We start from the raw sequence: 72,089 nt of genomic DNA, 5'->3' as shown, positions 1-72,089 counted from the left end.
TTGTTACTGCCATACTGTCCCTGTTCTGTGAGGGAGCGAAGCTTGCTTTGTTACTGCTGTACTGTCCCTGTTCTGTGAGGGAGGGAAGCTTGCTTTGTTACTGCCATACTGTTCCTGTCCTCTGAAGGAGGAAAACTTGTACTGCCCAAGGGGGAGCTGTCCAATAAAGAGGGGTGTTTTTAACTGCTGTCTCCGGTCTTCTAAAAATACAAAGGATATTTTGAATGCATCTGCATAACATGCCCAGGCACATCATAAACTTTAGCTGGACCTAGCAGCGGTTCCTCCTGCTGTGAGTGCATCAGCCATTTGATTTCATAACAGGCACTCACTGTCTTGTTTCAGGGGTGTGGCCATTCCTGATGGCAGCAGGAACGACTTTCCTAAAGTCTAAAGTGTGCATGATAGATTGGCCAACCGTATTGGCGGGCTGACCCGACATGCGCCCTTCAGCCCGCTTATATGTATTAGCTGGGTGAAAGCCAGCTGACTGCAGGCACAGGCTCCTAAACAGAAAAGGAGCACTGTGTGAACCTGCTCCGACCAATCATGGAGCTACTCTCATGCTGAGAGCAGCTCCAGGATTGGTTAGGTTAGTTGGCGCTTCTCTTCAGGCTCCTTGCATTTCTTCTTCTGGGAACAGCGTGGACTGACGATTCCGAAGACATCAACCGGTGAACCAACGTCGTTGGTAAACACCTTTGATTTCCCCGTTCGCAGGGAGGTGTGCACAGCCTCGTGCTGCAGGGGGCCACAGCTCGGTACCTCATGACAAGCTGCAGCAGCTTGTCTGTCATTCCCACGATCGCCCTATTTCTTGATAAGTCAGGAACTGCCCTGTTTCTAACGTCAGAAATTGTTCTTGCTCTGATCTTGGACATTTTTTGCTGGTGGTCCCGCCCCCAACAGGACTGCTGGCTTGAAAAAAAAATTTTGTTTGGTGTGCGGGTACACTGGCACTCTGAGACAGACCTGGGGCCTGAAATTGTGAACTGACACTCTCGCGCAGCGCACCTAATGTTCAGGATCACACCAGTGGCTGGTCATGCACTTACACTACGTGTGATTGGCAGTGCAGGTCTGGGCGAGATGTGAGAGGCAAAAAATCCACCACATTTTTTTGATCGCACGTGTGTGTGCCTACTCATGAGAGGGAGGCCTGGTGCATGCATGTATATGTAAGCGTCACTATCAGTATCTACAATCGTCCCAGCACCAAAGCCGTTTGTTCTACATATAGGGAGCCTCTCGCAACAGAGATGGGGAAATGATACCACTTCCCCTGGGATCACAGCTTATTGGACTTTGGACGCAGCTCTGGCTCGTCTACCGGTTTGTGACCCTGTCACCCTCCCCCTCCTCTTTCCATGATGTGTCTCTCACCCTCCTCTCCTCTTTCTCTCCTTCATTCTCGGTCTAATTACCCTGCTCCTACCGCCCTCCCCTGAATCTCTCCCCTTGCCTGCTTTTTACCTCACGTATATATCCTTTTTGATTGTCTCAACCTTACTTGTCACTATGTTGCCATGCTCTAATACCTGTGTAATCTTTGTAACGATGTAACCTGCAACTATGATCTGATACTCGTGTAAAGAGCTCTGATACCTCTGGGTCTAGCTAGCGCTAAATAAAACCTTTCAATAAAAAAAATATATAAAATAAAAAAAAATTGCAGCATGTTTGGACATCAACGCATGGAAAGGGCTTCTCAGCAGTCTGTGCTTAGCCTGCTTGTACTAGTAGTAAAATACTACTGTAGTCTAATTATGTCTAGTCGCCTCCCTCCCAAGTCCCAGGGTCCGCCCGCTGCTGTCGTGTCATTTCACCCCCGAAGCGGCCTTCCAGATCAAAACAGTGTATGTATAATGTACCTCCCTGGGGAGAGACCAGGCCGACTTGGTGATAGCCTAGAGGTGGGCAGTGGCACGTGAATAACTGTAGCACCCTGGCAGCAGTGCCTGCCTTAAAGTTAGTTAATCCATCCGATCTTATAAATTATTTACATTTCTACTTGATTGATGCATCTGTGATACTGCCTTTTCATTTTTCATTGACGCAAATTCCATCCTTATACTATAGATTAGATTTTCTCATCATTTTTCTGCCAAGTGCATGATGGTTTTGATAGTGATATTACACTTTAGTTCTGGTCAGATACAGAGAGAGACGAGACCGACTGACGTCCTTCCGGAGCCTCAGCGGCTGATGGGAGGCCTCTCCCTGTCACAAAGTCTCAGATTGAATTAGTTCGCATTTGCCCTGCCTACTCTCTCCTCTTGTGGTGTTAATTATGTTCAGCCCCCTTCCTCCCCAGTCCCCAGCCTCCCATGTGTCTTTTTAACCCCCCACCCCACCAGCAGTCTGGCTGATCAAAACAAAACAGTGTGCACGCTTCCTCCAGCAGAGACAACTCTGGGCAAATGCAATAGGTCTCGCATTTCGAGAATTTGAGCTATTGCCATTGTGAATGACAATCTCTTTTATTTATGGGTTTTGAAAACCTGCAAGCGGTGCCTAAACATGCACTTATAGTCCTTGCTTATGAACAACACGGCTGGCAGTAAAAGAGGCGCAGTTACTGCCAGCCTTGCTTCTCATGAGCAACAACTATAATTACAAAGTACAAATACAATTAGTCGCTTTGAAATGTGACAAAATAATTATTATATTAATTCCAGATTAGGGTGTACTCTTTGTGGAGCTGATGAAGAATAATGTATATAAGGTCTAATATAAATGAGATATGGTAGATGCAGTACAGCAAGCTGCTCCTAGAGGTCCCTAGTGAGCAAGGCATCAGCACTGCTTGTCTAGGTGCAGTACAACAATCTGTGCCTAGAGGTCCCTAGGGAGCATCATAAACTTTGAAGATATGGTAAATCCACCCACCCATAAGGCATTGCATGCAAAACAGTACCACGAGTACATTCAAATAGCTATGTCCACATATACAATTAGTAGCTTTGAAATGTGACAAAACAATTATATTAATTTCAGATTAGGTTGTACTCTGTGTGGAGCTGATGAAAGGAAATTTATAGAAGGTCTAATATAAATGTGAGATGTGCTAATGAGTAAAGTAACCACTGTCAATATAGTTTAGGACTAAGTGGGTGTTCTGTCTGAAGGCCTTCAAGAAAGTAGTGGCTTGGGGCTCTAATTAAAACCCAGGGCGTAACAACACATGTAACAGGGGGTGTCCTCCTGGGAGGTTACAAGAAGAGACAAGGCGGTACTAAGGAGGAACTACAAAGCCTAATAACCAATGAAAAGCCACCATTTACAAAGGGCAGGGACAGGAGCCAATTAAAAAGATGAGTAGGAAGTAGATGGAGTTTTATCCACATATCCTGAATACAGCATGTCTCAATGAGACAGCGCAAGCGCAGCCTAGGCGAGACCTAAAAACAAAGATGACTATATCCTTGTGTAACATAACTGGTGCTCATATAAAGTGTTCTGATACCTTCGGGCCCGTGCGATCCATATAAAACTGCAAAGAAAATTGAAAATATTGAAAAAATATGTTTTGCATTAATTAAAATTAATGATTATTTGTTTATGTTAATTTCTCAGTAACAGCTGCCTAAAACCATGTCACAAACTGGTAAACTCAACTGTCTGTGCCACAGTCTAACATCCTTATGTCAGTCTATGCCATGCACAGGTGCCCGGTGCAGTCTTGCCTCGCTTCAGTCATCGCAGGCCACTGAGGCCGGCAAAGTGCTGAGGTGAGATAAACCCCATCTGTACAGGTTTTATGCCACCTCCAAGTACATAAACTCCGAACGGATGCCATTAATGCAATGCTAATGATGTGTGGATTATTCATTAATGCCGGAGGATGAAAACATGCTACTGGTAATGCTATTACTGTATTACACTCTGTAAACGAGCCGCAGCTCCCATGCACGGTAATCCCTTCTGTGGCCGTTCCACTTAAGCTCCTCGAATGTGATGACGACACAGGATACTGTTCCTGGAACTGTAAGATGCATATCTGTTTGCAAAGAGAGCCTGTGACAATGCATAGGATGAGACCACAGGTAGAGCCTATAGCTTGTCATAAAACATGTCCCAAGCCAGCCTAAAGTTTGATGCAGCCTGGTTTCTATTATATTACATACTCAGACTCATACTGGTGCCTCGTGGGGGCGTTTATTCCATTAACCCTCCCTCTCCAGTGCTTCCCGACCTGTGCCGCACCAGTGGCAATACATGCATGCGTGCTGTGTTTGTTTATGGCCTGATGAAAGCAGGTTTGATGAAAGCAGGGGCTTCCAAATGCAAGAAATAAAATGCAAGCCATGTGTCAGGACATAAACAAAAACACTAGGCCTGGTCAGAGACATTTCAAGGCAACAGCAAAGTGGGCACAGCTCTGGCCCAGGGCCCCAGAATTTCATGGGTACCCTCATAGAGCCAGCTCTGCTCTGAAGAGATTCTAGCCCTGATGACATTAAATAATTCTTAAAGAAACCGTTTTAAATACAATTTTCCTTTAATTTGTTTTGAATGTAGGTGGCGTGAGGCTATCATAGACATTGTTCAGAGAAATGCTGTGTTTATGTTTCATGCAACATCCATAAAAAGTTTCTTTTAGATGCAAACAGGACCTTACTTATGAGAAAGGTAAGAGCATCACAGAGATTATTTGTAGTAATATTAGTGAGCATTATTGATGTCAGAACTAGAATGTAACAATTGCTTTATTAACCTTCTTGCTTTCTTAAATATGCTTGAAAATACACAATTTGCTCGCTCTTTTTTCAAAATGGTGTCGGGGGGAGAACCCCCGATGCCCCTATTGGCTTTCAAGCTCACTCGCTGCACTCGCCACTGGCCACTTATCACAAACTTTTACACCTCACCACTTACAAATGTCACCTTCCGCCACTATTTGGATCCAGGGTAAATGCTAGCTGGGAGTCCGGACCCAGAGACTTGGCCAAACTATGTGGCTCTGGGTAATTACTGTTCTTCCCTCTGCCTTCTTTACAGTGATCATCACATTTGAGAGCACATCGAAATAATTCAGTCCAGGAACTGCAATGTAAAACAACCCCTCTCGTATATGGTTTAATAGACCAAAATGTTGCTTCGTCAATAACAGCCATAAAGCCTGGAATTTGTGGCACAAGACGCATGACTTACCTCGTAGGACATCCTATCCTCACTTCCAGAACCAGGACATTGCTTTTGGAAATATTGGTACACCTAGCAAAATTATTTAATAAATTCACTAATGAAATTGTCATTAGGGCATAAGGAGAAAGAATATTTTGCCCATTCAGGATTGCGACTGCACAATGTCTACTCGGGAAACGTGGTTCAATCCTGGCTTCCAAGCTTGACCAAACAGTGTGACACTAGGCAATTACTTTTTTTCCCCTGTGCCTTCTTTTCCGTGATCATCGCATCTGAGAGAACCTTCAAATATTTTACATGTACAACAATATCTCTTGTGTATGGTTTCATAGGCGCTAATGTTTCTCCATAGGGGAAACACAACTGACATCCCTCTTGAGCGGTGGTTAATTTGAGCCAGTGGTTTCCAGTGCTTAGCACCATCCCTTAATCATCACAACTGCGATTTTCATGAGCTCCAGCTAAGGGCACATTCATTTAGGGGGGAGATTAAGTATTTGTCCAGAATCACAGGATGTTGAACCGAAGCCGAGACTCGAACCTGGTTCCCCAGCTCCGAAGTCGGCAGCTCAGGCTGTTAAGCACATCCATTCCCCACTTTCATGTTTAGTACTTCTTTCGTTTTTAGGTGGCGTTAACAGGAGACATGGGCTGGTGCAAGCTGACTCCTGACGAGAGCCCTGGCCTTATTTTGTCACAAATTAACCACTGCTCTTGAGTCATTAATAAAACGTTTGTGGTGGAAATTGTGTGATCCGCTAATTATAATAAAGGTCTCTCAGTGCAGTGAATCAACCTCAGGTGCTAAAGTGAAACGATCCAAAAGACACCTCTTTATGGAAAAGCTCACACCTCAACTATAAATAAGGTGTCAGTCAGTGACACTTGCAGCAAGTTAGGCGGTCCAAGATGAGCTAAGAGCTTCTCTCCTCAGCATCTTTCAACTCTGATTTTCCAGACAGGATGCAACACAGACTGGGCTGCTCTGCATTATGGGACCTGGCCATCACTGCCTCACCACCACTCCCCTAGCGCTACAGGAGGCGAGGCGGAGATGCTGAGGTGTTCGACATGTGGTACACAATCTCAAGGCCTATGCATTCTCACTTCCCACACCCAGTCAGCTGTGAGTGTGACAATGTGTGTGGACATGGTCTGTCTTATAGTGCAGGCTACGATTACAGCGGCTCGCCCTGTGACGTACGCTGCGCGTTCTGACAGCCTCGCCAATAGCACATTGTGTGTCCTCTTCAAAGAGTGAGGCCTAAAGAAACTTGCCCCATTGTCCTCCTCACCCTCTTTTTGAGACTGAGAACCAAGTCACATGAAGAAGGGACTATTTCACAATACTCGATGTTCGATACCTGTATTCCTGGGGAAGACGTCTGAATCCGCAGGGGTCCTATTGAGGAACCAAAGCATGGTGATGGGAAAGAGAGGTGTGCTTTGTTGCTCCGCCCTCCAGTTCCTAATCTGGTGGTAGGAAGGCACTGGTACTAACATTTTATCTCACCCACATACAATTTTAATATAAGTCTAACAGTGCAAAAAAGGGAAAACACAAATGTTGACAGAAGTGATGTAATCACAACAAAACTAGGGAACTCATAGCTAAGTGACCGCTAAGTGACTGTCCAGTTAGTGCCTGATGCAGATCTTGGTGGTTGGGTTACTCCATCATAACAGAGACGGATAACCTGTCTGTCAAAAAATAAATCCCATAGGATATAATGGGATTTATATTTCAGCGGAGGGGAGATCCGTCATCGTTGTTACCAAATAATCCATCCACTAAGACTTAAATCAGCCTCTTCATCATCTGCTGCATAATTTGGAGATTTTCACACACAAAATTGTTTCTAGTTCCAACTGTTGAAAACTTACTGACACGTGTTTCCAAGCAGTGCAAGGCCATTTGCAAAGTTTGGCTGGTCACGTTTCTGTTGCTCATTGCCGTGTTTTAGTCTTAAACTGATACTAATGAGTAAGGGCGGGCAGAGAACTCCGCTCCGCCAGTGGAGTGCGCAGAGTTTTGCGTACTCCGCGCTCTGCTGAGAACGCAAAGTTTAGGCAAACTCTGACTCCGCAGTGCAGCAGAGCGGAGTTAGCCAGCCCCCGCCTAACAAAAAACGGCTCCCCGCCTCCACCCCCCAATAAAAAATATTAAAACACAAATTTAAAAAGAAAAAAGGCACTTACCTGTACTGTGGCGTCTCCGGCTGCCCTCCTCCACGCCGTGGCCTCTCGCCTGCAAACCCCTTTGTTCGACGTACGTCTTGCGAGAACTGCCCATGCGCATGCCTGGAGACGCCACGGTACAGGTAAGTGCCTTTTTCATTTTTAATTTGTGTTTGAGCATCTGTCATAAAAGATATCTACTGGGGGAACAGGACATCACAGGAGAGGGGGGCAGATTTATTTGATGAAGTGGGATCAGAAAGCTGTGTCAGGTGTTGTAAAGATGAAAAGGGGGTACCATCTACTATTTCAAGCAGCAAAGTCACTGCTGATGGTAAATGGAAAATAAATTAGGATTGTTGCATAGCTGAAGGCTTTGAAAAAGTTTGCGGTGCAATGCTGCCCTCCTGAAGCAAGGGAGCTAAAGGGTGCTGGGAACCAACTATGTGCCTTTTGGAGAGATGTTTGTACTGTCGAATGAACTAAAGGATGTGAGTAACTGAGCTGGACCGCAAGGAGCATCGCAGAGAAAATACCATGAACAAACAAGCCTTTGCAAAGCCAGTAAGTCTCGCTTTGTAAACCTACTCACTATGCCAATGCTTTTTGCAGATACTGTGCAGCATCGGCTCAAATAAAAGGTGCGATGATGCGGCCGCTGTGCAGTCACATCATACTGTAGATACGCGCATGCGTCACTGTGCATCAGAGCACCTACAGAATGACGTGGCACTATTTTCCAGCAACAAGGGTGTGTATGGGCACACAACATTGCACCCGACCAGAACACAGCATTCTACAATGTAATGCTGCTCAACTTCACACGCGTCTATAACACGCCACGGTACATCCAGTGGCGGCTCCTCTGCTAAGGTGGAGGAGCGTCGCCTCACTGCTCTACGAGCAATAGAAAAGAAAACGAAAAGGATCATAACCAGCACTATTATCTTTTATGTTGTGTGTTTCCTGGTGTGGCCCGGCGGGGCAGGCGGGGCTGGACTGCGAGAGTGGGGGCCAGGAGGAGGAGTGGGTGATCCACTCTAAAGTGCGCATAACTGTTTGCCCAGTTCCCCATCTGAGCGCCCAACCACGGCACTCAGACCAATTACAACGCTGCACTGCAGGGTTGTGATTGGCTAGGGAACTCAGGAGCCTGGGTGTTTCCTGGTTCCTGCTTCGGAGGCGCCAGCGAGCGGACTGAGAGGCGGCAGCCATCCGGGTGGCCGGCCTGAAGGTAAGTGTTGTTTTAATTTTTTTTATTTTCATTGACCTCCCCCCTCCTCCTACCCCTGTCACCCCCGGTAAATAGCGGCCGCCACGGACTACATCCTCACATCACACTAAAGATCCGGAGGCACATTTACAAGAAACAGACGCATCTGTAGAGATGCGTCAGCTTCCCTGCGCCAGCCTGCAATACCCTTGTGCCACCATGGATGCGCTGTATTTACAATACGGTGCATCATGGCGCAAGGATTAACAGATTCAGCAGAAATTCTGACGCATCTGTTGGCGCAAAAGTCATGCATTGCTGGAGTTGTGGCGCAAGCACGAGGCAACTCCAGAAATGCACGGAGAGGTTTATACTCATTGTGCTGCGTCACTCCTCACCGCGGAGCCACAGGAGGGACCACATTGTGCCTGACTTCACTGCCCTGGGCTCCCTCATAGTGGTCTGGTCTGCACTGTCCCAGATGCTCAGCCTGGCACCCAACACATCTTTTTGCGGTGTTCCTAGTTTTTGCCCTGAGCTGCGCCCTCAGGACGGCACTTTCTACCCTACACAAGGACCGCTCTTCTTTCAATTCCTAAAATACTTGGGGAATCTCTGACTCTCCGCAAAATATTCCACAACTGGAGTTGGAACAGTGAACGCGCCTCCTGGAATATTTGAAGGAAGGTTGCTCTTTCTTGACGGGCCGATGACGTCACGTCCGCTCTCGACTGCCCCTTCTTATTTAGGTTTTAGAAATGAATGCACGGTGCGCTCTCATTGGCTGACAGGCCGTCGGCGTGGGGTCTGCTCAGAGGCGTCCCGTGCTGTAGAGCCGTGCAGGGGCGGCCGAAGCCCACACCGTGACTGCACAACTCACACAAACCCACACAGGGCCTCTCCTGACAGCACGTGCCTCCTCGTCACCCCAAACGTGCACGGCGTGCCAGGGCGCCACCTGTTTCCAAGCAACGGTGGAGGCTTCTGCAAAGACTGAAGTCGTGAGACCGAAGACCCGAGAATAGCGCGGAGAGATCCGGGGGCGCGTTCACCTGGCGCGGCAGCTGAGTGGGTCGAGCGTCTGCTGTCAATGGCGGCCGGGGTGCAACTTGAGCAATTAATACGGTTGTCGTCGCTATCCAGCCCCGTAAATAGCTCAGATGGTTAATGTGTGAGCTGCCAGAGGTGAGGCAGCAACCTGCAGATATCCGGGTCCAGCCCCAGCAGAAGCGGCTCAGCCTTTCATCTTTCTGAGGCTTTTAATGCGTGTACCAGTAACCATACCACCGAGCTGCGCACAAGTAACTTCACTTGTAAAAATGTGAAGAGAAAACTATGCCACGCCCTCTGAATCCTTGCACTGGTTGGAGCTGGACGCCAACTTTGAGGATTTGAAACAGAGACCCTTGAAGCTAAAGGTGGGTGAGCCAATAAATGAACAGGGAGAGTCGAGCCACAGCCGGGCCTGGCTCGGATTTCAAGACTCCTTGCACAAGCCGAGACCTGAAAGTGTTTGCACGTAAATCAAACCAGGGCTGGTTCTAGGTTTGGAGGGACCCTGGGCTAAAAGGGAATGTGCGAGGCCCCTCTAATTTTCTTAAGCGACCCCTTGCAAGGAGACCATTCAGAGACACTGAGAGAGGCCCATTGTCCAGCATTTTAACGCCTCCAGTTTTAACTTTCAGCACACTAGCAATTCTCACAACCCATAGATGTGAGAATTGCTTGTGGGAAAAAAGTTAAACCTGTGGTGGCGCAAAAATGCTGGACAATGGGCCTCCCACAGAGTCTGTGAAGGGGTCTCCTTGCAATTGAGACAAGAGGATACGTCTCCCTCCCCTAGGCCTCCAGACACCCTCCCTGAGAGGCCCGGGGAGGGGCCCTCCTCCTAATGCAAGGAGACACCGTTCTTTCAGTTGCATTGACAGGGAAACAACAGGACACATGATGGGTGCGGGGCCCCATGCTGGTAGGCTGAGTGTGAGGCCCTGGGCAACTGACCATGCCTAGCGCCAGCCCGGAATCAAACAACACGTGAAATATCTTCAAAACTCAAAAAAGTGTATGTGTTAACACTGAACTTAAAAGTGATGGTGTTTAAACATGAACCATCAGTGAGCTAAGACTAAAAGGCAAGACAATTGTCATGGAAACCCTATAAGTGGCCCAGGTTATTATACACAACATTATAGTCTATTAAGCCAAACACATAGGTTTTTGTGTAACTGCTATTCTGAACTCAGAAGTGCTTTCATACTGGATAATGAAAAAAAAAGTGTTGGGGAAATAAATGATTTGCCTAATATCACCCAATTTAAGTGAGGAAGCTGTGATTAATCCAGGTTTTCTAGTTTCACTTTGTACAAATCATGCATTAAATCAGAATCTATTGGTCTTTCTTCATGTGAAGTCATCGTTTAAACCTCTGTGCATTTTTTCCTACAGTTTTTAGATCTCGACTAGACAGCTCATGCGCTGTCTCGAAGGGCCATGCTATGTTCACTCTGTGAGCTTCAGCACACTTTAGGCTACAATGTGCTCACTCCATCATCACCCTCATATCCTTTATCCCCATTTGTACATGGCATGCATGTGTCATGCCTCTTCTTGTGTTTAGGCTTCCCGCAGAGCATGGACCAAGTACTTGTGTCCATCCACTGCTCCCGTTTTAAAAGCTACTTTTTTCTTTGTGTTTGAAAACTCCACATGAGTGCTTGTGTTTTTACCGGCTCCTGGTTCTCCTCCCACACGGGCTTCATTTCAAACTATGTATAGATTAAGTCTGAGTGGTGAACTCCGCTACGCTCGCAGAGTTTGTGGAGTGTTCCGCACTCTGCTTTAAGCGGAGCTTGCAGAGGTATTAAAAACTCTGCGACTCATAGCGGAGCGGAGTTTTTTCCCTCACTCACGTTCGTCAGCATCAAGTTGGCGAGCGCAAGCAAGGAAAATCCACCATCCGGCGAGATTTTTCCTCATTTGTGATCGTCAACATCAAGTTGGTGAGCGCGAGCGTGGAAAATCAGCCTCCCGTCGAGATTTCTCAATGCAGGTTGTCAGATTTCTCATTGCAAGTGGTCGTGTATGCTCGCAACTGCTCGAATTGTGAACCCATCCATTGACGTTGAGAAAGCTGCAGCTCGAGTAAAAATCGACTCGATTGGCAGAAATGAAGCAGCGCCCGCTTGGGCTGTGCATGGGGTTGTTCGCGATGATTGCACAGTGCGGACAAGCACCTGGAACTGAAATTCACCGGGAACGGCATTTATTTAGCACACTCCACCGCTTGCGGAGCTCTGCGAAGCGTGGCAGAGATTTGTATGCACTTCGTGGAGTTCCGTGTAACGGAACTCTACAAACTCTGCCCAGGCTTAGATTGTTAAACTGCACTAACTTGAAAGCAGTGAAATTGCAAGATGGTGTTAGTTTTTTACTTTTTGCAGTTTTATATAGCGCAAACTTGACTCAAAGGTATCGGAAACCTTTACATCGGCACCAGTTGCATTACAGACAAACACATTCATTTTTAGGCACTGAGAGATCAGGGCCAGATGTACAAAGAAGGGGAGATTAGTGTCAAGATTATTAGTTTACAAAGACCATTTTTGGGGTTTGAAAGAGGGACCATAACCTTTCTAGCGCAATGCATGGGAAAAAAACCTTTTAAGTGGAGTGAAGACAGATACAAAAGAAATGCCAGTCTTTTTGTCTCGAAATGAGACAGAGTCTCGAGATATTGTTCTGGTGCCAGTGACACACGCTACACGATTCTTTGCTTTTAGTGACTTGCATAAAGTGTTTGAGTGGGAACCGAGAGCTTTGCCGATGCTCTGACAAGGAGCTGTCAAGAGAATTACACACAGAAGGCAGAGATCAGCTTAGTCCGTGAGATTCAGTGGGTGCGGATCTCAAATTTTCAAACTAAAAAAGCAGTGGGCTGCAGGGTGAGGCGTGAGATGGGGAAGGTTCAGAATGGACTGTTTCCATGAGGAGCAGGGTCAGTACTAATTTACATTAAGTGGACCTTTGTCTGCAGGGACCCACTGGGTCAAAGAACGATGGGTTGGAATGCAATAGGCATTAGCCTATGTGCAAGCATTCCTCCCATCAATGTTTGGGTGTTCGGTTGCAAGTAGTATACCTGGAAACTTGAAACAGCTGCAGCATTCGGAGCCTACTATCGCCAATGTTTGCGAGTTCCAAAAATGAGTACATTTGCATCTGTTCAAGGAGCGCCTCCGTGGGTGCAAATTGACTCCAGTTTTGGTAAAGCGGTCACTGTACATATATTTAAAATCCTGATCCAAAAAATAAATAAGTTAAAACCTCTTATTGAAATGAGAACAACAAGAAAAACACTCTCAGCCATAGCAAACCCAACTCAGGGCTCCTAGAACCCAGTAACACCGGAGGGAGGTCACACCCCAACCGCCCCACGGAAGATGTGCCCCAGCCGGTCCAACCTGGGCCTGAAGTTCTCATTGGGAACTCATGACTACAGTCACGGACAACACAAGGGCCTGGAGTCCCGGCCCTTCGACCACTTCACTGAAATGCATTTTCACTGCAGGGACTTGTCTTGGCCTCTGATTTAAGAAGCTTTGATGGTAGAGTATGACCCTGTCTCCAGGCAGGTCGCTCCCCACGCCGCGCAGCTCCACCTATCTGCACCCGTGCTTTGTGTTCTGCTGCTGCTGACCAGGTTCGAGGCCCACCTCCACCCACAGGGCACCGCCTGCGCCTCATCCCTGTTGGCCAGTGGTAGGTCGTAGGTTTGCTTTTTGGTATTTGTACTGTTTTCTCTTTAAATTGCTTTTCTTTCTTTCACTGTCATTTGTACTGTATTTTGTTTAAATTGTTGTTCTGTGATAATCTCTGTGCCTTTTGCCTTCTGTCTCTCCCCACCGTTCCTCCCTCCCGTTTTTTCCACTGCCGTATCCCCTGGTGCCCCGCCCCCGCTCACCCATTCGTCTGCCCCCCCACTCCCAGCTGCTCCTCCCTCCCACTTCCCATTCTTATGGGGCGCATTTTAAGGCAAGCCTGTCTGCGTCCATCCGCACCTGGACCGCGCTCAGCGCCAGAACCCCTGGCCCCCGAGAAAGGACACAACACCCGACTCCGCTATGATGCCAGCACCCTCCACAAACTCAGCACCGGATGAGCACACACCTGCTTCCAGGCCGCCCGAGGCACATCCAAGGACCCTCTCCTGCCGGAACTGCAGCTTAACCAGCACCTGAGTTGCCAATCCACCCACCAGGACAGGACACAACCACCTCCGATGCATACTCCTGAACACCCGCTCCACACACAAACATGCCGTTTAACTCTGAGACCTGCTCGACACATCCTACCCGGACGTCGCCTTTGTGACAGAGAACTGGTTAAACGACTCCTCGGCACCTGACATCGCCATAGCCATCCCGGATGGCTACAAGATCACCCGCAGAGACCGCACCAATGGAGTTGGAGGAGGAATCGCCATCATCCACAAGTCCACCCTCAATGTCTCGACCAACTCCGACGACACCCTCAACACCTCCGAACACCTGCACTTCCAGATCCACACCGATCCCAACACCACCCTCAGAGGAACTCTGATCCACAGACCCCTGGACCCCGGCCACATTTCAGCGACTCCATCGCCGACTTCGTCAGTACGCACGCCCTCGTCACCATGGACTACATCCTCCTAGGAGATCTGAACTTCCACCTCGAGAACAACAATGACACCAACACAACCACCCTGATCGACAACCTCGCCAACCTCGGACTCAGACAGCTTGTGACACCGCCCACCCAATCCGCCGGCCACACACTTGATCCCAACTTCTCCACAAGCGCCCACATCTCCTTCAACCACACCTCCGAATTCCACTGGACTGACCACCGCCACATTCACTTCACCTTCTGGAAACCCACCACGCACCAACGCACCCAACCGATACCCCACTGCTGCTGGAGCAAAGTCACCGAAGACCAGAAAACCACCTCCCTCGCCCGAACCCCACCCGCCGAGCCCACCAACCCCGACGCCGCCGCCAGCAACCTCAGACACTGGATCGACAACTGCGCCAACACCCTTGCCCCGATCAAGAATCCCTCCAACAGACGCACCAACATGAATGCCAGCTGGTTTACCGCAGACCTTCAGACCTCCAAACAAAACCGCTGAAAAACTGGAGAAGAAATGGCGCCACAAACAGATACCAGAGAACCATGCAGCCCACAAGAACGCATTGCGCCAACATCATCACCTCATCAGATCTGCCAAAAAAAACTCCTTCAAGGACCGCCTTGACAACAACGCACACAACAGCAAAGAGCTCTTCAACATTGTGAAGGAACTCTCCAACCCCAGCTCCAACACCAACGGGATCCCACTTTCGCAAGACCTGTGCACCTCCCTTGCCTCCTTCTTCCATCACAAGATCGCAGACATCCAAGACAGCTTCGACAACCTGACCACCATGGCAGCCAACGACACCTCGGATCCCATGGCCACCACCCACAGCGACCCCCTACTCACCTGGAACAACATCAACAACGATGACACCATCAAAATAATGAGCACCACCCATTCCGGCTCACCGTCAGACGCGTGCCCTCACCACATCTTCAACAAAGCCAGCGCCACCATCGCACCACACCTCCGCAGGGCCATCAACATCTCCTTCGAGGTCGCAACCTCCCCGGAGAACTGGAAGCATGCCAAAATCAATGCCTTGCTCAAAACCCCCAAAGACAGGCCGAGGGACCTCAAAAACTTCTGGCGCATCTTCCTGCTCCCGTTCCCTGCGAAGGTAATCGAGAAAACCGTCAACATACAGCTGACCCACTACCTCTAGGAGAACAACATCCAGGACCCATTCCAGTCCGGGTTCCGCAGCAACTACAGCACTGAAACGGCCCTCATCGCCGCCACCGATGACATCAGGGCCCTGCCAGACAATGGCGAGGCCGCAGCCCTCATACTCTTGGACCTCTGAGCCATTTTCAACACGGTCTGCCACTGCACCCTACGCACTCGCCTCCGCGTCGCAGGAGTCCGAGGCAAAGCACTGGACTGGACCTCCTCCTTCCCATCCTCTTCGACAGAACACAGAGGGTCCGCCTCCCCCCTTCCGATCCGAAGCCTCCAAGATCATCTGTGGCGTACCCCAAGGATCATCCCTCAGCCCGACCCTGTTCAACATCTACATGGCCTGCTCGCCCGCGTCGCCCGACTGCACGACCACAACATCATATCCTATGCCGATGACACACAGCTTATCCTCTCCCTCACCAAAGACCCTCGCACCGCCAAAACCAACCTCCACAAAGGAATGAAAGCCATCGCCAAATGGATGAAGAACAGCCGTCTGAAACTGAACTCGAACAAGATGGAGGTCCTCATCCTTGGCCCCACCCCATCAGCCTGGGATGACTCTTGCTGGCTGACAACCCTGGGAGCAGCACCGACACCCACCGACCACGCACGCAACCTGGGATTTATCCTCGACTCAACACTCTCCATGACCAAGCAAGTCAACGCCATCTCATCCTCCTGTTTCAAAACCCTGCGCATGCTCCGAAAGATCTACAGGTGAATCCCCACAGACACAAGAAAAACAGTCACCCAGGCCCTCGTCAGCAGCAGGCTAGACTACGGAAATGCCCTCTACGCGGGAGCCCCAGCCAAACTACTGAAACAGCTGCAACGCATACAGAATGCCTCTGCACGCCTGATCCTCGACGTCCCTCGTCACAGCCACATCACACCCCACCTGAGAGACCTGCCCTGGCTTCCAGTCAACAAGAGGATCACCTTCACTCTCCTCACCCACACACACAAAGCACTCCACAACACCGGACCAACATACCTCAACAGACGACTCACCTTCTACACCCGAACCGCCAGCTCCACTCCGCCGACCTCGCCCTCGCCACCATCCCCCGCATCTGAAGAGCGACCACCGGTGGCAGATCGTTCTCCTACCTCGCCGCCAAGTCCTGGAACACCCTCCCCATCCTACTACGGCAGACCGAAGACCTACTAACCTTCAGAACACTATTCAAGACCTGGTTCTTTGAGCAGTAGCAGCACCCCCCCCCCCTCCCCCCCCCCCCCAGCGCCTTGAGACCCCTACTGGTGAGTAGTGCGCTCTACAAATGCCTGATTGATTGATTGATAGAGCTGTCAAATCGGTGCATGTGGACAGGGATCCAATTTTTTAGTCCTCACATTTAACAAATCATTTTATCAAGTGACTGATGATCCTATGCGCTAAGGCCAAGTTGCAAATATAAGAGGGTGTGCAGGCAAATTAATACGGCGAGCTGAGCAAAAGCCGAGCCATGGGAGTGGCTCGGCTCTAAGAGAGTGCGTACAAGCAGCGCCACAAACACATTTAGCATGTACATTGTGCAACAAACAATGTAAAAATATGATACAATCTCTTTAAAAAAAAATTAAGTATGTTTCTTTAATATGTGGAAGCATTTCGCCTTTTTTACATCAGATTATATCATTGCATAGAGAGACAGACATTAAAAGGGACAGTTTTTAGAAACATTCATTGTTCGCCCCCAACGACAACCCCATTAGCCCACCACGACTCAAAGTGGTAAAACAGAGCAGAAATCCTCCTAAGAGTGGCCAGTCTATTTGACAATAACGTGATGAAACTCTCTGAATCTCTCCTTTGTAAGGCAAGTCTGGATGGCAATATAATGCCAGCAATACATGTGCCCGTCTGTCCTAACATCTCAGCAGTGAACTCCTTCAAAAGTTCACCCTTACGGTGACAGCAGTACCCTTGTGTACTCTCACTCGAGCGGTGACAGCAGTAACCTTTTTTTTGTTGCAGAATATCGTATAGCGCAAACTTGACCCGAATAGGGTATCAGATCGCTTTACATAGCACCAGTTACGTTACATGAGGACACACAATCATTTTTTTTTGTTAAACACGGGGAGATTAAGTGATTTGCCCAGAATCACAGGATGTTCAGCGTTGTTGCCAAGACTCGAACCCAGTTATCCAGATTCGAGGTCGACCGCCCTAGCCGTTAGGCCAACTCCTCTCCTCTCAACCTTACATACGCGCGGAGATACTCCCTTGGGAGTTTATTCATAGCGCTATATAAGCCCATAAATAAATAAATAAATACTCTCACTGGAGAACCTCAAGTGACTCTGGTTGACAAACTCTAGCAAGAGCAAGACCTCTTGTGTTAACCTGCTGTAGCCCTTTGAGGTCTGAAGCTCACCATGGAAACCCCAGAGTGTTCCAGGCCAGAGAAGAGCTCTGTAGAGGATGTTACCAATGGCTAGCAGAGCAGCCAACCTCTCGGAACCCTGGCCGCGCACGCCGGACACGTACCGGCCTTCCTCTGCTTGACTCTTCCGGAATCAATCTGCGCCACTTTCCAGGCCGCTATTGGAAGAAAGTGAGGGGCCAACGCGTTGTGCACTGCAGCTGCTGCGTTGTGTAGTGTACCGACTGGTACATCCGCGTCACAACGGAAGAGGGTCTTTCCCTCGCCAAGATGACAGCAAAAGTGGAAGCACCAGCACCACATTGGCCGCTCACATTCTTCCGATCTCAGCGGATACAGGGAGCGGTGAGAGGAGGGAGGCCGGTAAGTGTCTGGTGCACGTGGCTGGCGTTCCGAGGGGTTGGTATTCTCGTACCAGTGCCTCGCAGGCCCCGTTTAACCAACGCTACGGATTAATTAAAATGCAAAGGCCATATTTAGCTTATCGAGTGGACTAATTCAACTTAAATTGTATTTTAACACTTCTTACATGCAGCAATTAAATAAGGGTGGGGAAGGGGAGCAACTCCGCCCGATCGCGCAACTCTACGGAATTCCATGGAGTTTGTATACAACTCTACGGAATTCCATGGAGTTTGTATACAACTCTACGGAATTCCATGGAGTTTGTATACAACTCTACGGAATTCCATGGAGTTTGTATACAACTCTGCGGAATCCCATGGAGTTTGTATACAACTCTACGGAATTCCATGGAGTTTGTATACAACTCTACGGAATTCCATGGAGTTTTTATACAACTCTGCGGAATTCTGCGTCGTGCAACTCGGCGAGCTCCGTCCACACTTGGTTTAGAGACTCTTTCTATTTGCAGAGGCAGTACCACTCACACTATATCTGCTGATGTCTGCTCTTGTGTGAGCATGCATGCATGCGAGTGCTGCACCGAGGGAGGGCATGGAACTGTACAAGCACAGGGAGGGTCCACCTCCACCTTTCACCTCTCTGGGCAGGTTCTAGCATTCTTCATGAATAAGCAGTGCCAGTTCCCATATCTGACCTCTCTAGACGGGTTCTTGGTTCTTTTCGTGTACACACAGCAGTGCCAGCCTCCAGCTCTGACCTCTCTAGACCGGTTCTTGGTTCCTTTTGTGTACACACAGCAGTGCCAGCCTCCAGCTCTGACCTCTATAGACAGGTTCTTGGTACTGTTTGTATACAAACAGTGCCAGAGACTGGCCTAAACTTGTGTAAGAAGCTGTGACTACAAATTATCACATCCTGTGCAGTACCACACATGGATACAACTCTCTCAGCGAGTTGTCAAATTTCCAGATTTCTCAGTGTATGGACCGTCTGATATTCTGATGTCAGAGGCTTAACAGCTGGGTCACAAGCAATGCTTAAAACCAGGTATAGTTCACCCAAGACTCAACCCAGCCAGATTCAACACCAGCAAAGAAGCATCCCCAAATTTTAAGGTCTAAAATGAAAGGCATAGCACAGACACCGCCCTGGTCAAGGCAACGGAGGAAGTGAGGAAGGCAGTAGATGGCGGAGGTTCAGCAGTTACGATTTTACTGGACCTATCTCCGGCCTTCGATACTGTTGATAATACCACTCTTATTGGCTGTCTGAAGGAAATAGGAGGTAAGGGGGTCACATGTGAGCGTCTCTCCTCCTTTCTCAGTGACGGATCGCAAACAGTAGCGTTAGGGAAATTTAACTCCCCACCTTTCTCACTGCCTTGTGGAGTCCCACACGGGTCGTCTCTTAGCCCCACACTTTTTAACGTTTATGTAGAGAAATTGGCCCCGCTCATAAGAAGCTTCAACTTGGAGGTAACATCTTATGCAGATGACACTCAGTTGATATTTGCAGCTGCTCATCATGACTCATCGGGCCCCTTAAGATGCTGTAACTGCATCAAGGCAATCAGTGGCTGGATGAGCGGGCCCTGCCTGAAGCTTAATGCAGGGAAAACCGAGATTATGGTGGTCGGCAACCCCTCCCCGGCTTGGTCCACCAATTGGTGGCCTGATTATCAGCCCCAACCTCCCCACCCCGTCAGGAAGGTGAATAATTTGGGAATCATCATTGATTACGACCTTAACATGAGAGTGCAAATATCATCTGTCACATCCGCATTAAAATGACAAAACAAAATTCTTCCTTTCATTTCGGACAGCCACAGAAGAACATTAATAACCCGTCTTGTACTCCCCAGGCTGGGCTACTGTAAGAGTCAGTATCCAACCGTCTTAGAAAAACATATGAGTCAACTACAACTAGTCCAAAATGCCGCAGCAAGACTGATTTTTAATCTTCCTAAATTCCACTCCATCACGCAGGGACTTCGCAAGCTTCACAAGCTTCCCATGTGCAGTCGGGCTAAATTCAAAGGCCTCTGCTTGGCCCACAAAGGACGGCATAACTCAGGGACAGACTTTCTCAGGTCAGCTTTCGAGAAATAGAAGCCCAACAGAGAACTCAGATCGGCCAATGCCAATCTATTAGTTGTTCCGACATTTAAGAAGATGCAATGGGGTGGTAGAGGTATAGTCCTCAATACAATCAAACTCTGGAACAGCCACCCACCCCTCCTCAGAGCTATTCCTTCATTAACATTATTCAGGAAGGAGATAAAGAACTGGCAATTTAACATCTAAGTCATCACTCACCTGCCTCTACTGACAGCGCCAAGACACCTTTGGTAATCACGCACGTAAAAAATTTCCTAACATAACATAGCAAGGGAGTGGATAGAAGGGCGGCTTTTACCCCTATTTGGAATCGAGATTTTAGATGGCAACCTCCCACCCCTCAGATTCCCCCCATTTTGTGGAAAATAAATTCATTTTTGTGTTTTTGAGATATTATGGTTTATATATATATTTTTTCATTGTAGGTGTTACACTTTAAATCACATGAAAGAGATCTGAAGCATCTCCAGAGATGGTGGCGGTCACCTCCTGGTGGTCAAAGGTGTCTGCTCCAGAGGCACCTTCCGCTTTGAGGCCACTTGGTCTTCCAGGAAGAGACGTTCACTCCAATGTGCCCACTGCGGAGACAGGACCATATGGTTTCTGTGTCAGGGCTCCGTATGGGGATACGGTACGCTTCTCATTTCTAGATGTCCACCAGGTGTCTCGTCTTTCAAGTTATGGTGGACCACTCAAGGCCGCACTGTTTTGATATAAACAAAATAAAACTAGCCTAATCTGGGGTAGTGGGTCCCAATGTAGGCGTACAGTGTGCTTACAATTCAGAATGTGAAAATGAAATATACATTCCCTAAATACACTGTCCGGTGTCATCGTTTTTAAGTCGAGGTTAAAAATCTTTAAGTCTTAGATCCAAACTCTCAAACTCTGGTTAAAAAGAGGCAGTTTCAGGAGTGGGTTGCCTGCTCTCCCACATTCTCCATCCTGGCCCTTGAGCTTCCTGGTTCAAAGGTCACTGAAGGACAGTGGCAGTAGAACCTGATTTTTCGCGGACTGTTGGTCCCTCTCAGCGACGAAAGGTTTAGGCATGAAGTTGAGAGATCTTGGATTCAGTCCTCAAGTGGAGGTTGGGACTCTAGCAGACACAAATTTGCCCTCTTAACATCCATGGTCATTCATCCCGGGAGATCTCACAGCCCGTGGCCTTCTCTTACAGACGGACTGACATTCTGATGACTTCTACTGCAGGACATCTCACGATCTGTGCTCTTCCAATAAAGAACCTCTGACAACCAGCTCTCTCCCATTCCTGACTTTCTCTTAGACTGTGGACTTTCTTAGTTCGGCACTACAATTTCCTTCTCACAATCCAATGGTGCTGATTCCGGACGCGCCTCTGCACAAACACTCTCAGTCTGCAGTTTTCAATTCCTGGTTCTCCTGCAATCTGTGCCCTTCAATCTATTTTGTTTTTTAGCGTCTGCACAGCCAGTATTCTTTCCTTTCCTATTCGTCCCATGGCCTCAGTTCTGCCATTTCCTGTCCAGCTGACAGCCATTGTTCCTCCATTTCCTGCTCCTAGAAATCAGGGCAGGATTTCTTTCATTTGCTGTTCCTCTCAACTTGTTTTCTTCCGTTTCATGTGCCCATCACAGCTTTCATTTTTACATTTTCTGTCCTTTTTACAACTGATGTTCTTCCGTTACCGGCCCCGCCCCTCTCGCAGCTTGTGTTATTCCATCTTCTGCCCTCTCACAGCCTGTTTACGCTCTCATGGCGTATGTCCCTCCTCTTCCTGTTCCTCTTTAACCCGGATTCCTCCATTTCCTGTCCTTCCTGCAGCTTGTGTTCTTCATTTTCTGTCTATCTCACAGGCAGGGCTCTTCGATTTGTTGTCCTTCTCACTGCCCGCATTCTTCCAACTATTGTCCCTCTCACGGCTTGTGGTTTCTCATTTCCTGTTCTTCTTACAGCTTGTGGTCTTCCATTTCCTGTCCTTCTCACAATCTGTTTTCCTTCATTTCCTGTCCTTCTCAAAGTCTGTGTTCTGTCCTTCCCTGTCCTTCTCAAGTCTGTGTTCTTCCATTTCTTGTCCTTCTCCCAGGGTGTGGTCTTCCATTTCTGGTCCCCAACAGTTTGAACTCTTGCACCCCACATCTTTCCACTGCTTGAGGTGTTTTGCCCAGACCCAAACTGAGTGTAAACGTATATGTTGGACAACTGCACGTCGTCTTTTCCAGCACGAACACTGCACATCGATTGCGCTCCTGGTCAAGAGCTTGGCAGACCGACTTCTGGACGGAGGACCATGTGAACGAGCGAGCTCCGGCTACGTGGAGTCCAGCTGGAAGACGTCATCGGTGGTGGTGGTGGTGAAGAAGGCCTGCTGCTGGGCGGCCACGCTGTTGTCATCGGGGGTGCCGCGGCCAAGGCTCTTCTCAAAGTCCATCAGCTGGCCCAGGAAGTTGAAGTTGGGGGAAATGTTGGACTTCTTGCGCTTCACCAGGTCGTAGGCGTCGTTCAGCGAGAGATTGAGCTTCTGCATGAGGTAGGCTACGGTGACAGTGACGGAGCGGCTGATCCCCGCCAGGCAGTGCACAAGGACTCCGCAGTTCTGGGACATGGCTTCATCTAGAGAGAGACGGAGAAAGAAGAGACATGGATTAGAACTTCGATTATCACCTGTGTTGTCGCTCTGATGGGAGGGTGATCAGTAGATGTGTTGTGGAGATCTGCACATGTGTTGTGAACCTCAAAACATTTGTGATGGCCATGAGGGCATGTAATGGGGAGTTATCACTTCTTGATGCTGGGGATGGAGATCTCACCTGGGTGAGCTTGGCCCTCCCGAATGCGGGCGGTCCTCTCATTCTGTTTACAAGCAGGTGCCTTTGTAAGGCCAACAGGGATCATGGTGGATTCAAGATGCCAGGCAGAGCCACACTGTTGTAAGGTCCCCAGTGTTTTGGGGTCATGCCTGGTAGATCTCCTAAACCCTAAAAGGTAGATACAATGATTTAGAAGAAAAAGAGAAGCTGGAGGTGTCTCTGGCTTCACCTTTGGTGAAAGTCATACAAACCTATAGGAGAATCGGTCATTCGCAGGTGGGGTGCATGGAGACCCGTCCTGCGCCCCTAAAATCAGCAGGCGCATACTATAACCGGTAATCCACTAAATGATCATTTATTACAAACTACTCATCTAAAAATTATAGACATTAAAATGATTGCATGTGTTATAAACAGCTCACTAACAATTATGCAAATTAAGACAAAGGTCAAATATGCCTCAATCCTATTCCATCACATATCCACCCTACTAGTGCTACCCATGTGTGTTATAAACAGCCCTATAATGTCATGGTTGAGCAAGTTTCAAGTAAATGCAAATTTGCCAAGTTATGCAATGCTTTCCCATTCACCGAATGCTTCTGTCTGGAAGCAGGAACTCCCTTGTACCTCACTCCCCCCAACAACCAGTGCCTGTGTCTCATCCGTGCCCTGCACCACTGCCGTATATACCTTTTCTAGGCACGCGGCTCAATGGAGCCAGGCAGGGCCGCCCCACTCTGGGCTCGGTGCTATAATACAGGGTCCTTGAACAATGCTCCCTGCTGAAAAAGGGTGTGTGGAACGTTACCAGTACTTTCCTTCCTGCTTCTTACAGGGTGAAACGCACAAGGGCTCCTCCCTTGTCGCGGTCTCATCGGCACCCAGGTTTACAAACAAAGCCGGCACCAGAGAATGGAAAGGTTCCTTCTCAGCCTTCTTAGCAGGAGCTAAACCAAACATGGCAATACAAGCACATCTGAGAGCTGCAAAAAATAAAATACCAGTTTGGCAGACTTTCTGATTTCAGTCCTTTCACTCACAGTTTGAACACACACCGACTGAGTGCCAATGCTACGTGAAGTTAGACTGTGCTACATGGAATCAGGTCCGCATTGCATGTAACATGGAAAATATATTTAAAAGCAGTCGCGGCTGGTGCAGGTAAGCGCAGTGGAGCGGGCGGGGCGGTGGGGGAAGTCAACAGACGATGGAATATGTTTTATTTATGTATTTAATTTGACCTTTTCCGCCGTCTGTCGACTCCGCCCCTCCCTCCCTACCCCTGCCTCACCTCAATGCGGTTACCTGCACCAGCCGCCACTGTATAAAAGCCCTGCCACTCAAGTATAGTGGAGAGTATAGGGAAAGGTTAACTCTTTTTTTTGTGTGGGGCTTCCCTAAACCCCTCAATACTCCTCACTTAATTCTTACCTACTCCTCACTAATCAATCATCAACCAAGGATTTATAAAGTACCAGCAATTCACCAGAGCTGGAGTTGCTAACAATTTTTTTTTTTTATGAAGGTGAGGGGAAAGCAAGTAAAAGGCACTCAAAAAACAAGGGGAAAAAACAAGAAAGCAATGAATACAAGGAGAAAGCAGGGGAAGGCACTCAAAAAAACTGTGGAAATAGCAAGGAGAAAATAGTGCAAATGGGGGAAAAGCATTGAGGAAGCACCCAAAAAAAGTGGAAAATGCAAGAGATACCAATGAAGATGCAGGAAAAGCAAGTAGTAGGCACCCAAACAACAGGGGGAAATCCAAGAGAAAGCAATGAAAACTAGGGAAAAGCAAGGAGAAGGCACTCAAAAACAAAGGGAAAAAACAAGAAAGTAATGAAAATGAGGAGAAAGCAAGGGGAAGGCACTCAGAAAACTGTGGAAAAGCAAGGGGAAAATAGGGGAAACGGGGGAAAAGCAAGGAGAAGGCACTCAAAAAAAGGGGAAAAAGCAAGGAGAAAATAGTGCAAATGGGGGAAAAGCAATGAGAAAGCACCCACAATCATTCGCAGCACTCCAGCGGTGGCATGTGATTTCTACGGCCCGGGGAGGAATTTTTTTGTGTTTTCCCGGTGAGGGAATATTAACCCAGCATGAGTTTACCACTGAACCCAAAGCCTTTCCTCCACGGACTGAATGGCAAGCCAGTAATGGTCAATCTAAAATGGGGAATGGAATACAAAGGTTATCTAGTATCCGTTGATGGATATATGAACATGCAGCTGGCAAACACAGAATAATACATTGATGGGGCGTTATCTGGACATCTGGGTGAAGTCCTGATAAGGTGTAACAATGTCCTCTATATCAGAGGAGTGGAAGAGGAGGAAGAAGATGAAACAAGCACTGGCGTTGCCAATAGGTCTCGCAGTAGGAAAGTTGGAGCTATTGGTTTTGTAAATGACATTTTATATTTATGTTTTGTGATTTACAATGCCAATACTTTTAACTTTAGCAAATGTGACACTTTTAGTATTTGTAATGCCACATGTTTTGTATTGACGTGACTTAGATGTATTGATATTACAAATAACAATGGCTTTTAATTTTTTTAAATAATTAATACTTAAATAAAAGTGATTGTAATTTATAAATGGCAATGGTCCGAAGTAGATAAAATAGTGGCAAAATAGAAATACAGCAATACATATAGCCTAACTTCCTTCCTCCCATCTGTGTCTTTCACCTTCCAGTAACTACATGTCAAATTACACACAGCTTAAATGAAAATTCATAATGAATCTGTGGAAATGCACTATCGTACGTTATGAAACCTCTATTAGTTAAGGCACGGATGCGAGGCAGTGTTCCAAGAAGAGAAAATCGCACTTTGGATTTAACCTGTGTTCCAAGAAGTGAGACTCAGGCTACAGATGTCAGACTGTGTTCCAAGAAGTGAGACTCTGCTTCAAAAATCGAGGCTTACACTCAGTATGATTTGTAATGTACGGCATGCAGTGACAAAAGAAGTGTGAATGAGCTTAGTTCACAGAACTGGCTAACTGCACAAATAGCGCGTGGTGGTTACAGCATACAGATCGTGGTTCATACATATTTTCGGTCCTGAAGAAAGCCAACTTAACTTGCTGGCAATTCATTTTAAATGACTTGCACCCACCCCAAATCGAGATGTATTTTTTATGCATCAATGCATGTGACTAGTTTTTCAGAGGATGCATATCTGTCTGTACATCCTGTCTAAATCTTAACATATCTGGTCTGCCGTATTGTTTTTTGAAGTACTTTTGGTACAAATTTGTTCTACCCTGTTGTGTGTACCCCCTCGAGAAATTGTGCATATGTACACGTATGCATTATATTTTGAGAAATTACACTAGGCAAAAAGCAGTATACGTGTGCCTGATGTGCAGGAGATCACCGGTGGGGTGTAATTTTACTCAGGCGCCGGAGAACGAAGGGCAATGTTTACTTCTTGTATAGAAGATCCAACATCAAAGAATCAAGCGTTGAAGTATGTTGGAGCGTGAAAAGAGTGCTATAGAATAACTGTAGCACCTTTTTTTTAAATTAAGTAAATCACACATATAATTATTATTCTTTGTACTGTAAGATGTATGTGGTGGGAAGGAACCGAACAAAGGCAATGAAACCTCTCCAGAGGTATAGATTTGTATTGTAGAGTTATGTAGCGCTTACTCCCCAAGCCGGGATGTAGAAGCACTTTGTGGGTGGCCAGTACACTACCACGTGTAGCACAAAGTTAGTTTCTACTACTGTGGGAAGAAGTTTGTCCCTTGATCTTTGTAATCTTTCACCATCTTCTAAGTTCATGGGGGTCGGCACTGATGATGTCACATTTTGCTTCCCTGTGCAAGCAGCAGGCGAAGGTGGGAGCGGTGAGAGCCCAGCGGAGCGCGGATCAGGTATACCCGCTGGGGGGCAGCACTCCGGTCTGCGGTGCATGCGCCCCTCACCATTGGCCGCGAGGCAGGCCTCCCTGTTATCCGTTCATCATATCGACATGTTTACCTTTGCATGCGCCGCCTGTCACTCAAGCCCAGCGCGTGGCCATCAGCTCATGCGTAGGCCTCGACAGCTGTGCGCTGAATCGCTGATATGTGTTTGCATGACATGGACACAATAACATTAAGTGGACATGAAAAGAATGAATGCCTCCTTCGCTTCACACGAAGAGCTGGTATCGAATACCGCCTTGGAAGAATAGATGTTTTCACCAAGGCATCTGCCTGCTCTTGTCAACGATCTTACTTTTGCGGATTTTTTTAATGGTTTATGTTGTCAGTGTTCATTTTAATTGATTGTTCAGTGGTCGTTTTTGTATGACATGGTTTTGCCATTTTCATTAAAGATACTTGTGCATCACGTTTATATCTCGGTAGGCGCTGTGGTGATCCCGCAAAAAAACAAGACGGAGGGAAGGCAGAGAAGGGGAGGGGGGAGGAGAAATGCGACAAGGCGGGCAGGGGAGGGGGCCGAGCGGCGATGAGGGTGTGAAGCAGCAGGGGCCTTTGAAGTGAAGCTAAGCTTCACTTCAAAGTTGTGGGAGGAGTGCTGCTACGGCCTGGGGGAAGCTGGCTGGGGAGGAGAAATCCAATAAGGCTGTGCGCAGGGAGAGAGAGGGGAGGTGCTGGGGAACAGATGGCCGTGAAAGTTTATGGCCCAAAAGCGCGTGCCTGTGGCCATGTGAACTCGAAGAAAACCGCATGAAAAAACCTGTGGTTTCACGAGTATTTTGAGCACTTGAATTCTCGCAATTTCCCATTCCTTCGGAATGGAAAAGGCGAGACCTAAAAATGAGAGAATAAAGTCTGAAGATGGCTGTTAATCTTTAGTAGATGTATCATTTATGGTTCGCTGTCTGTATGAATGTAGAATTTTGGTTTATACAATAAAAAAAAATTGTAAAAAAAGAAAGCACCCACAAAAAGGGGAAAATGCAAGAGAAACTAATGAAGATGCAGGAAAAGCAAGGAGAAGGCACCCAAACAACAGGGGGAAATGCAAGAGAAAGCAATGAAAACGTGGGAAAAGCAAGGAGAAGGCACCCAAACAACAGGGGGAAATGCAAGAGAAAGCAATAAAAACGTGGGAAAAGCAAGGAGAAGGCACCCAAACAACAGGGGGAAATGCAAGAGAAAGCAATAAAAATGTGGGAAAAGCAAGGAGAAGGCACTCAAAAAACAGGGAGAAGACAGGAGCAAGAGTGATGCAGCAGCACGGGGAGAGCAGGGTCTGGGGCCATTCCCCTTCAGTCATAAGTACTCTCCATTTTCCAACATCTCCCTGTCTCTCTCACATTACTACTAACACGTATACTTATGTGCACAAGAACTCCACAGTCACTGTGCAGTTCTCTGCACATCAAAAGATAGGACAAGCGGAGGCGGAACCTCCGCATGCAGGCTGTGAACAGCACTTTGTAGAACATTTGTCGCATTATTGTAGCCCTAAAAAACGTACTATCAAAGCGGCTTCTGTATAGACCACTTAGAAGCAATAGGGGTATACCCAAATTACCCTTCTATACCTGGGTATGGGACTTACTTTTATACAAGGGAAGATGGTATTGAAGGAAAATATACAAAAAGTATATGAGCAGAGCACATTTAATGACCCTCTCCGGAATTTTGTTATTCGTATTGAATATATCAAAATGTTTTTACAATAAACATTGGCACCCAATCAACGAAGAAGACTAGAAATCCAGGAATAATTATACTTCCAAGGTCTCCTCCTTAGAAATGTCGACGTGTCCACGTTTCAGCCTTTTCTTATTTGGCCTCCTCAGGAGAAGGGTAACAAGGAATTAATCAATGATATGAGGCCGGGGACAAATCGGCTTATAGCGCCACACTGGTGTCTCAGTGCACTTTGGCGGCCGTGGCACACGAAGAAGATAGCAATCGGCAAGAAGCTTGGAGATTTCTTTCCGGGCGACACAGAGGCGAAGACAAGGAGGCCGTTTCTGATTGTGAAAGACGCTACTCTACCAAGATTGAATGTGGATGTTTTGCCACTACCTGAGCGGGAGGGATACGTGTCTTGAGTTGTGAGACGCCAGTGTGGCGCTATAAGCCGATTTGCCTCATATGGGTGAGAGAAGACAGGACTAGGGGCTAGAAGTATTACCCCAGACCCAAGATACATTTTGAAGAGGTGCAATATCACAGGAACTCCTATAAAAGCACTCACAGCATCTCTACCTCACAGTGGCATAACTGCACGAGCCACTCACTCAAAACACGCATTGGCATAGCCAATAGGTCTCGCCTTTTGGACCTTATAAGTGTTTAGCCATGCAACGCTTGATGTTGTTGCACCGAGGATATTGTGCTGGATAACTGAACACTTATAAGGTCCTAAAGGCGAGACCTTTAGGCTATGCCAATGCTTGTTTATTTTTCTTTCAGCCACAGTGTTGGCTAACCTACTTTTATGTCGCGATTTTTGCTTCTCAAAAGCTGGTCACCCTATATTTATGACAAGGACCCAGATGCAGCCCCAAAATGCCACATCCCCCTATGGAGTTTGGCAATGGCGCCTGACAGAGAAGGGTTACCGGGGGCGCTGCCATCTAAGGGGCGAGTCCATGGGCGGGCAGGTGCCCCTCGCCCAGACTGATGGCAGTAACCCGTAGGTCACAGAGTAGAGGAAAGGGAGACAGGCCATACTCTGTCCAGAGGTGTGGGCAGGGGTGCAAGGGGAATGCACCCCCATTCCCACGTACCACTATAACTGGTGTAGAGTGGGCCCCTCCCCGCCCTGGTGCCACTGCACCTACAGCACCGTTGCCTTTGCCCCACCTTAGATCTACGTAAGGAAGTGTCTCTGAGCTGAAGGCTAAACTCGAGTGGCAGAGACCGTGTGTGTGCAGAGGGCATTGTTGGAACGGGAGGGGGCGGGGAGAGTCAACATCTGGAAGGGAACGAGTTACAGATGTGTGCACGCAGAGGTATTAATAGAGCACTGTAAGGGAAGTGGGGAGGGGGTGGGAGCGGGAACTGGCGAGTCTGGGGAGCTCCATGCGATGGAAAGCCGGACTGGGGGGGGGGCTGCAGAGGGGGGGGAGGTACAGAGAGGAGAGGTACAGAGTGGGGGGCTGCAGAGGGGGTGGCTGGGACAGGACACGAGGGATAGGCCATGAGCCCAGCCCCTCCGGCCCCTCACAGCCAGTGGAAGGGCCGCTCTCTCGGCTGGGGTGCTTGAGGTGTGCACCGGGGCCATCTGCCCCCTTGGAGAGGCACCAGCACCGCTGCCTGGCAGGAGTCTGCCCGCCCCAGCCCTACTGGCCGGCTTGCAGCTCACGGTTCTCACGCTACAACGACCATCGACAGGGCACACCGACCTCTGCTTGAATAGACCCCAAACTACATCTCCCAGAAGGCCTTTCGGGCCGCGCCCTGGAACTCGTGCTCTGATATCATGTGCTACGAAGAACACCGCACTGTGGAGGCCGGAGCTTCCTGTCTGCCACGTGTTCTTTGCATGTCCCTCTTGCATGTAAAGCGCTCGCCGTCCTATTAGGGTGACCAACTGGCATTGGTGCAAATTCAGGACGGTGAGTGTAAAAATTCAGGACAAAGGGTCAAAATTCAGGACACAAATTCAGGACAGGAGGTCAAAATTCAGGACAAAACTTCAGGACAATTGGATAAGTTTTACAGACACATCAGAGGTCGCACAGTAGTATATAAGTAAGCCCAGCCATATCCAAACATATTCAACCATTTGCAAACCTATCCATCATGTGTCCTTCCATCTATCATTTCACTCATCCATCCCTTCATTCATCCTTTCACTCATCCATCCATTATCCACCCATCTACTGTTTCACCCTATCCATCTGTATACTCATCCATCCACGCTTCTACCCATCCATCCATCCATTCACTCATCCATCCAGCCATTTACCCTTTCACCCATCCAGCCATCCTTTCACTAACTATCCATCCACCAAGTCACTCATCCTCCCACACTTTCAGTCAGCCATCCTCCCTTTCTCTCTCCATCGACCCTTTCACTTAGCAATCCTTCCTTCCATCCATCCACCCACCCACCCATCTACTCATACACTCATGAATCCATCCATTGACCCTTTCACTCATCCATCCTTTCCCTCATCCATTTATCCTTTCAATCCTTCACTCATCTATCCATCCTTTTGGCCCTCTACCTTCCTTTTCACTCACTCACATCCATCCTTACATCCACCCTTTCGCTCATCTGTCCATCCATTCACCCTTGCACTTATCAGTTCATCAATCCATCCATCCATCATTTCACTCATGCATCCACCCACTCACTCACTCAGCATCCACCTTTTCCCTCATCCATCCTTTCACTCATCAATCCACCCTTTTACCTATCCAGCTACCCTTCCACCCATACATCCAGCTATTTACCTTTTCTCTCTTCCATCCTTCCACTCACTCATCTATCCATCCATCCTCTCAAGTCAAGTCAGAAATTTATATAGCGCGCTACATACCCAGAGGGTCTCAAGGCGCTTGAGGAGGGGAAGGGAATTACTTGTCGAATATCCAGGTTTTAAGTTGCTTTTTGAACGCTAGGTGGTTCTGTGTGAGACGTAGGTGGGTGGGGAGTGTGTTCCAGGTTTTAGCTGCGAGGTAGGAGAAGGATCTACCTCCCATGGCGGTTTTATTGATGCGAGGAATGGTAGCAAGGGCTTGGTTGGAAGATCGTAGCTGGCGAGGGGGGGTGTAGAAGGAAAGTCGTGTGTTGAGGCATTCGGGTCCAAGTTCGTAGAGTGCTTTGTGAGCGTGGGTTAGGAGGCGGAAAGTAATCCTCTTATTGACGGGGAGCCAGTGGAGGTCTTTCAGGTGGCTAGAGATATGGTCTTTGCGTGGGATGTCTAGTATGAGTCTGGCTGATGCGTTCTGGATGCGTTGGGAGTTTTTTCTGGAGTTTTGCGGTGATACCGGCGTATAGGGTGTTTCCGTAGTCCAGGCGACTTGTAACCAGTGCATGGGTGACTGTCTTTCTGGTTTCGGTGGGGATCCAGCGAAATGTTTTTTTGAGCATGCGGAGGATGTTGAAGCATGAAGATGAGACTGCGTAGACTTGTCTGTTCATCGAGAGAGAGGAGTCCAGGATGACGCCCAGGTTTCGTGCGTGGTCCGTCGGGATGGGTGCTTTTCCAAGGGCCTCTGGCCACCAAGAGTCGTCCCAAGCGGAGGGGGAGGTGCCTAAGATAAGGACTTCTGTTTTGTCTGAGTTCAGTTTCAGACGGCTGTGCTTCATCCACTCTGCTACTTCTTTCATACCTTCATGTAGGTTGGTTTTGGCGGTGTTGGGGTCTTTGGTGAGTGATAGGATCAGTTGGGTGTCGTCTGCATAGGAGATGATGTTGAGGTTGTGTTGGCGAGCGATGGTCGCGAGGGGGCTCATGTATACGTTGAAGAGGGTGGGGCTGAGTGAGGAACATTGGGGTACGCCGCAGATGACTTCAGTGGCCTCGGACTTGAATGGTGGGAGGCGGACTCTCTGGGTTCTTCCGGTGAGGAATGAGGTGATCCATTCCAGTGCTTTTCCTTGGATCCCGATGTTTTTGAGGCGCGGTAGAAGAGTGCTATTACAAAAAACAATTTGATGGACAGAATGTAGATCAATGTCTTACATTCACCCCAGTACAAGGATCTAGGCCTAAATCCATCGTTTTTTGCACTCCACACCACCCTGGGTCAGATAATGGCTTTATGCAAATCAGCTCTGACCCTGTGCCCCATGGGAACAGTCCAGTCCGAACTACAACAGCCATATCCTTCCCAGACCGGAATCAAGCATCCGAGGACCGGACCGGTTTCGAGGTAACACCTCTCATCAGCCCGGCTAGCTTGACTCCAGTGGTGTGGAGGCTCTGGGACCCACGTCTGAGCTACCCCAGTACACTCAGGGAGAAAATTACAAAAAACAATTTGATGGACAGAATGTAGATCAATGTCTTACATTCAACCCAGTACAAGGATCTAGGCCTAAATCCATCGTTTTTTGCACTCCACACCACCCTGGGTCAGATAATGGCTTTATGCAAATCAGCTCTGACCCTGTGCCCCATGGGAACAGTCCAGTCCGAACTACAACAGCCATATCCTTCCCAGACCGGAATCAAGCATCCGAGGACCGGACCGGTTTCGAGGTAACACCTCTCATCAGCCCGGCTAGCTTGACTCCAGTGGTGTGGAGGCTCTGGGACCCACGTCTGAGCTACCCCAGTACACTCAGGGAGAAAATTACAAAAAACAATTTGATGGACAGAATGTAGATCAATGTCTTACATTCACCCCAGTACAAGGATCTGGGCCTAAATCCATCGTTTTTTGCACTCCACACCACCCTGGGTCAGATAATGGCTTTATGCAAATCAGCTCTGACCCTGTGCCCCATGGGAACAGTCCAGTCTGAACTACAACAGCCATATCCTTCCCAGACCGGAATCAAGCATCCGAGGACCGGACCGGTTTCGAGGTAACACCTCTCATCAGCCCGGCTAGCTTGACTCCAGTGGTGTGGAGGCTCTGGGACCCACGTCTGAGCTACCCCAGTACACTCAGGGAGAAAATTACAAAAAACAATTTGATGGACAGAATGTAGATCAATGTCTTACATTCACCCCAGTACAAGGATCTGGGCCTAAATCCATCGTTTTTTGCACTCCACACCACCCTGGGTCAGATAATGGCTTTATGCAAATCAGCTCTGACCCTGTGCCCCATGGGAACAGTCCAGTCCGAACTACAACAGCCATATCCTTCCCAGACCGGAATCAAGCATCCGAGGACCGGACCGGTTTCGAGGTAACACCTCTCATCAGCCCGGCTAGCTTGACTCCAGTGGTGTGGAGGCTCTGGGACCCACGTCTGAGCTACCCCAGTACACTCAGGGAGAAAATTACAAAAAACAATTTGATGGACAGAATGTAGATCAATGTCTTACATTCACCCCAGTACAAGGATCTGGGCCTAAATCCATCGTTTTTTGCACTCCACACCACCCTGGGTCAGATAATGGCTTTATGCAAATCAGCTCTGACCCTGTGCCCCATGGGAACAGTCCAGTCCGAACTACAACAGCCATATCCTTCCCAGACCGGAATCAAGCATCCGAGGACCGGACCGGTTTCGAGGTAGCACCTCTCATCAGCCCGGCTAGCTTGACTCCAGTGGTGTGGAGGCTCTGGGACCCACGTCTGAGCTACCCCAGTACACTCAGGGAGAAAATTACAAAAAACAATTTGATGGACAGAATGTAGATCAATGTCTTACATTCACCCCAGTACAAGGATCTGGGCCTAAATCCATCGTTTTTTGCACTCCACACCACCCTGGGTCAGATAATGGCTTTATGCAAATCAGCTCTGACCCTGTGCCCCATGGGAACAGTCCAGTCCGAACTACAACAGCCATATCCTTCCCAGACCGGAATCAAGCATCCGAGGACCGGACCGGTTTCGAGGTAACACCTCTCATCAGCCCGGCTAGCTTGACTCCAGTGGTGTGGAGGCTCTGGGACCCACGTCTGAGCTACCCCAGTACACTCAGGGAGAAAATTACAAAAAACAATTTGATGGACAGAATGTAGATCAATGTCTTACATTCACCCCAGTACAAGGATCTGGGCCTAAATCCATCGTTTTTTGCACTCCACACCACCCTGGGTCAGATAATGGCTTCATGCAAATCAGCTCTGACCCTGTGCCCCATGGGAACAGTCCAGTCCCAACTACAACAGCCATTCCTTCCCAGACCAGAATCAAGCATCCGAGGACCGGACCGGTTTCGAGGTAACACCTCTCATCAGCCCGGCTAGCTTGACTCCAGTGGTGTGGAGGCTCTGGGACCCACGTCTGAGCTACCCCAGTACACTCAGGGAGAAAATTACAAAAAACAATTTGATGGACAGAATGTAGATCAATGTCTTACATTCACCCCAGTACAAGGATCTGGGCCTAAATCCATCGTTTTTTGCACTCCACACCACCCTGGGTCAGATAATGGCTTTATGCAAATCAGCTCTGACCCTGTGCCCCATGGGAACAGTCCAGTCTGAACTACAACAGCCATATCCTTCCCAGACCGGAATCAAGCATCCGAGGACCGGACCGGTTTCGAGGTAACACCTCTCATCAGCCCGGCTAGCTTGACTCCAGTGGTGTGGAGGCTCTGGGACCCACGTCTGAGCTACCCCAGTACACTCAGGGAGAAAATTACAAAAAACAATTTGATGGACAGATTGTAGATCAATGTCTTACATTCACCCCAGTACAAGGATCTGGGCCTAAATCCATCGTTTTTTGCACTCCACACCACCCTGGGTCAGATAATGGCTTTATGCAAATCAGCTCTGACCCTGTGCCCCATGGGAACAGTCCAGTCCGAACTACAACAGCCATATCCTTCCCAGACCGGAATCAAGCATCCGAGGACCGGACCGGTTTCGAGGTAACACCTCTCATCAGCCCGGCTAGCTTGACTCCAGTGGTGTGGAGGCTCTGGGACCTCGAAACCGGTCCGGTCCTTGGATGCTTGATTCCGTTCTGGGAAGGACATGGCTTTTGTAGTTCAGACTGGACTGTTCCCATGGGGCACAGGGTCAGAGCTGATTTTCATATCGCCATTGTCTAACCCGGGGTGGTGTGGAGTGCAAAAAAACGATGGATTTGGGCCCAGATCTTTGGACTGGGGTGAGTGTGTGACATTGATCCACATTCGGTCCATCACCTGTTGTATTTGCATATTCCGCCCTAAGTGCGCTGGGGATGCCCAGACGTGGGTCCCAGGCACTCCACACCACTGGAGTCAAGCTAGCCGGGCTGATGAGAGGTGTTACCTCGAAACCGGTCCGGTCCTTGGATGCTTGATTCCGTTCTGGGAAGGACATGGCTTTTGTAGTTCGGACTGGACTGTTCCCATGGGGCACAGGGTCAGAGCTGATTTGCATATCGCCATTGTCTAACCCGGGGTGGTGTGGAGTGCAAAAAAACGATGGATTTGGGCCCAGATCTTTGGACTGGGGTGAGTGTGTGACATTGATCCACATTCGGTCCATCACCTGTTGTATTTGCATATTCCGCCCTAAGTGCGCTGGGGATGCCCAGACGTGGGTCCCAGGCACTCCACACCACTGGAGTCAAGCTAGCCGGGCTGATGAGAGGTGTTACCTCGAAACCGGTCCGGTCCTCGGATGCTTGATTCCGTTCTGGGAAGGACATGGCTTTTGTAGTTCGGACTGGACTGTTCCCATGGGGCACAGGGTCAGAGCTGATTTGCATATCGCCATTGTCTAACCCGGGGTGGTGTGGAGTGCAAAAAAACGATGGATTTGGGCCCAGATCTTTGGACTGGGGTGAGTGTGTGACATTGATCCACATTCGGTCCATCACCTGTTGTATTTGTAGAAGAGTGCTATGGCAGACTGTGTCGAAGGCTGCGGAGAGGTCGAGGAGGATGAGGGCGACTGTGTCTCCATTGTCTAGTAGAGTTCGAATGTCGTCTGTTGCTGCGATGAGAGCGGTCTCCGTGCTGTGTTTGGCTCGGAAGCCGGACTGTGAGGAGTCGAGGGATTTGTTGCTTTCGAAGAAGGCGGCGAGCTGGTTATTGACGGCTTTCTCGATGACTTTGGCCGGGAATGGAAGGAGCGAGATGGGGCGGTAGTTTTTGAGTTCGGTGGGGTCCGCTGTGGGTTTTTTCAGAAGGGCGCTGAGTTCGGCGTGTTTCCAGCTTTCCGGGAAGGTGGCGGAGTTGAGGGAGCAGTTGATGACGTCTCGGAGGTGTGGTGCTATGATGGAGTCTGCTTTGTTGAAAATGTGGTGAGGACATGGGTCTGTGGGGGATCCTGAGTGGATGGAGTTCATCAGGCGGATGGTGTCCTCGGTGGAGATTGGGTTCCAGTCGTTAAGGATGTTCGAGGGGGGTGCAGGTACGGCAGAAGATTGGGTGGGATGGTCTCCGGGTTGGATGTCGAAGCTGTTGTGGATGTCTGCAATGTATTCAATCGTTCATTCATCCATTCACCCTTTCACTAATTCATCCACTCATCCCTTCACTTGCTCACTCGCCCACCTTTTCATATTAATTTTGAGCTGAGCCTTTTTGAGAAGGGGCCCATCAAGAACTTCACCCTCGCTGCAGGAGCCATTCCAGGACTGGGACGTAAGCCACCCAGGGTGGAGACATGAGCCACCACAGGGGGGGGGGGGGCAGGAGCCATCACAGGCGGGGGGGCAGGAGCCACCACATGGGGGAACAGGAGCCATCACAGGCAGGGGGGGACAGGAGCCACCACAGGGGGGGCAGGAGCCATCACTGGGGGGGGGGGGGCAGGAGCCATCACAGGAGGGGGAACAGGATCCACCAGGGTGGGCACAGGGGTGGGCATGCAGTATTCTGGTATTATCTTGGTCTCTTCCAGGGTGGGGTAGGGCTCCTCACCCCGTCCTGGACAAGACAATGAGAAGACAGACTCTCAGTCCAAAATGTTAGTTTTTCCATCCCCCACTGTGATGTACAGTACTTAAAGGAGATACTCCAAGAGAACTGATTTAACTGATTGTCCTCCATACTTTGTCAATCAGTGTGGGTGCGATTGTGCCATTTCTTTATTTTCCTACATTATAGACTGCATGTTTGAAGAACCGAGGTTTGCTTACAATCTAGTGACAGTAATTACGCTCTGTGAAGAGAACCAAGCGCTGCCTCGGTGTAATCTGGGCCGGTTCTAGGATGTTTCGGGCCCTGGCAGAAATGGAATGTGTGAAGCCCCTCTAAATTGCGGAGACATGGCGCATTCAGGGCTGTTTGCATCTGAATAGATGCCCTGCTCCTGAAGCTGCCGCCCCCCCTCTCAGTCACCTTCAAGCAAGCACCTCTTAACAGCTCATCAAGGGCTGGAGGTGTGAGGGTTGCCACCCCGCTGTGCCTCTCCAACTCTGCTGGGTACGTGAGCTTTTGTACTGCCTCGGAGTCTGTTACACCCGAGCTCAGCATTGGCGTCAAGAAGGGAGGTGAGTGGAAGGTGTGCCGGCTTTACGGAGGTGCGACCGGTGCCTGGTTAAAATTACGGACAAATGGCGTCCGTTAAAAGATCCTTCACGGACAACGGACAGATGCCCGAAATTACGGACTGTGCGTGAAATTTACGGACGGTTGGTCACCCTACGTCCTATGTAGAGGGGCCCCGAAGCACTATAGCAAGAATCTTGACACATAAACAAACAAACGAAGTCAGTCCTGCTCGACCCCGGACAGTGCTGGCAGAACTCTCGCAGGTTTTTATTTTGTTTTTCACACTTTTCTTTGCTCTGCTCTCCTCGCGCTCTGTGCTGCGTGTTTGTGGTCCGTTTCTGGGGCCCCGGGCCCGACCCCTGTGCGTGGCCCCCCAGTCCTAAGTGCACACAGATGTGTGCCGGCTCGGAGTACACTTCTTTGATTTTTGTTATGATGGGCGTGAGATGCTGGGAAAGATTGTTTTCCATGAGTTGCGGGAAACAAAACAAAAAAAGTTTGACTTCAACGTAAAATGGGGGTTTGGGCCAAAGAGTAAAATAAACGGATTTAAAAATACATTATTTGATATAAGGGACTTTTACACGTGAAACTTGTGATCCAAGGGGCTAGAGAGCGCCCACCCTGTGCACCAAGGAGCTTGAGCAGATCCCTGCCTGGGAGTTCCTAAATTTCACTGTATGTTTTTTTTATATTTCACCGTATACTTCCATGGATATCTCTACGTCTCTCACACACACAGTACACGTCCATTGATATCTCTACGTGTCTCAGACACACCGTACACGTCCATTGATGTCTCTACGTCTCTCAGATACACTGTACACATCCATGGATATCTCTACGTCTCTCGGATACACTGTACACGTCCATGGACATCTCTACATCTCTCAGATACACCTTACACATCCATGGATATCTCTACGTCTCTCAGATACACCGTACACGTCCATGGATATCTCTACGTCTCTCAGATACACCATACACGTCCATGGACATCTCTACACGTCTCGCACACACCGTACCCATCCATGGATATCTCTACGGCCCTCAGATACACGTACACGTCCATGGACATCTCTACGTCTCTCAGATACACCTTACAAGTCCATGGATATCTCAACGTCTCTCAGATACACCTTACAAGTCCATGGATATCTCTACGTCTCTCAGATACACCGTACACGTCCATGGATATCTCTACGCCTCTCAGATACACCGTACACGTCCATGGATATCTCTACGTCTCTCAGATACACCGTACACGTCCATGGACATCTCTACGTCTCTCAGATACACTGTACACTTCCATGGACATCTCTACGTCTCTCAGATACACCGTACACGTCCATGGATATCTCTGCATCTCTCATATACACGTACCCATCCATGGATATCTCTACGTCCCTCAGATACACCGTACACATCCATGGACATCTCTACGTCTCTCAGATACACCTTACAAGTCCATGGATATCTCTACGTCTCTCAGATACACCGTACACGTCCATGGATATCTCTACGCCTCTCAGATACACTGTACACATCCATGGATATCTCTACGTCTCTCAGACAAACCTCACACGTCCATGGATATCTCTACGTCTCTCAGATACACTGTACACGTCCATGGATATCTATACGTCTCTCAGATACACCGTACACGTCTATGGATATCTATACGTCTCTCAGATGTTATGTTATGTTATGTTATGGGAATTTGTATAGCGCGCGGCTGCCCCAGCCAAGGGGCGTCCCGGCGCTGTGAGCTGACCAGAATGCGGAATGAAGGTGCACAGAAAACAAATTATTGGAAAAGATGTGTTTTGATGCCCTTTCTAAAGGCTAAGAGATCATGCATCCCCCGTATGGTTACAGGCAAGCTATTCCATAGCTTGGCAGCAAGGAGGCTAAAAGAACGTCCACCAACTCTGGCAAGTCTAGTGCAGGGAATGATCACTAGATGTTGTCCCTCTGAGCGGAGAGATCGGCTGGGTGTGTACTCAGACAAGAGGGGACTCAGCAGTGGGGGAGAGGCGGTTTTGAGGATCTTGAAGGCTAAACATAGAGCCTTAAACTGGATCCTTTTTCCCACCGGGAGCCAATGCAGTTTTCTTAAGGTTCCTGAAACTGAGGAGTGGCGAGGGAGGCCGACCAAAGCCCTGGCAGCCGCGTTCTGGACTCTCTGCAGTCTGGTGGTTTCGGCCAGGTTCGCTCCCAAAAGGAGAGAACTGGCATAGTCCAGTCTAGAAAGGATCGTCGCCTGGACGATGAGCTGGCGGGTGCGACAGTCAAAGAACTTCAGGATAGGCCTGATGTTGCGTAAAATGCCGAAGCATGTGGCAGCCACTTTCTTGGTGTGGATGGTGTATTTTAGATCCGAATCGACCCAGACACCTAGATTTTTGACACAGTCTTTTGGCTTGGGGGGTAGGCCCAGAATGTCAGGCCACCAGTTATCTCCCCAGGAAGCGGTGTTTTTTCCCAGGAGGAGAATCTCGGTTTTACCGGCGTTTAATTGGAGAAAATTCGCCGTCATCCAGTTGGTGATGTCAATGAGTGTCTGTTTAAAGAGATGGGCTTCCAGACCACTGTTGTTATTCAAAGCCACCACCAACTGGGTATCATCTGCATATGATACCAAAGCCATTCCATTCCTTTTGGCCACCTCCGCTAACGGGCGGACATAGACATTGAACAGGGTAGGGCTAAGGGACGAGCCCTGCGGCACTCCCTGTCCAATGCTATGCTCCTTCGAGATGTAAGGGGGGGTGGAGACTTTGAAAGACCTCTTAGACAGGAAGTCTCTGAACCACCCCAGAGCTGCCCCTGTGACTCCAATTTCCTCCAGTCTCATCAAGAGGACCTCATGTGACACCGTATCGAAGGCAGCACTGAGGTCCAATAGGACCAGTGCTGCAGTACCACCGGCGTCAAGAATGGAACGGAGGTCTTCAGAAACACTGAGCAAGGCTGTCTCGGTGCTATGGCCAGCTCTAAACCCGTGTTGGGAGTCATCCAGGATGTTATTGGTGAGGAGGAAGTTGGACAAGATGTTATTGACGTGTGCCTCGGCCACTTTAGCAGGCCAAGGGAGCAGGGAGATCGGCCTAAAGTTCTCCGGAAGTGAGGGATCTAAAGTAGGATTTTTTAGAATAGGGGACACCCAGGCCTGCTTCCATTTGATAGGAACACTGGCAGTGGAGAGTGACCGATTGATGATGTCACGGACGTGGTCTGTGATGAGTACATGAGCGTCACAGAAAAGGTCAGGCTTCAAGGGATCTGCCGGAGACCCGGATTTAATTTTTCTACGGATTTTAGAGAAAGTCTCACGGTCAAGTGTAGGAAGGGAAGTGAGGGAAGGCCTAGTAGGATCAAAGGTAACCGGTGACTGTGGGCCTTTGGGGAAAGTGTCGTATATCTTCATGATTTTATCTGTGAAAAAATTAGCCATGTTGTTGCAGAGGTCGGGCGAGGTAGTGATGGCGTTGACAGATTTTTTTGCCGTGAGGTCTTTCAGAATTTTAAAAACCGATTTTGAGGTGTTAGAGCTATTGTTAATTTCACATGCATAATATGCCGCTCTTATTCTGCAGACTTTACGGTGGTAAGTTTTTTGGAGCAGGACATATTCTTGTTTAAGGCTGGCATCATAGCTTTTTCTCCAGCGTCTCTCTGCCTTCTTACATTCCTTTTTCAAGGAAGCAAGTTCTGAGTTGTACCATGGACTCGCCGTGTGAATGCGGGCCTTGGTCCATCTGGCAGGGATAAGAGTGTTGAGGGCCTGGGTAATCCAGAGGCAGAACTGATCGTAGCCTGCATCCAGTTACACGTCCATGGATATCTATACGTCTCTCAGATACACCGTACACGTCCATGGATATCTCTACGTCCCTCAGATACACCGTACACATCCATGGACATCTCTACGTCTCTCAGATACACCTTACAAGTCCATGGATATCTCTACGTCTCTCAGATACACCGTACACGTCCATGGATATCTCTACGCCTCTCAGATACACTGTACACATCCATGGATATCTCTACGTCTCTCAGACAAACCTCACACGTCCATGGATATCTCTACGTCTCTCAGATACACTGTACACGTCCATGGATATCTATACGTCTCTCAGATACACCGTACACGTCTATGGATATCTATACGTCTCTCAGATGTTATGTTATGTTATGTTATGGGAATTTGTATAGCGCGCGGCTGCCCCAGCCAAGGGGCGTCCCGGCGCTGTGAGCTGACCAGAATGCGGAATGAAGGTGCACAGAAAACAAATTATTGGAAAAGATGGGTTTTGATGCCCTTTCTAAAGGCTAAGAGATCATGCATCCCCCGTATGGTTACAGGCAAGCTATTCCATAGCTTGGCAGCAAGGAGGCTAAAAGAACGTCCACCAACTCTGGCAAGTCTAGTGCGGGGAATGATCACTAGATGTTGTCCCTCTGAGCGGAGAGATCGGCTGGGTGTGTACTCAGACAAGAGGGGACTCAGCAGTGGGGGAGAGGCGGTTTTGAGGATCTTGAAGGCTAAACATAGAGCCTTAAACTGGATCCTTTTTCCCACCGGGAGCCAATGCAGTTTTCTTAAGGTTCCTGAAACTGAGGAGTGGCGAGGGAGGCCGACCAAAGCCCTGGCAGCCGCGTTCTGGACTCTCTGCAGTCTGGTGGTTTCGGCCAGGTTCGCTCCCAAAAGGAGAGAACTGGCATAGTCCAGTCTAGAAAGGATCGTCGCCTGGACGATGAGCTGGCGGGTGCGACAGTCAAAGAACTTCAGGATAGGCCTGATGTTGCGTAAAATGCCGAAGCATGTGGCAGCCACTTTCTTGGTGTGGATGGTGTATTTTAGATCCGAATCGACCCAGACACCTAGATTTTTGACACAGTCTTTTGGCTTGGGGGGTAGGCCCAGAATGTCAGGCCACCAGTTATCTCCCCAGGAAGCGGTGTTTTTTCCCAGGAGGAGAATCTCGGTTTTACCGGCGTTTAATTGGAGAAAATTCGCCGTCATCCAGTTGGTGATGTCAATGAGTGTCTGTTTAAAGAGATGGGCTTCCAGACCACTGTTGTTATTCAAAGCCACCACCAACTGGGTATCATCTGCATATGATACCAAAGCCATTCCATTCCTTTTGGCCACCTCCGCTAACGGGCGGACATAGACATTGAACAGGGTAGGGCTAAGGGACGAGCCCTGCGGCACTCCCTGTCCAATGCTATGCTCCTTCGAGATGTAAGGGGGGGTGGAGACTTTGAAAGACCTCTTAGACAGGAAGTCTCTGAACCACCCCAGAGCTGCCCCTGTGACTTCAATTTCCTCCAGTCTCATCAAGAGGACCTCATGTGACACCGTATCGAAGGCAGCACTGAGGTCCAATAGGACCAGTGCTGCAGTACCACGGCGTCAAGAATGGAACGGAGGTCTTCAGAAACACTGAGCAAGGCTGTCTCGGTGCTATGGCCAGCTCTAAACTCGTGTTGGGAGTCATCCAGGATGTTATTGGTGAGGAGGAAGTTGGACAAGATGTTATTGACGTGTGCCTCGGCCACTTTAGCAGGCCAAGGGAGCAGGGAGATCGGCCTAAAGTTCTCCGGAAGTGAGGGATCTAAAGTAGGTTTTTTTAGAATAGGGGACACCCAGGCCTGCTTCCATTTGATAGGAACACTGGCAGTGGAGAGTGACCGATTGATGATGTCACGGACGTGGTCTGTGATGAGTACATGAGCGTCACAGAAAAGGTCAGGCTTCAAGGGATCTGCCGGAGACCCGGATTTAATTTTTCTACGGATTTTAGAGAAAGTCTCACGGTCAAGTGTAGGAAGGGAAGTGAGGGAAGGCCTAGTAGGATCAAAGGTAACCGGTGACTGTGGGCCTTTGGGGAAAGTGTCGTATATCTTCATGATTTTATCTGTGAAAAAATTAGCCATGTTGTTGCAGAGGTCGGGCGAGGTAGTGATGGCGTTGACAGATTTTTTTGCCGTGAGGTCTTTCAGAATTTTAAAAACCGATTTTGAGGTGTTAGAGCTATTGTTAATTTCACATGCATAATATGCCGCTCTTATTCTGCAGACTTTACGGTGGTAAGTTTTTTGGAGCAGGACATATTCTTGTTTAAGGCTGGCATCATAGCTTTTTCTCCAGCGTCTCTCTGCCTTCTTACATTCCTTTTTCAAGGTAGCAAGTTCTGAGTTGTACCATGGACTCGCCGTGTGAATGCGGGCCTTGGTCCATCTGGCAGGGATAAGAGTGTCGAGGGCCTGGGTAATCCAGAGGCAGAACTGATCGTAGCCTGCATCCAGTTACACGTCCATGGATATCTATACGTCTCTCAGATACACCGTACACGTCCATGGATATCTCTATGTCTCTCAGATACACCGTGCACAACCATGGATATCTCTACATCTCTCATATACACCGTACCCATCCATGGATATCTATACGTCTCTCAGATACAGTGTACACGTCCATGGATATCTATACGTCTCTCAGATACACCGTGCACAACCATGGATATCTCTACATCTCTCATATACACCGTACCCATCCATGGATATCTCTACGCCTCACAGATAGACTGTACACGTCCATGGATAACTTTATGTCTCTCAGATACACGTACTCATCCATGGATATCTCTACGCTTCTCAGATAGACCATACACGTCCATGGATATCTCTGCCTCTCAGACACACCACACACATCCATGGATATCTCTACGTCCCTCAGATACACCGTACATGTCCATGGACATCTCTATGTCTCTCAGATACACCTTACACGCCAATGGATATGTTTATGTCTCTCACACACACCGTACACTTCCATGGATATCTCTACATCTCTCAGATACACAGCACACTTCCATGGATATCTCTATGTTTCTCAGATACACAGCACACTTCCATAGATATCTCTAAGTCTCTCGGATACACCGTACACTTCCATGGATATCTCTACGTCTCTCAGATACACCGCACACGTCCATGGATATCTCTACGTCTCTCAGATACACAGCACAGTAATCAACGTTTACTCCGATTCTTTTACTCCGCGGACCTTGACCCTGCATACCATTACTCCGCGAGGTCTTTGACCTCGCATACCATCACTCCGCATTTTTTCACAACGCGTGTGCATTCACCACGCATGCCTTTACAACGATTTTCGTTGTAAAGACATGTATGGTAAATGCACTTGCGTTGTGAATGTGAAAACAAAATGGAAGGAACCAGGAGGAGAGTGGAACCACGACGAGAGAGCGGTAAGGGTTTTTTTTTGGGGTGGGGGGTTGTGCTGGGGTAGTGATTGTGTTGTGTAGTGTAGTGTTGTAGTGTTTGTGTTGTGTAGGGTCTTGCTGTGGGTAGTGTTTTAGGCTTTAGGGTAATGTTGTAGTGTTTGTGTAGTGTAGGGTCATGCTGGGGGTAGTGTTTTAGGGTTTATGGTCCATGCGCGATGAGCTGCTCCAGTCCAGGTTTTTTCTTTGAATACTGGGACTTGTAGTCCTGCTCTATAGTGGAATAAACAAGCCAACATATCCCAGAATTCAAATAAAAACTTGGACTGTAGCAGTACAACATGCAAGGACCTGGGAAACTTGGCAGGGCTGCGCTGATGCCCATGAAAGATTGGTAGTTCTGGGGAAGAGGCAGTCAAGTATGTACTTTTCCTTTCACTATCCGTTTGCTTTAAAGTTTATCATACCTCTAATTTGAGCTGCCTTCCAGTAGCTCACCTGTGTCCCACCTCCCCTCAACCCTGTACTTGGGCTGCACCCAACTCTTGATGTCAGTCTCCAGACCAGAAGGTGAAGAGAGAAGTTACTACAGAACAAGCACAATTTCCCTTAAAAAACGTGTAGCCCACAAAATGACATGACTAAACCTATCACTGTCAGTGTGTGGGAGTACCTTCTTTTGGATCTTTTTTCTTAGGAAGTTGTGCTTGCTCCCAAGCCTCCTTACTAAATTAATAAAAAAGCAGGCAAAATGTGAGTTCATTTATTGTGAGACTCAAGTGTCTCCCTGGGCACGGATCCCCTGGGGGCATGTTGCAAATTGGATCATCACTGTATATTTTAGTCAATTCTACAAAAAAAAATGCTAATTGAAAGGACTTCAAAATCTTGGTGAAGACGCTCTACTCACACTATTAACAACTATAAAACCCTCCAACCACTTCAATGACCCCCTGCCTGGCAAGCTCATCAAAGATCTTATTCCGTCCAAACTCCCTGTTTGGAGTGGACCAAGGTTGTCAAAAATCTCTCTCGCGGGATGTATTTCCTGATTATTTAAAGATAGGACAGGTCACCTCAGGCCAAAAAATCCTAATGGTGGTCCATCTGGCCTCAACAACTACTGCTCAATAACCAACATTCTGACACTAGCAAAGCTATTGGAGAAATACGTACACATGCAACTTTGCAATCACAAGGAGCAGTTTCAACTCCTTGATCATCCTCAGTCTAGCTTCAGAACGGGTCATAGCACTGAAACGGCTCTAACACTCATCGTCGATGACACCCTGAGAATGCGAGACCACAACGAACCCGGTGTGCTTATATTACTTGGCCTCTCCTCGGCTTTCAACACGGTCAATCATGATAGCATGAGTGACCTTCTTAAGAAGAGGATGGGGCTATCTGATCCAGTCTTAAAATGGTTTGACTCTTTCCTTTATAATAGAGCACAAAAAATCAAGGTCAATCATACGCTATCGGACACCACAGCAGTCACGTTCAGAGTTCCACGCTCTCCCCCACCTTATTTAATCTGTTCATGCAATGGCTTTGACACATCTCTCTTCCTGAATGGGAAACCCATATGGAGGACGATGTTGCCCGGCGCGTGTGGGAATGTCATCAAGCCTTGGCCCATCGAAGGTACTTACCAATGAAGTCGATGGCCTCTGGGAAGAACTGCGACAGGTTCTGGCTCCAGTGGTCTGAGATCGGGATCTGCTTGTAGCGGAAGCTGCCGTTCTCCTCGAAGAGGTTGGGCAGGTTGGGGGTGACGTTCAGGATGTAGCGGATGCCCAGCTCGGCCAGGATGTCCTTGTTGCCTGAGTCAGAGGCGCTGCCCAGGTAGAGGTGTGGGAGGATCTGGACGGGGAAGGAAGGGGTCTGGCCAGGTGTACTGGCCCCCTCTGAGTCCATGCCACTCAGCTGGTCCCGTTCTGGGTCAGACTCGGCGTCAGAGCAGTCCGAGTGGATGCAGAGACCCCCGATGCCCAGCACGGCGGGCAGAGGGGAGCTGCTGGCACTGCTGTCATCGTCAAGGTTTGTCTGACAGAGCTGGGGACACTCAGCCTGGAACTTGCTGAACCCTCCTGCGAGAAGATAAGGGGAGAGAGGTTAAACGCAAGGAAACAGGAGTGGACAAATGCATCAGCGTGAGGGTGGATGCATGAAAACAAACAACTGTATGAGTGAATGGGAGACTTTCACAGCCCCACACATTCAACCACCTCGCTGCAGCCGCAAAGACAACTGCAAAACTGGCCTGGACTACTGCCGGGGACGGCTCAAAACCCTCCTGCAACATACTGAGGCACACATTATGGATCATTTGGATAATTTCGCATCACAAGTGTAATGGAAAATCCTCAACATAGGCGAATTACAGGGGCGTGATTTAAATTTCTCCAAGGCCTATATGTGACACCCAACAATTGAAGGTTGGAGTGGTTGTCCATTTTGTTGTGGTACCCTACAGGTGAAGGCAGCAGTGGCTGTAGTAGCTTACAGGTGAGAGGTGAACTGAGGGTGTTACTCTACAGGGGAGGGTTGGATTTGTGGCTGTAAATGTTACTGCAGCCGAGCATTTGAGGTAAATGTTTACTGCCAATGATGTGGAATTATGAGAAGTGGCGTAATTCCCAGAATTTTATAAAACTAGCATAACACAAATTTTGCATATTATTCTGAACTAGATTTCACCCAGTTTGCCTCGTTATGATATGTTACAGGTGAAGACAAGAGCAGTCTGATTCCATACAGGGAAATGCTGATGGTAATATCTCACAGGTGAAGGAGGCAGTGGCCTCAGTACCCTATGAAGGAGTTTGGTGTGGATACGTATCACACCTATCAGCGTTGGAGTGGTCTGCTTGCGATACCCTACTAGTAACAGCTATAGTGTTGGTTCGGGGTGACCCTGGCACCCTACGGTAGAGGCCTGGAGTGGCTGTGACACCCTACATCTGAGAGCTGGGGTGGGCGTTGTACCCTACTGATAAGAAGCAGCCGTAGCACCCTACAAGGGAGAGCTGGGATGGTTGTTGTACTGTACTGGTGGGGAGTGGGTGTAGTGCCCTGCAGGTGAGGGTTGGAGTGGGCGTTGTACCCTACTGATAAGAAGCAGACGTAGCACCCTACGGGGGAGAGCTGGGATGGTTGTACTGTACTGGTGGGGAGTGGGTGTAGTGCCCTGCAGGTGAGAGTTGGAGTGGTTTATAACCCAGGGATGTGGGGCAGGTGAAGGACCCTACAGGCGAGAGCTGGGGTAGTTGTGGTACACTACTGGCGAGTGCTGAGTGGTTGTTAAATCCTATGAGTTAGGGGAGGTTGTACTACCCTACAGCCAAGGCGTTGACCGGTTGTGATACATAACTGGCGATCCCATTACAAAGAACATTTTACGCTGTCCTGCCTCATTCTAATGCCAGGCGGTATTTACACCCTCAAGGGGTCATGGGGCGTTTCAGCTCCTCGCAGTGAGTAGCCTGGGTTATCCCACCCTGCAGCTAGCCTGTGTCTTTTTCTCGCTTCCCAGTTTTCACACCCCGGGGTTACCTTGTAAGTAGTACGCCTCGCAGCCTTCCTCCAACAGCCTCCGCAGCAGCATCACCAGCACCGACTCCTCCTCCTGCTCGCCGCCCAGCGACTGTAGGACAGAGGTGCTTTCATCGTACAGGAGAAAGCGGCCTCCCCTGGGTGGCCCTGCAGTCCCCCCCTTCGGTGAGCCCGGGATCAGGGATTGCACGGAGAGGTTCCCCTTGCGCAGTCGTCGCCTCATCAATCCCGGCAGCGCCACGCTCAGCGCGCCCTCCACGTGGGACGAGTCGTAGAGTTCCCGCCTACGGCAGTCCACAATGCGCAGGCGTGAAGCGCGCATGCCAAGCTCCGCCTGCAGCCAGCTCACCGACCGACCCAGGTTCTCCATTCAGCTGCCTCGAGGCGCTGCCCTCTTCACCTGGTATGCAAAGAGCAGTCTGAGGCTGTGGCCAGGAATACAATCATTTCTTTACTCTGTTCCTTAATCTGAGAACGCCAGAAACTTGGGACCAACTTTTGGTTGGGGGAACAGGTTTCAAAACTTTTTCAAACCGTCCAAATCAAAGTCGTTTCAAGAGCATCACCCAGCTTGGAATCTTTTAACCCCACATACAAGCAAAATGTCTCCAAACGTTTTCAACTGGATCACCATACCCAAAACGGTACACCCCCATCGACTCCAATGGGATCAGCCTCCCAAAGAGTGTGTACCCTCCATAGACGTCAATGGGCCCAGTCTTCCAAAGCAATGTACGCCCCATTGGCGGCAATGGGCTCAGCATTCCAAAACAATGCACGCTTCATTGGCTGCAATGGGCTCAGCATTCCAAAACAATGTACGCTCCATTGGTGGCAATGGGCTCAGCATTCCAAAACAATGTACGCCCCATTGGCGGCAATGGGCTCAGCATTCCAAAACAATGTACGCTCCATTGGTGGCAATGGGCTTAGCGTTCCAAAACAATGTACGCTCCATTGGCTGCAATGGGCTCAGCATTCCAAAACAATGTACGCTTCATTGGCTGCAATGGGCTCAGCATTCCATAACAATGTATGCCCCATTGGCGGCACTGGGTTCAGCCTTCCACAACTGTGCACCGCCATGGACGGCAATGGGCGTGGCCTGCAGTAGGTCGAACATCACTCCCTTGGAAAGTTAGCAGGGTAAGATGTGGGGGTACCCAAGGGGGGGCAAAGAATGTTATTGTCTCTTATTCCACAATAAAAATGGATAACTCAAAGCACAAAGGGTGCAGGCAGACTGGTCTCCCCAGAAACAGTCACAGGTGAGCTGACGCCCCAGCCGTTCCTGAAAACAAAAATAAAAACAGTGTGAGTAAAGCAGAGGTCTGGTGCTGGGGACACAGGTTTCATCTGTCACACTGTTCTCTTGCGTTTGACGTTTATACAACAGGCCACACATACTTGTATCATCAAATGAATAATTGCTAGTAACAATCTACAACACTATTGGTATCCACCACAGGAGGATAGATGTCATGTAGGCCCGATCAGGATAAGAGCTCGTGACCTGCAGTCCACAGCCCAGCTGAGGCTCAAGTTACTGAGCGATTCCTGCACTTCAGAAAACTTCCCAATCAGCAATTTTACATAAAAAGGATTACATCTGGGACCACCCAGAATAAACCGATGTTTGGAACGTGTGGGGTGGTCCAATTTTTTACCTACAAGTTGTATTAGTCCAAATTGCTGTCCAGCAGCCTACACGCCTATACCCTTCCTCCCCGAGTCACAATGAGCCCTTGATGCCCCCACCCAGCTTGCTTCACACAACAATGCACTCTCTCCATTTCCTGCTTTTGTTCCAGAAACAACAAATTGATGGAAGGAATGCTTGGATTAATCTCACTGGTAATCACTTGGGCCCGCCTCAGTCAAGTTTTGCATCCACCATGCAATTCCATACAAACATGAGCCATAAGCACCAGTAAAGTTAGTCCTGTCTGCACTGCAAGGGCAGGACCCCTCCCTGGAGAAACGCAAGCCAACCCCAGACCTCGTTAGGTTTCGCCAGAGGTATAGGTTGAGTTCTATAATACAATCAGCATGGGATCCACATCTGGGCACACCTGTCACATTTAGGACATCTACTGCAAAAACAAGGAGGTGATGGAAGGAACGCTGGACTTCGTCTCAGACACTGGCAATCGATCAATGCTGCATTCCAGGCCATCATTTCCCATCCATAGTGCCATTCTAGTCAGAGACCTGCCTTATGCAAATCACTCTTGGCCCTGCTCCAATAGCGTTGAGTCCAACCCAAACTGCCAGGCCGGATCCCTCCAGATCGGACCACAAGTAACTCCACACCAGTTTTGATCTAATTCGGTCTCAGCAGTGGTGTTTAGCTTCATGCATATGGCACAGTGGACACAGGATGCACGTCTGGGCATACCCGCTGCACATAGGATTTCTACCATTAGGAACGCTTGAAGTGATTACATCCACTGGTGGTTGCATGGGACCACATTCCAGACCCATTATGTCTCTTTAGTAGGGGTGGGCAAAACTCGCTCAGTTTTACTCTGCGGAATCCCGCGGAGTTACCTGAAAACTCAGGGAGATTTGGCAGAGTTCAGCGAGCTGTGGAATTCCGGTCCTTCGTGATGTTCACTCCGATTTTTAGCACCAGGAGCCTGTCCTGCCCCATGAAATCAGCATAAACGCACCACAGGGCATGGCAGAGGGCGTAGCTTTTTCTGCCACTCAAGTAGATTTTCTACTCGAGCTGCAGCTTTCGCAACGCGAACGGCAACTTTCTCAGCTTGAGCAGTAGCGACCTGCTGCCATTTCCAGCGTTGAGGAATCTTGCCAGAAGGCGGTATAGTGTTCGTTTTTTCTTGCTTGAGCTCACCAACTTAATGTTGGCGAGCTGCGCATGAGAAAAACTCTGCCACTCTGCAGATGTCTGCATTTTTGCCAAACTCCATGCTCCAAGCGGAGCGCGGAGTGAGCAACACTCTACAAATACAGACGAAGGAGAGGAGTTTACTGTCCACCCAACTCTATAGACAGAACAGGCATGTGGAAATCAGTCTTTGTCCCATTGTAACAGAAACTAGACACACTGAATTACCAGATAGAGTCCCTTCTAGAGGGGAATACAAGTTATCCCAGACCTATTTTGGCCTATTTAAGTACTGTTGCATAATCACATCTGGAGGAAACCTGGCCTGGCCGTTCAGGCGGACCGTTCCTATTGGAGCAGGAGCAAGACTGATTTGCATCTTCAGTTCTCTGTCCTGTCTAAAATAACCCCGGGTGGGTAACTACGCTCCACCAGTGTTGTTTACATAGTTTTACCTACTCGGCGTTCAATTGCAAACGCAGAGTTTAGGCAAACCTACGACTACGTGGCAGAGCACGGATAGCCGGCCCCTCCACCCTCCCAAAGTAATTAAAAGTAATAAACAAGCATTAGAAATGCAATAGGTCTCGCAGCATTAGAGTTAGTGCTTTTAGAATTGTTTATGGGGTTTTTTGTAAATCTTTAGCATGAGGTTGAGGGTGAGTGAGGGTGGGTGAGGGGTTGAGGGTGAGTGAGGGTGAGGCTGAGGGGTTGAGGGTGAGTGAGGGTGAGTGAGGGGTTGAGGGTGAGGGGTTGAGGGTGAGTGAGGGTGAGGGGTTGAGGGTGGGTGAGGGGTTGAGGGTGAGTGAGGGGTTGAGGGTGAGTGAGGGTGAGGGTGAGTGTGAGTGAGGGTGAGGGTGAGTGAGGGTGGGTGAGTGTGAGTGTGAGTGAGGGTGAGTGAGGGTGAGTGTGGGTGAGTGTGGGTGAGGGTGAGGGATTGAGGGTGAGGGGTTGAGGGTGAGGGGTTGAGGGTGAGTGAGGGTGAGGGGTTGAGGGTGAGGGGTTGAGGGTGAGTGGGGGTGAGTGAGGGTGAGGGGTTGAGGGTGAGTGAGGGTGAGGGGTTGAGGGTGAGTGAGGATGAGGGGTTGAGGGTGGGTGAGGGTGAGTGAGGGTGAGTGTGAGTGAGGGTGGGTGAGGGTGAGGGTGAGTGAGGGTGAGTGAAGGTGGGTGAGGGTGAGGGGTTGAGGGTGATTGAGGGTGAGGCGTTGAGGGTGAGTGAGGGTGAGGGGTTGAGGGTGAGTGAAGGTGAGGGTGAGTGAGGGTGAGGGGTTGAGGGTGAGTGAGGGTGAGTGAGGGTGAGGGGTTGAGGGTGAGTGAGGATGAGTGAGAGTGAGGGTGAGTGAGAGTGAGGGTGAGTGAGAGTGAGGGTGAGTGAGAGTGAGGGTGAGTGAGAGTGAGTGAGGGTGAGGGTGAGTGAGGGTGAGGGTGAGTGAGAGTGAGGGTGAGGGTGAGGGTGAGTGAGGGTGAGGCATTGAGGGTGAGGTGTTGAGGGTGAGGTGTTGAGGGTGAGGTGTTGAGGGTGAGGGTGAGTGAGGGTGAGTGAGGGTGAGGGTGAGTGAGGGTGAGTTAGGGTGAGGGTGAGTGAGGGTGAGGCGTTGAGGGTGAGGCGTTGAGGGTGAGGCGTTGAGGGTGAGGCGTTGAGGGTGAGTGAGAGTGAGGGTGAGGGTGAGAGTGAGGGTGTGTGAGAGTGAGAGTGAGGGTGAGTGAGGGTGAGGGTGAGGGTGAGGGTGAGTGAGGGTGAGGCGTTGAGGGTGGGCAGAGAGAGTGAGGGGGCGGATGCATATTGTAGTGTGCTCGCTAGGAGTGGGCAGGATGCCACAATGTAGTCATTGCTAGGTGCGAGTATCAGGGAAGTGGATGAAGGGGCATGAGCTAGAATGTCAATGCAGTGGGGTGTGTGGGTGAGATTGTCCTAAGTGCATGGGTGTTCATGCTAGGGGTGTGTGGGTGTTATGTGGGCGGCAGTGGTTATTTGGGCAGGTGCCAGCAGTATGAGTATACGTTTTGTGGATTTAGTAGCAAGGATATGTGTGGTTGGTAGGTTGCAGGGAGATGAATGCTGGGCGTGAGTGCCGGGGGGGGGGGCAGAGGGGTCGGTGTTAGTGCTGTGATTGTAGGGTCTGAATGTAGGTGTGCATGTGGCCGACAGTCATGGCTTAGGGTGTCGAAGGGAGAGCGTCAGGCCGCGTGGGAGCCAGGGCTCGCCTCTTCTGGGAAGGGCAGGCAGAAGCACACACTGCTGGTGTCTCTCCAGAGCCGCAGGAGCGGCCCGCCCTGAGCCATCAGACTGGAATCTCCCCCTGGAGCCAGCGGGGCTGGGCTGCTCCCAGGCACGGAAGGAGGTCAGGCACCAGCAGGGCCTGCGAGCCAGCTGCAGAGAGAGACATCTGAGCCAGGGCGGGATGTGAGGCTGAAACCGCAGTAGAAACAGATACACAACGAAAAGGAAGGGAGGGGGCAGAGAGGGAGGATGACACCACACAGAGAAACAAACAATAGCGAGAGAGGGGAAAAAGACCGGGAGAGGAAGCATCTCAGAGGAGAGAGTGACATGCAATGAGGGGGACAGTGGCTTCCCATGAAGAGAAACGCATATACAACAGAGAGAAAGTGACAGAGATGAAGGGAATGGGAAAAATGCCCAGCAGGGGCCTATTTAAAAGTATTCTCTCAGGGATAAAAGAAAGCCGATGAGGAAGGGGGGTGTTTGGATTGAAGGAGCGATAGGAGGGGAGGAAGGATTCAAGAGTGAAAAATGCGACACGGAGGGAAGGGGAGGGGGCGGAGCGGGGAGGGGGCGGAGAGGGGAGAGGTGCGACACGGAAGAGAGGGGAGGGGGGAGGAGACATGAGCAAGGATATGTGTGGTTGGTAGGTTGCAGGGAGATGAATGCTGGGCGTGAGTGCCGGGGGGGGGGGGGGCAGAGGGGTCGGTGTTAGTGCTGTGATTGTAGGGTCTGAATGTAGGTGTGCATGTGGCCGACAGTCATGGCTTAGGGTGTCGAAGGGAGAGCGTCAGGCCGCGTGGGAGCCAGGGCTCGCCTCTTCTGGGAAGGGCAGGCAGAAGCACACACTGCTGGTGTCTCTCCAGAGCCGCAGTGAGGAAAATTAAATTTTGGCCATGTTGTGTTCCCTAGCGCGTACCCCACCGACTCCATGTACCAGCTTAAAGTGCATGTAACTTCCCTCCTGTACCAGTTATGAAGACGCAAATACATTTGCGTCCACCGTTAACTTGTCCTCTTTCAGACGCACCATGAATGGATTATATAGTCCGTTCCTAAGTATGCTATGCCAACGTCTTTTTGTAGTACACTTTTCGCTTTTTCCTGCTCTAGCCAGAGTAGGCCCTGAATTCCTGCCATCTGAACCTCTTTTGTGGCTCCTGGCTCTGCCCAGGCTACCTCTGTACTCATGAACTATGCCCTATATTCAGCGCGGCCCCTCGCGCTCAGCTCAAGCCTGCTTTCTGCCAAGACTGACTATAACCTTCGAGTTATCTGTTCCGCTCCCCGAGAATACATTCCTGCCTACTAGATCCTGTAAACATCCTCTCCAGCTGCAGAGCCAAAAGGCCGATCTGTCTTAATGCAAGTAATTCATAGCCTCCGTTGCCATGCTTCCATGGAAGGCCCCGTGCCCCCACGCTTCACATGTAGACACTCAGGCGCTTATACACGCATCCACAGTTAGCATAGAATAGCCTCTACCCTAGAGACCTTTCCGCCCAGATAGTATAGTTCCTAAACATCAGATACCAGATATGATAGAAGTACAAGTTGATCTGACATGCCAGACTTCTGTCTCTTTCCGTCAGTGTAAATGTCAAGACCCCTGCACCCCGTCAGTCACACGTCATGCAGCTGCGCGCGCATCCAAGCTTCCGATTTCTGCTGACATTGCAACATTCTGTTAGCAACACCCCTTGGTGCCACCCACTTGCGTCACCTATCAGTGACGTTTCTAGCACACACCTCTAGTTCACGCCTAGTTTACGCCTCTTGATGATGTATTGGTACCACGTGTATGCTGTTATCTTGTCTTCTCTCAGCTGTTACGCCTCTCACACTGAAACCTATGATGTAAATCAAGTATATAAGCTATGTAATGTCAATAAACGACGGCGCGCTCATCTATCCCTTCTGACACCCCTGTGGTGGTCAGAACATGATATCCTGATTCCTTCATGAGGAATAAAACCCTTAGAAACTCTAACACCACGGACTCTGTTTTTTTCCTTCTGATTGAGTTATTATTGATTAAGTACTTACCTGCCTAGAAATTAAGAGAGTAAATTAATTATTTACGTCATTTTGGCGCCCGAACGGGGACCCCTCCCCCACCTCACGCGCCGGAAGGTGCGTTGCAATCCGTGTCCCCTGCCATCAGTTAGACGGACAACACGTGTACTGGCAGGATTTCCTGCATCCCCCTCTGACACACGGAGGTGACGAAGACTGCGATCAGTGCCCAGACGAGGCGGTGAGGAGTGCGGAGGATCCCGACCAGAGCCCAGCCGAAAGAAGCAAGGTCCGAGGTGTGAAGAGGCCCACCAGTTTTCCGAAGTTTTCCGAAGTTTTCCGAAGTTTTCCGAAGTTTTCCGAAGTTCCGAGTCGAGTCCAGTCGAGTTTTCCGAGGCCTTCTGTTTCCGTGCTTCCCGGTGAGTACCATTGCTGGGTCGTATCTAGACGGGTTTGGGTACGCAAGTCCGGTCTGCACTGTTTTTAGGCAGTGTATCTGTACTGTTTAGCAGTATATAAAGTATTCCGAATTTCTGCACTGTTACAGCAGTGTATCCGTACCGTTGAGCGGTGCATTCAGTATAGGGGGTAGTTAGCTATGTCTTCAATGTTTTTATGTAATTAATGTTGTGGTATGAATGTGACTGTTTTTTGTGTATTATTGTATTTCTTGTATCAACTAGCAACTCGTATCAAGGAATAAAGATCTAGCGTTCAGTAAATAAGTAAGCAGGATGCCGTTTCTCAGTAAATTAAAACAGATAGGAACTAGGAAAGGGTTACTAGAGGAAGAAATTCCTATCCCCCCTAGGGACACTCCAGGCAATTTTATGTACCAAAAGCACGGCATAGATGCCATATTATATCTAGATTTATGGGCCGATTACACCAAACACCTAGACGAGAGACACAGATGGCCTGTTACCGGAACGTGGGATGCCGAGTGCATCATGAGGGTAGAAGAAGCATTATGGAAAAAGAAAGCTAGGCAATCTCAGAAGGACGCCATAGAATTTTGGCGTAAGGAATCACGTAAGCGTGCTGACAAAGCACTCCGTAGAGAAGACAGACTTAAAGAATCAGATAAAGAGCGAGAAAACGAATTAGTTACTGAAGGGATCCGAGTAAAAACAGAACAAATAGACCGTGCCCGAAATAATCTTGTAAACGGTATGTACCTCGCAGCAGATGGCCCATCCGAAACTGAATCAGAAATACCGAAAAACTTACCGACACCATTAGTTCCAACTAAAGTAATGCATAAAACTACTAAAGACATATTCCTGAATTCATATCTAGAGGATGTAGCACCAGCTTACACCAATCTGCCTGTTCGTGCCCTGCCTACTGACAGGGATGGAGGTGGCACTACGCCCCCAGATCCAGTTCCGCCGGTACCGCAACAGACCTCTCCCGCTCCGCCAGCTCCGCCACCCCCCGTACTTAAGACAGACCTACCGAAACCAGTACTACCTGATCTTACTAAAAGACAGATTCAAGTCCAGATACAGACTCCACGGAGAGATAATGCCCAAGCATCCGCCTCAGGAGGTGCGACAGCGGGTCTACAGACCCCGCCACCGACACACAGATTGCATTTAAAAGACACACAGAATCCTTTCCAGTCTCCATATTCAGCCCGGCTTGACGCACTCAAAGATAGGATGTCATTCTGCAGATATGATCCAGTACCCGGAACAGACGATCTAATGGTATTAGCATCACTGCGCTTAAGATCTGCTACCGATAGCTTGTTATGCTGTGTAGGAATGCAGGAAGCTCTCGACAGACTATACAAATTCATACAGACAGGGAAAGACCCCGACAGTGTCAAAGCTGCCATGTATAAACAGAAAGTTGACGTTCAGAAACAGATATTACGATTCTTCATTAATTGTGTGATAAGAGAACGAGACAGGCCCGGGACAGATCAGAGTGAATTAGATGCATTGAACAAGTGGGGCCAAAATATAGCAGAAGCAAAACATGACAAGGGGACTAGCATAGCCACTATGTCCCAGAAAATTAGAAAGGCAGTATTAACTGCACATCAGGAAGAAACAGATAAAACCTCCTCCGGGGAGGAAGATGAAGATGAAACATCAGAAAAATCTACAGATATCATAGCGTATGTAGGTAGGGGAAACTACCTTAGGAAAGGTGTCCGTCCGGAGAGCAAGAGAGTTCTTTTCTCCGCTTTAACAAATCCGAATTCTTCTGAACATCAGTTCCAGGAAACTGATAAAAGGCTTCGAGATCGAGTAGGGTATCATATACTCAATTCTATGGATGAACAGGAACTAGCCCGGTCCGCCGTGTTGTGGGCCGAAAACCCAGACATATATAATGATGACACGTTAGTGCAGACATTCTTGAACCTTTCCCCGGAAGAGCAGAAAATAGCAGGTGTATACATGATTCAGCACCTCCTTATCAAGTTCAGAAACCATCATTCTGATCCAGGTCCCTTACACGAAACATTAGAAGCACTAATCATGGATAGATGGAGAGGTTTTAGTACCAAATTAATACAAATAATTCTAGAACAACGACGTAAGTATAACACCTTCCTGAGCTCAGAATATATTCCCGCCCCGCCTCCAGAAAGAAAAACGTACCACATGCAATGTGGTGGCGGCATTGAAAGCCAGAATCCCTTACGAGAAGTACATCCAGTTATGGGTGAGGATCACATCCTGAAACGTGTGTATGTTCACACACCACTGACTAAGTTAGAACTATTAGAAATGAAGAAATTAGTTCCGTGCCATGATAAAGACCCTGCAGGTTTTCACAGAGAGCTTAAAGACATGTTATTGATGGGAGATTACACGTATGATGATATTATGAAAATGTTAAAAGTACTGTTGCCCACGGGCATTTACGAGAAATTAAAGGAGAAGGATTGGGAAGTGGGAGAGTCAAAGATAGCATGGGCAGAGATAGAAGACGAAGAGAAGAAACGAGTCCCAGGGTTAGGCCTTGGGGATTTGACTAAAGCATTACCAGGTTTAATAGTACAGGTCCTGCCAAGATTATTGACGACTAGAAAGGAAGATTGGGACGCAATCTCGTCCTGCAAACAGAAACAAGATGAAGATACTAGTGACTTTTATTCAAGATTCGAGAAATGTTTCATTATCAATAGTGGCCTAAAAACTAGTAGCGAGTCATATCCACACCTTTTTGTAACGAAATTAGTAGAGAACGCCCTACCACTGGTTAAAAATAGAGTGTACAAGGTTGAAAGTACTTGGCAGGCAAATACGCCATCACAAATGTTACAAATGTTACAATATCACCAGAATAGAATTAGGGAAGAACAAGAGCAGGAACAGAAACGTATGAAAGACACGAAAATGAAAATGTTAGTAGCTCAGACAATTCCAGCCGAGGGTCATAGAAAAGGTGGGGCTCAGACCAATCATTCTGCTGCTCCCGTAAAAGGGACATGTAATTATTGCAAACAGCCAGGTCACTACGTACATGAATGTCCAGTCCTGAAACATAACATCGAGACAGGTAAAACTAAAGAAAGACCGCGTCCGCCTAGACATGAACAGGGTCATCAACAGACCTCACAGCACGAACAGCCAATGCAGAATACACAGCCTATGCATGATCAGTCCCATACAGTACAGACAGTAGCAGTACCACAGCCACAGCATGCTCAGACACAGCCCGCTGCTGCAACTAGAGAAGTCTCACAACAAATGTACCAGTATGCCCAGTCGGCATATCCGGACTATCAGCGTTATACATGAAACAGCCTAGGGAGGGAAAGTGATTTGCCTCTTATTGAAATTCCTGTAGATCAAGAAGGTCCATATGTACATAGTCACGTATTAGGAAAAGACAGAAAGTTTTTAATTGACACAGGGGCAAGTCGCACTACTATAAGTCATAATGAAGTTCCAGGGGCACCCCTCTCAGGCTCACAGAATGTTTCCCTTGGTTTTTCAGGACAGCCCATTGTAAATGAAGTATCAGAACCAGTACCACTAGCTGTGGGTCCATTATCTCGAGTTACAGATTTGTTACTTACGAAATCATGTCCCGAAAATCTGTTAGGAATTAAAACACTAAAGGCTTTAGGAGCTATAATATGTTGTTCCCCGGAGGGAGTCAGACTCTTTCTACGAGATTTCAAGGGTCATTATGTTCTACGTGACTTTGATGTCAGACTGAAAAACGTACCAGATCACTTATGGGCAAAAGGCCCAGCTGATGTAGGTTGTATGCATATCACACCATACCGTGTTACACTCAAGACAGGAGTTGTTCTACCCAGAATCAGACAATACAAGTTACCACCCGATGCTGTAGTGGCTTTACTGAAAATAATTGAAGAGCTTATCGCCCAAGGAGTGGTCGTAGAGACCGACTCCAATATCTGTAATTCGCCTATCATTCCAATTCTTAAACGTACAGACCGCAATGCACCGCCAGTATACCGGCTGGTGATTGATCTTCGAGAACTGAACAAATGCATTGTACCACAGTATCCTGTGGTCCCCGATATCTCCACCCTGTTAACTGCTATTGATTCAGAAGCAACGTTCTTTACTGTAATCGATCTCAAGAACGCCTTCTTCAGTGTACCCATTGACCCGGAGAGCCAATATCTCTTCGGATTCAGTTTAAATGGACGAAGTTTCAAATTTTCCCGCGCACCTCAAGGATTTACAGAAAGCCCCAGCATCTATAGTCAAGCACTGAAAAGACAACTAGATAGTATCCAAATGCCAGTTAATACAGCTTTACTACAGTACGTCGATGATCTGCTGATCACCGCACGAAGTGAACCCGAATGTGAACAAGCATCTCTGATAGTTTTGCATTTTCTGGCCGACAAGGGACACAAGGTGTCTCCTTCGAAGCTACAATTCTGTGTTCAGCAAGTTGTGTACTTGGGTCACTTGCTGTCCAAAGTGGGGAGACAGCTCACTCCCGATCGCATTCAGTTAATAGTAAACATGTCCCGACCCCAGTCACAAAAAGAAGTGCGGGCCTTCATAGGCCTCACCTCGTACTGCAGACAATGGATTCCTCAATATGCATTTCTAGCTAAACCACTCATCCAGTTAACGACACAGGAGGCAGCGACTTCGACTGTCCTTCCTTGGACTCAGGAACACACACAAGCCTTTGAGGAATTAAAGAAAGCTTTATGCCAAGCACCAGTTTTAGCGACACCATGTTACAGCAAACCGTTTACACTTTTTGTTACAGAACGTGATGGTACAGCATTGTCTGTCCTCACTCAAGATCAAGCAGGTTCACATAAGCCTTGCGCTTATTTTTCAAGTACATTGGATTCAGTAGCACAGGCACTCCCTGCATGCTTAAAGTCAGTAGCAGCAACAGCGTTAGCAATCAGACAAAGCGATTCAATTGTTTTAGGTCATCAGTTAACAGTACAAGTTCCACATTCTGTAGAGGTTCTGTTAAACAGAACCCAGACTCAACACTTGACTATAGCAAGATTGACAGGTTACGAATTGACATTATTCCAGCCACACATAGAAATCAGACGCTGCAGTATCTTGAACCCAGCAACATTGTTACCTACAGTTATGACAGATCCAGCTCCACATGATTGTATAGAAATTATTAATGCAGTAACAAAGCCCAGACGAGATTTAACAGATGTTCCATTGACAAACCCAGACCTGACACTTTATGTGGATGGTTCATGCATGAGAACAAGTACAGGAGAATTAGTGGCCGCATATGCTGTGACCACGGAAACTGAAATTAAAGAAACACATCGTATTGATACACTGTCTGCTCAAGCGGCAGAGCTCATCGCTCTGACCCGAGCCTGTATTCTAGCAAAGAACAGAAATGTTAACATATACACAGATTCCCGTTATGCGTTCGGAGTCGTACACGACTTCGGCATGCTCTGGCAGGAACGAGGTTTCCTGACCTCTCATGGTACCAAGATCCAGCATGGTCCTCTCATTCAAGCACTGTTAGAAGCAATACATCTGCCTTCAGCCATATCAGTTATGAAGTGTAAAGCCCATACTAAAGCCACAGATTCTGTTTCCCAGGGTAACGACCTGGCAGATCAGACAGCAAAACATACAGCACTGACTCACACTCAGACAACGGACACGACAAAGACAACAGATCCGACAAACTGTATGACAGTCAGAGATCCCACACTAGATGTTATTGACATTCAGACACATGCTACTGCAGACGAAATAAAGAAATGGATCGAACTAGGAGGGATCCAGACAGATCAGGGTTGGATGACGAAGGGAAAATCTACATGGTTTCTCCCTGACTCTATGGTTCAAGTCATGATAAATACAGCACATAGTCCTGCCCACCTGGGAGAGAAAGCCATGCTAGACAGTTTGCAAAATCTCTGGAACAATAAACACTTACGAGCAGCCGCAAAACAGAAAGTGCGTACTTGCATGATCTGTTGTCAGTTCAATCCAGGTAAAAGCGTCCCTGTAGAGCAAGGTGGATTTCATCCTCCTGATCACCCTTTTGAAGTCCTCCAGATGGATTATATCCAGATGGACCGTTGTCGAGGATTCAAATATGTTCTCGTAGTTGTCTGTGCTCTGTCCCGCTGGACCGAAGCATATCCAGTCCCAGATTATACTGCTCCGACCACTGCCAAACAGTTGGTTCGTGAATTTTTCCCACGGTACGGCTTGCCTCGTGTTGTGTACTCAGATAACGGTCAGCCATTCTCGTCTGCCCTAATGAAAGAAGTTTCCTTGTTATTGGGATACCAGTGGAAGTTCCATTGTGTCCGACATCCAGAAGCAGCAGGCCTTGTAGAAAGGCATAATCAGACATTAAAGATTCGCCTTGCCAAAATATGTCAGGACAAAGGGGTCGACTGGATAGTCGCCCTGCCGGTGGCACTATTCTATATGAGAATGGTCGCCCATTCGAGATCAGGGCTATCTCCGTACGAAGTGGTCTTTGGAAGACCACCGAATATGTGGGGGACGCCCATTCCTAAAAAGATAACCGATGTTGATTCTAATATGTTGACAGATTACCTTGCCTCCTTGATGTCTGCACTCCAATCATGTCGTTCACAGGTTGCCGCAGCCTTCCCTGACAACACCGATGTGAAGGAGCATGATGTCCGCCCCGGTGACGTTGTTTTAGTCCGAAACTTCGACAGGAAAAGTCCGTTGGAGCCCCGCTGAAAGTCTCCGAAGACCGTTCTTTTAACAACAAAGACTGCAGTCAAATTGGAAGGAAGAAAGGGGTGGGTCCACCTAAGCCATATCAAAACATTCCCAGGACTGAAACCGGAACAAGACACACCCACCCCCACCAAAGACTCTGATATCAAAGACTTTTCCGAAAGCAAACGAGAAAAAACTCCTCAAGAACAATATCGTATGAAGTTACGATCTAGCAAGTCAGACAGTTTAATTGTTTAAGTCCTCCCCTAGGTGAATCGGTTAAATAGTTTCTGACATGTATCCCCTAGATCGAGTTAGAGAGAGAGAGGAAAAGAAAAGAACATATTGCAAATCACTTCGTAGTCACTGCATAGTGACGCTAATAATTATGTTTATTATCAGTATATTAATAATTATTGCCAGTATCTTGTTATCTATATACTTTCCTATCTTCAAGCGTGAACAATCTGCTTACAATGTCTCTGCTGAACACACTTTTAGTGAGTTACCTCCTCATGAGCTTTCCTACAGACTTGCGCTGCGCAACAATACATTCATTAGTATGCTACATCATTCTCATCAAACTAACAATGCTACAGATTGCTGGATATGTGGCCGACTCCCTCCCTACCAGAACTACAAGGGAGCCCTGCCTCTCTTCCCGTACCCGTTCACTCACAATGGCTCCTGCGGAGCATGGTTTAAGATAATTAATTCTCTAGATCCCGACATTGCCGTTTTCGATGGGGGTTGGGTTTGGGGAAACTTGAACTTGGTCCTACTAGACGTCTGTTACCCGGATAAGGAGGGACTCCCCATTAGAATAGGAACTGATTTAGAAAATGAAGTATATGGATTAGGTAATTACACAATTAGCCTTATGATTCTTACTGTCGAATCCGAAGCCGCACCAGTTCTACCTATTATGTCAGTACTGCCAGTCACTGGTGAATTATGTATCAAGAAGAAAGGTTCAGTACACTTAGGTCATAGTAAATGCACTACTGTGGTCGAATTCAGTGATGATGGAAAGTCATCTTTCAAAGCTATCAGTCATTCTTACTTTGTGTGTGGTCATACCGCATACATTCGTCTACCTCCAGATTGGGATGGTACCTGTTACATTGCATTCCTTCTGCCACCCGTTTTTCTAGCTCCTTCTGATTACCATAGAAATAGCAATCTAGTAAAGAATAGACCCAGAAGAGATGCCCCCCTTGTCGACTACACAGAAACGGCATGGGAACAGTACACTGACTTTAATAAAGGATTCTTTTTCTTCTTAGGCCCTGTCCAGAATAGTAAATTAATACGCAGATTAACTAGAACACTTGAAGCTGTAGTAAATGAAACTACCTCCGCCTTAGGAAACTTAACAGAGGAACAGTCCGCTATGCGGGTTGTTGTCCTTCAGAATCGTCTTGTAATTGACGTCATCTTGGCAGATAGAGGTGGAGCTTGTAAGGTCATCGGGTCAAGCTGCTGTGTTTTCATTCCACAGAATGCACCATCTGTATATCAAGCTATCACCCGTCTTCATAAAATTGCAAATCAGATACATCAGAATCCAGGCACCTGGACTTGGTCCGGTTGGTTCTGGACAACGTTAACAGCTTGGGGATGGAAGATCCTATCCTTCCTAGGCATTGGCCTAGTCCTAGTATTCAGCTGCTGCCTGTGCCTGCAGTGTGGGCCAGCGATTTGTGGACTGTGTGCCACTTCTTGCATTGAACATTCCAGTTTTCACTCAAAACGTAACCGAAAGAAAGAAGAACAAATGATGTTACAAGAACAGACTGATCGATTCATGAGGATCGATATTTCATGAAGGGTCCGTAGGGAACAAGGAGGGAATGAGGAAAATTAAATTTTGGCCATGTTGTGTTCCCTAGCGCGTACCCCACCGACTCCATGTACCAGCTTAAAGTGCATGTAACTTCCCTCCTGTACCAGTTATGAAGACGCAAATACATTTGCGTCCACCGTTAACTTGTCCTCTTTCAGACGCACCATGAATGGATTATATAGTCCGTTCCTAAGTATGCTATGCCAACGTCTTTTTGTAGTACACTTTTCGCTTTTTCCTGCTCTAGCCAGAGTAGGCCCTGAATTCCTGCCATCTGAACCTCTTTTGTGGCTCCTGGCTCTGCCCAGGCTACCTCTGTACTCATGAACTATGCCCTATATTCAGCGCGGCCCCTCGCGCTCAGCTCAAGCCTGCTTTCTGCCAAGACTGACTATAACCTTCGAGTTATCTGTTCCGCTCCCCGAGAATACATTCCTGCCTACTAGATCCTGTAAACATCCTCTCCAGCTGCAGAGCCAAAAGGCCGATCTGTCTTAATGCAAGTAATTCATAGCGTCCGTTGCCATGCTTCCATGGAAGGCCCCGTGCCCCCACGCTTCACATGTAGACACTCAGGCGCTTATACACGCATCCACAGTTAGCATAGAATAGCCTCTACCCTAGAGACCTTTCCGCCCAGATAGTATAGTTCCTAAACATCAGATACCAGATATGATAGAAGTACAAGTTGATCTGACATGCCAGACTTCTGTCTCTTTCCGTCAGTGTAAATGTCAAGACCCCTGCACCCCGTCAGTCACACGTCATGCAGCTGCGCGCGCATCCAAGCTTCCGATTTCTGCTGACATTGCAACATTCTGTTAGCAACACCCCTTGGTGCCACCCACTTGCGTCACCTATCAGTGACGTTTCTAGCACACACCTCTAGTTCACGCCTAGTTTACGCCTCTTGATGATGTATTGGTACCACGTGTATGCTGTTATCTTGTCTTCTCTCAGCTGTTACGCCTCTCACACTGAAACCTATGATGTAAATCAAGTATATAAGCTATGTAATGTCAATAAACGACGGCGCGCTCATCTATCCCTTCTGACACCCCTGTGGTGGTCAGAACATGATATCCTGATTCCTTCATGAGGAATAAAACCCTTAGAAACTCTAACACCACGGACTCTGTTTTTTTCCTTCTGATTGAGTTATTATTGATTAAGTACTTACCTGCCTAGAAATTAAGAGAGTAAATTAATTATTTACGTCAGCAGGAGCGGCCCGCCCTGAGCCATCAGACTGGAATCTCCCCCTGGAGCCAGCGGGGCTGGGCTGCTCCCAGGCACGGAAGGAGGTCAGGCACCAGCAGGGCCTGCGAGCCAGCTGCAGAGAGAGACATCTGAGCCAGGGCGGGATGTGAGGCTGAAACCGCAGTAGAAACAGATACACAACGAAAAGGAAGGGAGGGGGCAGAGAGGGAGGATGACACCACACAGGGAAACAAACAATAGCGAGAGAGGGGAAAAAGACCGGGAGAGGAAGCATCTCAGAGGAGAGAGTGACATGCGATGAGGGGGACAGTGGCTTCCCATGAAGAGAAACGCATATACAACAGAGAGAAAGTGACAGAGATGAAGGGAATGGGAAAAATGCCCAGCAGGGGCCTATTTAAAAGTATTCTCTCAGGGATAAAAGAAAGCCGATGAGGAAGGGGGGTGTTTGGATTGAAGGAGCGATAGGAGGGGAGGAAGGATTCAAGAGTGAAAAATGCGACACGGACGGCACACGTTTGAGACCCCATAGAAGTAACACGGCGGGAAGGGGAGGGGGCGGAACGGGGGCGGAGAGGGGAGAGGTGCGAGTAAAATAAACAAAAAAAAAGAAGCCGGAGGGAAGAGAGGGGAGGGGGGAGGAGAAATGCGACACGGCGGGAAGGGGAGGGGGCGGAACGGGGGCGGAGAGGGGAGAGTAGGCAAGGCGACACGGCGGGAGGGGGCGGAGCGGGTAAACAAACACGGACGTGCACGCGCCCGTGACTTTTAAGGTCAATGCGCATGCGCATAAGCTTAATGCGCATGCGCATTAACCTTAAAAGTCACGGGCACTGCAAGGAATCGCCACGATTCCTTGCAAGTTAGATAAAGAGTCGATGAGCCCCTATAGTCTCGCTTGCTCGATGCGCATGCGCATCGACAGGCGAGACCTAAAAAGGCCCTTACTTGCTGTGGCTGCCTCCTCCTCACCATGATGACTCTCCTTCCTCCTCCCCGCCGTCTTTCTTCTCTGATAACCCCAACGTTGTACGTCTTGCGCGCGCGCACTAGCAAGATGTACAACACAGGGGTTATCTAAGAAGGAGGACGGCGAGGACAAGGAAGGAAAGCGGCCATGGCAAGGAGGAGCCAGCCACGGCAGGTGCCTTTTTTAATACTTTTGATTCATTTCGGAGGGTGGACAGTGCATAGCGAAGCTGCCCGGAGTTGTTTTCCAACTCCGTGCAACTTCGCGTAGAGGCACTCCGCCTGCTCCGCCCAGGCCTAGTCTTGAGTGGCATAGTAGGTAAAAAACCATGAACTGGAAAGTAGCTCCAGAGATGGCCAAAGCATGAAATTATTTCAAGCTTTAATTCCTTCCATCACCTCGTTAGGTTTTGCCTCGCCGAAGATGCGCTCTGCGCATCTTTTCGGCGCAGGCGAAAACCTGTTGAGAACTGTAGTGTGGCTTGGTTCGGCCCTCGTCCTTGATTGGCTGGCTCCGTAAACGGAGCCTTGCCATTGGACGAGGGGCCTGTCCGTCAATGCCGGACCAGACACGGGGGCGTTCCCGAGATTCTTTGGCTTTTGCCGACGTCACGCGACGTCAGCCAAAAGCCGGGAACGCCCCCGAATCTGTCCCGGCATTGAGCCGGCACCCGCCTTCCTGCTTGCGTGAGTGCTTTGTTTTTTTTGCCGTGTGTGTCTGTTCCCGCTCCCCCCCCCCCCACCCTCCGCTGTCAGTGAGTCCGTGTGTGTCTGTTCGCGCCCCCCCCCCTCCCTCCCTCCCCGCTGTCAGTGTGTCCGAGGAGCGGGAGAAGAACGAAGGAGCTGCCCTGCCATTGGCTGAGGCGGTCGAGCCCCCTCAGTGCCGCCGCGCTAGGATTGGTTCTTGAGCCGCCGCGTCATCGCTGGAGCCGCCCTGAGTTTGCCGAGGAGCGATTATGTGTACAGCCGGAGCGGCTTCGTGAACTCCACCCTCGGTAATGCACGGTGTCTTTCTACTCATTTTAAAATGAAGATTGTAAAGGTAATAAGTGCGATCCATCGCTCCCCGTCTACAATAGGTAAGGGATGGACACTCCCTGACGGCAAGAAGGGTGCCTCGCAGAAACCAACGTTTTATTGGAATACTCTGCAACGGATTGTATAAACTGGCCTTCGCAAAGGTGGGCGGGGGCGTCTTGTCCAGGCTAGAGGTCTCCTCTGATCTTTCGAAGTGCCCCCTGGCTGGCATGATGTGGTAAATTCTCTGCTCCAAAAAATGTGCTACGTGTTTTGAATTTTCAGAAGATGGCTGTGTGGCATGTTATGTGCGCACCAAAACACGGAAAATAAATGTTGTTACACCCCAGTCCGTTTAAAACCAGGCCCCTGATTATAAATAGGCTGGAATCTCGTAGAAACAGATTTGGGTGCCATTCCGTCGGAGTGCCTTGCATAAACTCGCATTCATTTAGGGTTGAATGTAGTATTCGATGAAATCCTCAAACTACGCGTGTACACTCACCGCAACAGAAAGGACGTGTCTCAAAGTAGATCGCTATTTTTCGAGGAGACCCTGGTGACATATGGCAAACACTGTGACGTGCAATGTAAGGTTTCGCACAGTTAGAGGGTTGGGATGCGGCAATCAAGGTGTCACATTTGAGTGCTTAGAGACTTGGGTTCATTTAATCGAAGTGCCTGAATGCTTGTTTGATTTCAGATCCGACAATCCAGGTTACTTTTTGCGTTGTCTTTCCTCTGGCTAGTAGTAAGCGCTGTCGATGGGGTGTAAGATTGGCGTTATCCATAGTTCTTTACAGAGGGCTTTTAAATACCTTTAGCCCTAACCACGTTTTTATGAGGATGATAAAAATGGGAGTTATCTCTAGTATGACCTAAAATGCCGTCTCTGGGAACGTACTGTTTCAATGAGGTTTGAGTGCTTTGTATTGGAACCGTTCTGCTGGCCAGGTACGGAGCGCTCTCCAAGATATAACAATAAGTTAATATCTTGGTCTTGGTTTCTAATATTAGCAAGAGCAGAAATGACGTCATTAGTGCTTTCGGTTTGTGGGCGCAAATCACTAAGAGTCTGTCTGACACTCCCCCTGAGAGCGCAAACCTGCTGCAGTCCTGACGTGGGCAGGGCGGGCACGGTACTGTAGGCACAGGTCAGCCATTGTTCCTTGTTTGACATGCATCTTCATGCCAGGCACACATCGCGACATCTTAATCCGGGGGCTGAGCTCTCACTGAGGCTTTGGTGTTTTGTACGGGCGCTTGTTGGGCCAGTTGGAATCAAAGGCCAGAATGCTAATGTGGGGACGCGCTGTGATCCGGCCGCTCTTTTGTCTGCTATGAACTCCCAGTGACCCTTCCTTCCTCCGAGGCCTGCAGAGGGACGGGGACCCTCCTGCAGACGCAGCTGAACAACATCTAGTTGTCATCTCACCTCGAAAAGTAAATGTACTACAGTGCACGATATTAAGCGGATTCCTTTTTCTGGCACCCTGGACACACCTTAGTGCACACACCCGTGGATGTGAGGCTCGTACGGAACACCCTTAGACACGGCCTCGCTACTCGCTCTTAACGTCCATTCTTAGAGACATGGGCATCTTGCCGGACGATGGTAAGGACAGCGGGCTCACACAGTACACGTTTTATGTCTAGGCGCTCACATTGTACACTCTGTCCAGTCCCGCAGACAAGGCTCACGCTGTGAGATTCCAGGACTGTGAGGTTCAAACTGTACCAATCTAGTGACGTGAGGCTCCCCTGGCACAGTCATGAGAACACGAGGCCAGCTCCGTAGAATCCTGCAAGCCAGAAGCAGCTCACACTGTACCAGCATGCTCGGGAGGATTATACAGTGACAAGGAGTGCGCGCGAAGGCCCCTGCACAAGTCTACGCACTTGAGGGTCACACAGAACAACTTAAGGGGGGACGGGCTTCTCCTATATAATCATGTGGACATAGGCCGACGCTACTCACTTATTCAGGTAAGTGCGGTTAGTTTTGAATGTGTATATGTTTTTTTACGTTCTATGTTAATCTTTCCTCTCTCTCCCCCGTGAGCCCGTTCTCGCCCCCCCCTCCCGCTGCCGAGCTCCGACTGAGGAGGGGCGGCGGCAGAAAGGAAGGAGGGCTGCAGGCAGAGCAGAATTCAATCTCTATCGCACTTTTTTTATTACGCCTCTTATTCTCCCAGAATAGCGCACATTCTTCTTTCACTTTCATGGCAAAAACGCGTTTGAATGTGATTTATTCATGTCAACTGAAAAAGGAGAGAGTTTTCATATTATCCAGTCGTTGCCTCGCGCCCTCGGGTGACTTTCGGAAGAGGGGTGGGTGGGGGCGATTGTCCCATGTCAGGCGTGAGACGCTCCTGCTGTGTTAGTTTTGTCATGGCTTTCAGGCGCTTGCTATTGTGCCTTCTGTGTTAGAAATGCTGGACCACACATCCCAGAATGCAGATGAAAAAGAGCCCTCCGTAAACTGTGCACACACATGTTAGGTGGTGTTTGATGGGGGCCTTTATCTCGAGCCATTTGAGTGAATTGTTCCGGGGAGTGGGTGGAGACGATTACCCCCTGGATCAATCCAGACCGATTTTAGATAACGCTTGTCTGAAATTATTTGTTACTCGTAACATTGGAGGAGGGTGCTAAAGCGCAGTACTGGGAGCTCCGTGTACTCATTGTCATATAGCGCCTCTCTTCACGGTTACTTTGCATAAAGAGCAGACGCGTCTGCATTTTTTTGTTTCGTAAGGATTGTGTCTGTCGGGAAGTGTGAGGAGGGAACTTTCTTTAAGTGCAGTTTCCGGAGATTCTTGGGACTTCCCAAGCCAGGGGGGATCCCTGCCCTTTCGGGATCCACTTAACGAGCGCTCATTTCTTGGAGTTGACCCACTGTATGAGGGGGCGCTTCCCGCCTCTACCTCTCAAGGTGCCTGGACTCCCTTTTAATGTACCTGTGCCGCCCCCCCCCCCCCCCCCCCCCAGCCACTGGAGACAGAGGCGCTGTGTGCGCTGCCTGCTGGGCTGGGGGCGGGGCTCCCCACGGCCCCCAGGCAGAAGGTTCAGGTATCACGGCTGTAAACAAAGCGCCAAGTGTCCCCGGCGCTGCACAATGGGCGGCTCTGATTGCGCCATTTGTTTAAAATCAGAGCGCTCCCTGCTGAAAAACACATAAATCACTCCTTCCTCTACACCCCTTTCACACACTTGCACCCAGACACACACATCCCCATCTCTCCAGAAAATACAGCATTCCCACCTCCCTCCAGCGCACACAGACATTGCCTCGTTAATCTCCACAGAGAAACCCCATGGTCCCACAATGCTGCAAACCCCCACACACCACGCCTCTATATACATGCGCACCCCCACACACGCTGAACACATGCTCCAGGCTCAGGGCTGCCGCCCCTTGTGCTCCTTCAAGCTCACCCCTTCCATAGAAACCGCTCCCTCAGCATAGGAGATCACACATGCATACATTCTATAAATGCTCCCTTATATGCATCCAATGCGTGTATAAGTCATTTTACCGGGCTGAAGTTGCTCAGCTGGTTGTGCGCCGGCAGGCCGCGGGTTTCGAACCCAGCCGGGCATATTCGGTCTTTTATTTTCATGTGCTTGGTAAAATTGCCGCAAGTAACATGGTCGATAGTGACATCTATATGGTAAGAGCTAACACCGACAAACCCCACGAGAAAAGCACAGAAACCCCAATTTTCCGTTTACCATGCCCCCCTATGTCCCCACCCCTGACGTGGGGGGCTGTGATACATCTCTATACACAGCCTCCTTACAGCAGCCCCGGAGCAGCACCCCGGGGTGCATGGTGGAAGCTCACCTCCTCACACAGTGCATCGCCATGTGTGATCGATAACG

At 48.9% G+C, this 72,089-nt stretch overlaps 1 protein-coding gene and 1 pseudogene across 1 annotated transcript; one reads left to right on the top strand and one right to left on the bottom strand.

Moving 5' to 3' along the window:
- Positions 1-20,667: 20,667 nt before the first annotated feature.
- On the bottom strand, positions 20,668-49,604 carry DUSP9 (dual specificity phosphatase 9). The gene is made up of 4 exons (XM_086940214.1): positions 48,889-49,604; positions 46,986-47,423; positions 21,910-22,872; positions 20,668-21,840 (listed from the first exon to the last, which is right to left on the bottom strand). Exons 1-3 carry the CDS (start codon positions 49,256-49,258, stop codon positions 22,571-22,573), a joined length of 1,110 nt encoding a protein of 369 aa, XP_086796340.1. The 5' UTR covers positions 49,259-49,604; the 3' UTR covers positions 20,668-21,840; positions 21,910-22,570.
- Positions 25,166-44,306, top strand: LOC147684324 (small nuclear ribonucleoprotein F pseudogene; annotated as a pseudogene).
- Positions 49,605-72,089: the final 22,485 nt, after the last annotated feature.

The sequence above is a fragment of the Lissotriton vulgaris genome, chromosome 10, assembly GCF_964263255.1.
Source record: "Lissotriton vulgaris chromosome 10, aLisVul1.2, whole genome shotgun sequence".
Classification (NCBI taxonomy): Eukaryota; Metazoa; Chordata; class Amphibia; order Caudata; family Salamandridae; genus Lissotriton; species Lissotriton vulgaris.
The sequence above is the reverse complement of the archived record's forward strand: the minus strand, read 5'-3'. Positions and strand labels throughout refer to the sequence as shown.

What these genes read in the sequence shown, in the direction of transcription:
- DUSP9 (XM_086940214.1), bottom strand. Translation starts at nt 49,258, where the DNA reads ATGGAGAACCTGGGTCGGTCGGTGAGCTGGCTGCAGGCGGAGCTTGGC. An exon ending in CGAGGCGTACTACTTACAAG is followed by an intron (nt 47,424 to 48,888) that starts GTAACCCCGGGG and finishes ATCTTCTCGCAG; the next exon opens with GAGGGTTCAGCAAGTTCCAG. An exon ending in AGAGGCCATCGACTTCATTG is followed by an intron (nt 22,873 to 46,985) that starts GTAAGTACCTTC and finishes GTCTCTCTCTAG; the next exon opens with ATGAAGCCATGTCCCAGAAC.